This window comes from Zingiber officinale, chromosome 6A (assembly GCF_018446385.1).
Source record: "Zingiber officinale cultivar Zhangliang chromosome 6A, Zo_v1.1, whole genome shotgun sequence".
NCBI classification, from domain to species: Eukaryota; Viridiplantae; Streptophyta; class Magnoliopsida; order Zingiberales; family Zingiberaceae; genus Zingiber; species Zingiber officinale.
The window spans coordinates 131,521,419-131,591,588 of NC_055997.1; the positions used below are offsets into that span (position 1 = coordinate 131,521,419).

The following is a 70,170-nucleotide window of genomic DNA, read 5'->3' on the forward strand; positions in this document are numbered from 1 at the left end:
TCTGCTGGATCAATCCACGGATCAATCCAAACCTACTGGATCAATCCAGATCTTGGTTTTTGCCCAAAACCAAGTCCGAAGCCCCCTAAACCAACATCTAGTCAACCATGACTTGTTGGTACATAAGACCTAGCATCAGGTCACCCTTGACCAGCTAGGACTCTCTCACCAAGTGTCTGGTCAATCCCTTTGACCCACTTGGTCTTTTCTCTTCTTGCCAAGTATCCGGTCAGTCCCTCTGACCTACTTGGACTTTTCTTTCTCGTGCCAAGTATCCGGTCAATCCCTTTGACCTACTTGGACTCTCACCAGAAGTCTGGTCAACCTTGACCCATCTGGATTTCTCTTGCCTGGCTTCACTCACCAGGACTTTTCCAATTGTCTAGCTTCACTCACTAGGTCTTTCACCTGGCTTCACTCACCAGGATTTTCCTCTTGCCTAGCTTCACTCACTAGGACTTCCCAATTGCCTAACTTCACTCACTAGGTCTTTCACCTGGCTTCACTCACCAGGATTTTCCTCCTGCCTAGCTTCACTCACTAGGACTTCCCAGTCAAGTATCCGGTCATCCTTGACCTACTTGACTCTTCTTCAATCAACCTTGCATTGTCAAACATCATGTGGTATTGTAAGTGATAGTGTTGGCATTGTCAAACATCGAAACCCAAACCAAGACTCAAGCTTGGTCAACCAGGTCAACCTTGACCTGAGGGATGTTGCACCAACACTTAGGAGCACAGAAAAACGAGCAAAAGACGCAGTTAGTGAGAAGGACGACATAGGAGAGAGATGACGGGCGCAGTGCGTCCGAGAAACGAAACACTACGAAAGAGTATGCTGGCAGACAGAATGAAGTGCATGGTGTTTTCGAGGGACAAGAAATCAGAGCGGAAGGTTGCTCGAGAAGACTGAAAAATGAGTTCGGGTGAGCCCTATTCCGGATGGCCAAAATTACCTAAGCGAATTGAGTCGGAGCGGAAGACCTGAATAGAAAGTTAATATGAAGTTGACTCTGATTCGAGCGCCCGAAGCTATTCTGGGAGTCCGAATCAATTTGGTCTCGCTAGGAGCCCCTTGTTAGTGTTGCAAGGTTGCAAATATAGTCCCACATTGAAATCACATGGAAAATATCATGGGTTTATAAAAAAAGATATATCCATTGACATGAGGCATTTTGGGGAGAGCCCAAGAGCAAAGTCATGAGAGTCTAAGCCCAAAGTGGGCAATATCATACCATTATAGAGATATCTAAATTCTTTTAGGTCGCTCTTCACCGGATTAACCGCCGTAAGAAGCACAAGTCAAAGTCATGATCTAAGATCGAGCCGTGTGGGTAAAACCTTAAACGGAGTAGGGGAGTCCTTAAGCAGGTCAGTGACCTGATGCTTGATTGATATCTAAATTTTTTTTGATCCTTCACCCCTGTTCAAAGGTTGTCTGGACTTGGAGTTGCCTGGAACAGATAAAATATTATCTTTTGCTCGTTGTGTAGCCATTTGCGAGGAGATAAGATTTACCATGCTGGGGCGCTCGAACCGTGTCACGTCAGCAAATGGTTATTTTCGACCAGTGAGCTATAATTAGAGTTATGGTCTTCTCCTTTCATAACAACACACCTTGTACTTTGAATTCTATTCACTTCTTCACTTCCCAACTACATTTTCGTGTACGAGGTTTCTTGCTATTCTAGGAGTCTGAATCAATTTGGTCTAGCTAGGAGCCCCTTGTTAGTATTGCAAGGTTGTAAATATAATCCCACATTGAAAACACATGGAAAATATCATGGGTTTATAAAAAAAGATATATCCATTGACATGAGGCCTTTTAGGGAGAGCCCAAGAGCAAAGTCATGAGAGTCTAGGTCCAAAGTGGACAATATCATACCATTATAGAGATATCTAAATTCTTTTAGGTCGCTCTTCACCGGATTAACCGCCGTAAGAAGCACAAGTCAAAGTCATGATCTAAGATCGAGCCGTGTGGGTAAAACCTTAAACGGAGTAGGGAAGTCCTTAAGCAGGTCAGTGACCTGATGCTTGATTGATATCTAAATTCTTTTTGATCCTTCACCCCTGTTCAAAGGTTGTCTGGACTTGGAGTTGCCTGGAACAGATAAAATATTATCTTTTGCCCGTTGTGTAGCCATTTGCAAGGAGATAAGATTTACCATGCTGGGGCGCTCGAACCGTGTCACGTCAGCAAATGGTTATTTTCGACCAGTGAGCTATAATTAGAGTTATGGTCTTCTCCTTTCATAACAACACACCTTGTACTTTGAATTCTATTCACTTCTTCACTTCCCAGCTACATTTTCGTGTACGAGGTTTCTTTGCCTCGGGCGTTTTGTTCGAGAAGGAGAGTTTGATAGTGATTTATCTTCCTTAGAGTAGCAATCCTTTGATTAGGGGTGAGCATTCGGTCAAAATCGAACCGACCGAACCGAATAAACCGAAAACCGAATTTCTTTTCAACCAACCGAATCGACCGAATTTCCCTATGAAACCGAACCGACCGAACCGATAAAATATCGGTTAATTCGATTTTCGACCGAATAGACTGAATTAACCGAATTTTAAAACTCTATTCTGTTTTACTTTTAAAAATAAAGATTTTATTTAATTAATTATATTTTAAAATAAAATTTAATTAAAATAATATTCTTATTCGGTTTATTTGGTTTATTCGGTTTAACCGAATTACAAAATTCAAAATCGAAACCGAACCGAATTAATCTAAAACCGAACCAAATTTCTAAATTCGGTTGGTTCGGTTCGGTTAATTCGGTTTTTCCGAATTTTTGCTCACCCCTACCTTTGATTGCCAATCAAGTAAAATTATTATCTCGTACTCTTTTTAATTATGCTATATTTTTAGTGTGTAATTATTTTAAAGCTCAATCGAGTTGAGAAAGGTATTTGTCGTTTATTTGTGCAAGACAATTCACTCCCCTCTTGCCGATCGCAAGGGTCCAACATTCTATTCTCCGCGATCAGTGGAGAAATTTTTTGGCTGATTTAGATGATAACTTGGATTAAATGACGCTGATGCTACTAGAGCATGAAGAAATGAAAGTTCAAGCAGCTCAAAATTCTTCCGACAGAACTCATAAAAGGTATTTAAATTGAGATTGTGAAATCAGACATGATCATTTCTCAAACGATTACTTCTCTGTTCAGCCGGTATATCTTGATGAAGTATTTCAACGACGATTTCAGATGCAAAGAGAGTTATTTCTTAGCATAGTCAATGCCTTGCGATATCATTCAAAATATTTTAAATGGAGGGTTGATGCAGCATGAACACATAGTTTATCACCCATTCAAAAATGAACAGCTGTTATCCGTCAATTGACATATGGATCCCCTGTCGACATTTGTGATGAATACCTACATATGGGTGAAACTATTGCTCTAGATTGCTTGGTCAATTTCTGTCAGTGTGTGATTGAAGTATTTGTGCCACAATACTTAAGAAGGTCTAATGTTTTTGACATCCAACATTTGCTTGAAATGCATGAATAGATATTCAACTTCTATAATATGTTGGGTAGCCTTGATTGTATGCATTGGGAATGAAGAAATTATCCCGTTGCTTGGAAAGATCAATTTACTTGATACGATCATAAGGTCCAAACAATTGTGCTTGAAGCGGTTGCATCTAGGGGTGAGCATTCAATTAATTTGGTCAATAAATTAACCAAATTAATTGAAATTTAATTTAATGTTGGCTGATTGAATCGAATCAAAGTTTTACTAAAACTGAATAAACTGAATCAGTTATTTTGATTAACATCGAATTAACTGAATTTGTTTTAAAAAATAATAAAAAGAATTTATATAAAATGAATATCAAATTAACCGAATACTCACCCCTAGTTATATCTGCAGGCTTATGGATATGACATGCTTTTTTGGATTCGTGGGGTCACGTAATGATATCAATATGCTTAACGAATCATCTTTATTCAATGAAGTTCTATAAAAAAATGCGCTAGAGATTAATTTTACAATAAATGATATACAATATACACAAGGATGCTATTTAACTGATGAGATTTATCCAGAATGGGCTACTTTCATTAAGAGCTTTCTGTGCCCAAGATTCCAAGAGAAAAATATTCAAACAAAGACAAGAAGTTGCAAGAAAGGACGTCAAGCGAGCATTTGGAGTGCTCCAATCTCGTTGGGTAATGATCAGAGGTTCAGAATGATTTGGTATAAGAATAACTTGAAGAATATCATCTATATGTGTAGTATTTTGCATAACATGATTATTGAGGATGAGAGAGGGGGTGCAGTAAGCAATTGATTGAATGATGATGAAGATCCTCCAGTACAGATATTTCAGAGATCTACCCAAGAGTTTGAAAAATATTTTCGAAGAAACTGTGAACTATGTGATAATTAGTACATCATCAGCTTCGAGCCGACTTAGTTGAGCACATTTGGACATACTATGAGTGCGATCAGTAAAAGATTATTTTTTATAAATTATTTATAATAATTTATTATTTAATGTTGTATTTCTTATTTTAAAATTTATAAATTTTCAATATTAATTTTTAACGAATTAGGTGATAACAGTATCATATTAACAAATAATTAAATTTTTATTAAAAAAATATGTGAATTGTTTAGTGTGGGATCATTAAAAAAATTATAAATAGGTTTTTTATAGTCGAGAAAAGAGGGGTGTTTTTTTTTATTTTTGATAGGATAATGATGTGACATCTCGAAAAAAAAAAATATCCTAATATTATAATACTGAATCACCCAATCGAAGATTTCACCCTCCTCCCCCTTCAACTTTGATGACAGATTTATAGAATTCAATCAGAGTCGAATCTCGATAAAGTTTGAAAAATTATATTTTAATATGATGACTAATTTTTATTTTATAATTTACTTTCTCTCAATAATATAGAAAATCATGAGAAGAGGAGCCACCAGAATTCTTAACGGCCCAGCTAACTAAGTTGATAATCATACAATAGATGAATTCTTAATGGCCCAGCAAACTAAATTGATAATCATGTGATAGATTTATAAAATTGAATAAGAGTTAGAATGCTTGTAAAATCGTGAAAATATCTTTTAACATGGAGACCTCCTATTCCGTATTTGATCTACTCCTTTATAACAGAGTGGGACAATAGTGAATTTTACTTTTTTATCATAGAAATATCCTCCCACCGTATAAATTTCCTCCCACGACAAATTATTCAATGCCCAATTTACTTCCTTTTAACCATGTGATACAGCCGTACGAGGGCTATCAGTAGGACGATTTCACGAATTCTTAATGGCCCACTCCGTTCATATACTTCATGTCATTCTTGTTTTCTACGAAACGGATTTTGACTTTGCAGAATCCATTTTATTTTTAATTTCTTTTATTCACAATGAAAATTGATATTTTCAAAATTATAAAGATTATTTGTAGTTATTTTAAGATTTCTTCAATTTTTAACGCCATTTTAAATAATTAAAAAATTAATGGATTCAATTATGTCCACTTTTTCCATTTGCATTCCCGCAACGTTGACATTAGGGGTGGCAATTCGGTTCGGGTTCAGGTTGCAGGTTCGGATTGACAGGTTAACGGGTTGGCAAATGACAACCTGAACCCGACCTGATTATTAATTCGGGTCAAAATATTCAACCTAAACTTGATCTGTTTATTTACACTTGACTCGATCCCGACCCGTTTAACCCGTTTAATCCGTTTCACCCGTTTAACCCGTTTAACTCGTTCGACCCGTTTGACCCGTTTAACCTGTTTGACCCGAATATGACCTCAATTCATTAAATAAAATTTGTATATTTAATTAAAAATTAAAAATAACATTTATCTACATAAATTGAAAATTCATATCATAAATGATAAGTCATAGTAACATTGCAATCAATAGCATAACATATCTCTATGTTTAGAGTTTTTAACTTTTTAAAATTTATAATTTTAGTTTAAATTTATAATTATTTATAAACGGGTTCGTGGGTTGTAATTGGATCATTTCAGGTGGACCCAAACCTGACCTGTTTATTAATTGGGTCAAATGGATCGATCCGATTTCGACCCGAACCCGAAACTACCCAACCCTAACCTGATTTTTTCGTGTTCGGTTCGGGTCGTGTTTTCATGTCGGGTCAAAAATTACCATCCCTAGTTGACATGTAGGAATGGGTCCACAGACCGTTGCCAACCACTAATTGGTTTATGACACGTGGTTGTAATACCAGGATTGGAAAATTTTTTCATTTTACACCTAAAATTTACCTGGTTTTGGAAATGCTCTGTAGTTCAAAAGCATCTAAATTTTTAAGCTCTTGTCGTCTGTCGATTGCTTCTTTTTACTAAAGGTGGGCATGAGTGGGATGGGGCAATTTGAACACAAATTGATTAATTTTGTGAAATTGTAAAACAGTGGAAGGCAAAATATATTAATCAAATGTTTAATTAATCAAATACAGAATATATAGAAGTGATGGGATTGGGAAGCATGGCATGGAGTTCAAATATAGAATATATAGAAGTGATCGGGCATCTTTTGGAAGCATGCATGGCATGTTTGGGGGCAAGTTCAAGAAATGGAAGTGATGTTATGTGCTTGGAGCTACAAGAAGAGAGAAAAAGAAAAATGCATTTATAATTTCGATGAATAATGAATACTGTTCTATGAAACATGATCATTTTTTTCGAGTTTCTACTTTCAGTAACAAACTGTTTTAGCTCTTAGTCGACTACGCTATGTTTTTTTCTTCTATTATGATGTCATATTACCAGATATACTATTGCACTACTTGTACTAATCTTTATCTTCAACTGTTCTTCGAATGTAGCCATGATAATTAATTAATTAATTTAAGGATGCCAATTACATTGGACACTCCTACACAATTGCAAGTAGAAACATCAATACTCAGCATACGATACTGTAAATCGAGTATTTCAAATCAAGCAAAGATATTTAATGCGGAAAGTTCACAGTATCTTTATTTAAAATCACATCAGAGGGGTAACCATAACATGAAAAATTCTCTGCGGAGTTCTTCAGGCAATCTGAAGAAAAACAAAGAAAATAAAACAGCATAAGGAATCTTGTGGATTTTGAACACTCGAGTGAAACTTGAATTTTAAATTGAAACCAAAAACCATGTATCATACCCCTAAACGCTTCTTAGCCACAGCCAGTAGCTCTTTAGGATCTTGTACAGTTTCTGCGTACGCATCAATCTTGTACAATTCCTAAACAACATAATTCTTGTTAGAATTAACATAAGTAGGAAACTTGCATTGTTAGCTTATAAATATTAGATTTGAAAATAATTGTTGCATCTAAGTTGAGAAGACATATAATATAAAGGATCATATAGAAAGATCTTTTTTAGCTACTATACAATCATATATTTCACATATCATATAGAAGAAAGATGTGATTGAAGAGGATCCAATTCTCTAGGTGCATGGAACTACCTCAATCCACAATGCCAATTTAGGCCGGCCTTTAGTAATGTCATAATTCTTCAACTCAGTTAAGCCGTACTGGAATCTTTCAATGAAAGGAGCATAGGCAATATCAACCTAGAAAAAAAAACAAGTTTAGACACGCAAATACTGAAAAATTAAAAACACAAGTCATATGGCATTTTTCTCTAAATGCCTAAACATCGTATCTGAAATAGAATAGAAGTTATGAAACTAATGATTCATTGACCAAAAAACTTTATCAGAGATCAACTTTCAAAGTTGAAGCACCACTTCCAATATACAACTCCTAATGCACACTGAATAACTTCATTGGATAATGACATTTCAGAAAAAGAAAAGGATGGTGTTCATGTCTATTGATAAATGCTTAAAATTCTTGAAGATGTTTAATCCTTAAGTGGGAATCCAAACCAACACCGCACGTACAGATATGTAAAATAGTAGGAATAAATATTGATGAGACAAAACAATGTGAAGGGCAGGCCTATTTTGTTTGATTTATAGAAGTTGGCAGGAGAAGAGATAGTAATACTTTATTAATTGATTGTGAGCAAATCTGTTGTTTCAAACTTCAAGTTTGTCCTGATTCTGCCTTGGGCTAAATATTCGATAAAAAACCAACAACTGACATAGGACTTCTAGTTTGTCCTGATTTATTAAGGGTCTAAAGATTTGCATTGAGTTGTAAGACACAGATATATGAAGTTTTCATGACAATATAAAAGACAGATACATGAAGCATAAAATATCATAATTATGAAAGCATATTAGCAAAAGATCTGTACACAAGGAAATAACTTACCAACGTGAAAGGCAGGAGTAATATGTGATTGAGTTGACATTATATATTATTTATACAAACTGCATAGTTACTCACCAAACTAAATTGTCCAAGTAAAAATGGTCCATCATCAAACTTTGAAAGGGCATCTTCTAACTTGTCAAAGGCAGCAACTAATGAAAAAATGTGAAGTAGATTAGTGCCTAATAGATCAATTTCATGCGATAAAATAACAAAAATTAATTGATAAGAATTCTAATTCACCAACTGCTTCACCAATATCTCCCGGAGCAGGCAATGACTTGAACATGACCATGTTAAAAATATCACTGTATGAAAAGAGCTCCTCTGCAAACTGCCTCTTTGCGGGATCCTATAACTCCCAATATTATACACCAAAAAAACTAAACATTCACAAGCAGGAGAGCTTTGAGAAATCACTTACATTAGGCAGTAACTTAGGACCCTCAAAAGTTTCATCAATAAATTTAATCAGATCAAGACTCTCTCCTTTCACCTCGTTGTTATGCTCCAAAGCCGGCACCTATTGAGAATATATTGATATAATGACCAAGCTCGCATAACCAGCGCAAGCTATTGAACAAAAAAACAAACCGAGGGGAATCGAACCTTATTCCCAGGATAAACCTTCTCCTTGTACCAGTCTGGCCTATTTTGCAGATCGATTGGAACCAATATGATCTTTTCCTGCAAACCCTGCTCACGAAGCAAATCAACCGTCCAAAGCCGTAATCTTTCTAAACAATATTTAACATCTTAAACTTATTGCATCTGTTAAATTGATAAAGGAAAAAATACCTTAAAATTCCTAACTATCCAGGGGCGTTGCGCATATGGGCAGATGTATGAAATATACAACCTAAAAGCCGATCGCAAGGAAGCAAATAAAAAAACTGAAAACCGGATGTAATCCAAAACTAATGATTCGGAAAAGGGATTACCTGGTGGTGCCATCGAAGAGAGCTGGTGGTTCCGAAAACGAGTTGAGGGGCGGAGGAAGCACCTCCTTCACATATCTGCACAAGTGCAATTCCAGCATCAGCGAAACCTAGAGACGAGATCGAAAGAAAGGATTAAAAAGACTAAGAGAGAGGGATATCGACCCGAAAGACGCTGCCACTGCCGCCATCGCGAAGACCAACGACGAAGGTTCCAAACACTCGGTTCCGGAGGAGGCGAGTAAGAAATCGTGATTAAGGGATATAATGACAAGGTTTAAGGTAAGAAATAGTGATTAAGGGATATAAGGATAGATATAATGACAGGGTTTAAGGTAAGAAATCGTGATTAAGGGATCTAATCAAGGCGGTGATTGGTTCCAATTGTGAAAAAGGTGTCATTAAAATAAATTATTTTTTATTTTAAAAATGTCTCTATTTCAACGAATAGTTATTGTCAAAATTATATCTCGAGAGATTATAAGTCGCTTCAGAACCCGTTACGCTCAACCGTTACATATCCACCGCCGATTTGTCGAGACATATATCGTCAGCGTTCCCCCAAAAGGGCCAAAACCCCAAGGGCTCCGTCGAACCCGCTCGCAAAGCCATGGATTCGCCTCTACTGAAAGCGGCGGTAGAGAATCCTCCCGCTGGGGCGGCGGCTTTTGCCACCAAGCTTGCTCCTCCCGCAGCTGCCATCGCAGATCTCACCTCGACCCCACAGCAGTCCGATGGGAACGCCAAGGAGCTTGGAAAGCCTGGGCGGACGGAAGAGCGGAAGGTGGCTAAGCTTGTGGGCGTCAACTCAGGGATTTCGAGTAATTCCGAGGCCAGCGCTGTCACCGATCTTGAGAGAAAGCTCCGGCGAGCCGAGAGATTTGGGGTGCAGGTGGTGCTTTCCGAGAAGGAGAAGCGAAATTCTCGAGCTGAGAGGTGAAAATTTTGAACTTTGATCTAGTTCCTTGAATTCGAACTGTCTAAGTTGCTCCCTTTGTTACATATGCTAATAATGCATGTTTTCTATTTTGATTTTTCCTCATAATAAAAGAAGATATGTTTTGTAATTTTGCAACTTAAGCATGTTAAAAAAATGGAACCACGCTGAATTGGAGAAGACTCTAGATAATTTGGAATACCTTGGGTGGAGGTGAACGATAGTATTTTGGACAGATTAGAACCTTTGCGCAGTGGTAGATAGATATGATTGAATGTTTAGTTCTTTCTTTGAATAGTTCATTGAAACTAGGCTTTTGTTTCGGTATCTACTTGGTTTCATATTCAGTTTCTTTATGAACTTTATCTGCCACATGTAGTATTGTTTATTGTATTGTGATTTTGTAAATGGAAATATGGTCTGGTATATATGAATTGAATTTAATAACTCAGGTTTAGATTGTTATGTAATGTCTGTTGTACTACTTTAGGTTGATTTTGACTTTAGATCATGAAACTAATTAGGTTGGATCATGTCAGATTTATTTTACTGTAGTTATTTATAGAAAAAGAAAAGTGTAATCATGTGCATTTAACACTTGCATTATTGGCTAATGAAGATGGAGAGGTATAGGAAGATGAGTAAGATTAACAACAGACAAATGCTTGATTTCTCTTTATTTAGGTGATGGTATCATACAACATGAAACTTGACCGTAATAAAAAGATCTCAGTAATGAACCTCCATAAGTGCTTTCTTTTCCTGTTTTGGTTATCAAATGGTGGTAGTCCTTGTGCTTGATACTTTGTGTTGTTTTCTCAAAATTATCAGTTTCTTTCCCTTAAAGTCAGGAAGATTTTTTAGGACGAAATTTGTTCACCTTTTCCTGCTTGAATGAGCATAAACCCTTTCACTGTGGAACAAATAGGGTTCAAAATTGTTTTGATAAAAACAATAATAATAATAATGCCATACCTCATCTATGTATTTTATCAATGTCTTGGTTCTTCACTTTTCCTGCTTGAATGAGTATAAACGCTTTCACTGTGGAACAAATGGGGTTCAAATTGATAGAAAATAATAATGATAATAATGCCCATACCTAGTCTATATATTCTGTCAATGTCACGGTTATGACCCAGATCTCTTTTTGTTTTTCTCATTTTCATATCTTGTTTTGGCTTGATAATTGTTACTTTCTACTCTTAAATGCTAGTCAATTCTCAATTTTTTATGTTAGATGTGGTCTGAGCATCTATGATTTTAGTTAAATAGGTTATAGTTTATTTATTGCCCAGGTTATGTGTCTGCATTGTTTCACACGATATAAGGACTAGCCTATTCATAATGTGCTTTGCAAAGTTGTTTCATTGAGAATGCATATCCCTTTCATTACTTTATGATCCCCAAGCTGTTGCTTGAATATTATGTTCCTTTCTAGCAAGCAATTAGTTATGGTTTCTAACGTGCATACCCATTTTCGCATCTTAGTTATTTTTATTTTCCTAGTGGTAAGAAATGCATCCAATTCTTGCTGTTTCTTGTCCTCAGCTGAGGATGATAATTATGTAGTCATAAAGAGCATTTAACTGGTTTTTCCATATTTTGCTCTATATTTGATTGTTAGCATTTCTTAGGATCCTATAATTATCCAGTTAGCATTTAACTGGTTTATCCAATTCTTGCTGTTTCTTAGGATCACTATCCATTTTTCAGGCCTTAATAAGATTGAACTTCTTTAGCAGGTCATGAATATTTGCTTCCCCCAATTGTTTTGTTGTTCATTTGTCAATTAACTGAGGTTTGCTTTTTAAAGTGTGAGAAGTGTTTCTCACTTATATATTAATTTTGTTAAATCTTATTTACAGGTTTGGAATTGGTTCAAACATAACTGGAAGCAAGATCCCGGGACAAGCAGAAGAGGAGAAAAGAAAAGCCCGGGCAGAGAGGTGTTATTTTGCTCCATCATAAGATTACCTTTTCCCCTCAAATTGCAAATCCTTAAAAGTCTCTTTCTTTTCCATATCGTAGGTTCGGACTTAAGGTGGATAATCCAATTGATGAGGCAGCAAAGAAGAAGGCTCGATTGGAACGATTCGCACCGAACCCAAAGCTCAACACTTCAGAGGAGGAAAAAAAGAAGGCAAGAGCAATAAGGTGATTGGTTGTTTCATTGATCTTTGTCTCAGTTTGTCATATTTTGAACACATGGTTTGCTGTTTCTTTCCTTGATTTTACCAGACTGGACATCTTGGAAAATAAGTGCATCTTCATTGATGCTCAATTTTGAAACATATTTTTTCTTTAGAAAATACGAAAAATGCAAGTGTGAGTGTATATATGATCATTTATCCTACATCAGATATTATAATATCACATAGATCATGGATAAAATGCATTTAATATTATGTACAAATGATAACAGTACCCTTTTTTACTCCATATTCACGGGATTTGCACATGATTAATAACAATATAGTTTACTAACAATGGCACACTTAAGAGAATAACATTTGACTTTATATGGTTTTCTTTCTCATATATGTTGATTTGACAACAACACACTCTCAAGGAATTCAATTGGAATCCATCTCTGGACATGACTGTTAGGGAGGTTATATCTTTATACTGTTATATGATATATAAAGCACTAGAAAAAAGGAAGATCTCACCTGAGAACTCCTTGGCCATCTTCTACAATTTGTGGACAAACACTCCATCCTTTTTTCCATGTCTCCACCCACAATGGAATTTAGTTGTGCTTTTATGAAGCTTGGGACAAGTTATTTGTTGAAAATCGTTGACAGTGATTATAATCTACCCATCTTATTATAATCATTAAGTTAATTAAGAATCAGATTAAATGTGGCTTGTTTCTCAAATTTTGCCATTAATTATCTGATTATTTAATTTGTTTTTAGAAAACAGGCTATAATAAAAATCAATTTATTTAAATGCTCTCTAACAATCTATCCATTCACAATTAACTTGGAAGAACTTGCAAAACATTAAAAAAAAATGAGAAACAACATATTGGATATGATTTTTTCCCAAGATGTTTTATAGCCAAACCTAGACTGGCAAATTGTTTAGATTCGTAAAAACGTCAAGCAATGACACATTGAGGTTGGCAAGTCTAACCCACAAAATCTTTAGCGAGCAGGAGACGGGATCAACCTGTGTTGCTCCTGGTCTTGCTTGTTCATTTTCAAATAGGCTTGAATCAGCTTGGCCATCATCTATGACACCTTTAACTGAGCATACTTTCTCCATAATACAATCATCTGATTCTTTTATTCTGAGTATAACTTCCTTTACAGGTTCTCACAGGATTCATCTGAAGTGAGTGGCGAAGCCAACTGTGATCTGGTAACTATCACCTAGCTAGGAAACATTCAAGAAGAAAGGCAATTGCTTTCTCTCTAAATTCATAGTGCTTATTCTTTTTCTGAAGCCAGAAGGCGAAAACTGAGCAACCCACTTGATTGGGTTTTGCAGCAGATCATCAACGTCTCCATGATCAGGTACTTGGATAAACTATTCCTCTTACGATCGTTATCAGTAGCTAACAGATTCTTGTATCGTCTGTAGACATCTCGTTTAGCAGGTTTCCTCTGTTGAATTGTGACACCCAAGTTCAGCGTATGAAGTTTTAAAGTATCTCCATGTTCTAAAACATGATTTTGATGACACAGTTGCTGTGTACTTATGTTCCCTTTGGGAATGGGTTTGGATTTGGGGGTTAATGTTCTTCAGGAATCTTGATATCATAATTGTAGCATTTGTATTGCTAGTTACTTCTGATCAGCCTTGGAGAATACAAATTATCACTACTTTTTAGCCTATAATTGGAAGTAATTTACGACATTGTTGGATTTGTTAAGCTTGCGAGTTCGATTGTGCAGTGTGTCGGGTATATGAATTACAACACCTGTTGTCATTTCCTAAGCACCACTCGTGGACAGGCAAAAAAAAAAAAAAATTTCACTTAATTTATTTTTAAAATAGTGGTATAAAGAGATAATCCAGTGCACCAAATTTCTACCATTGCAAGTATCGAGAAAGAATCAGAATTTATGAAGAGATTAATTTTGAGACTAGAACTATCGCACTGCAATAAAAAGTGTTAACTAAAAAAATATAAATTTTCGGGCCACAAAATTGGATCTCACTTAAATCATCCATATAATGTTTTCACACGTGAAACTCTTTGCAATTACATTAAAAAAATTATGTCAGGTTTGTGTTACAGGGGTCTGTTTAACTTGTAACTGGTGCACGTGAACGGAGATGATGTCGAAGCTGGCTGCTTGACGAACCGAATGGCAGAGGTTAAGGTGGCAGGTGAGAATCCTGATGATGCTGCAGAAGAGAACAGTGGCCGTGCAATCTAGTGATCCATCTGCCATGTCCTCAAGCAAGATGAAAATGGAGAGGAGATCATGTAAGTCAAATACTGATTGCACAAAACCAATAGAACTTGTATGCAAGTAATTTGGTTTGTTACATGTCACAGTATATAATTATTGTAAACTACAATTCAGTATATGAAATCAAATTGCTTTGGGATAAACATGTTTCATTCAAAGCTATCCAGAATCTAAGAGAAAACCAGAATCAAAGAAATAGATTAAGTGCGTCATTTAAACAGTGGTTTAGTGAACGTTTTAGTTCAAGATAAGCATCATTAAGTGCAAGCTTCAAAATTTCATTCCGTGCCGGGCGGAATGGGCGAAACTTACCGTTCCGCCCGCGCACCGAAACCGGCACCAACCTAGGGAAGATTTCGTCGGCATCGTGCGTCGCTCGTCGTCGCGCGGCAGCATGGACAGCGTCGTCAGAATCTTCCCGTGCCTCCGGAAGTGTCGCGGGGCGCCAAAGAGGTCGGGGGCTACGGAGGCGCATAGTGTCACGGGACGCTTACGGCGCCGCCGGACGCCTCCGGTGCCGTTGGACGCCTCCGGCGCCGTCGGAGGCGTCCGCAGGGCGTCAGATGGGTCGCGGCGTCGCGGTTGAGTCGCAACGTCGTGGGTGAGTCGTGGCTTCGACGAAGCCACGGGTTACTGTGCAAAATTTAATTTTGCAACTTAAATAAATAAAACAATTCTCATTCCCATTTAATTATGATATGTTAAAGAGGCTTTCACAAATCCTAATTAAAATATCCTAATAAAATATTAAAAAATATATTTAAAATTTTTAAAAAATAATAAATTTCATTAAATAATATTCTAAAATTATTTTTACTATTTTAAAATTCTAAAAAAATCTTTAAAATTCTAAAATAAATTTTAAAATTTTATAAAAATTCTAATAAATCAAATTTTTATTCTTATATATATTTTAATTATTTTATATTTTTTACTGTTTTGATATTTAATTGATATTCTAATTTTTTTACTATTTTAAATATATATTATTTAAACTATTAATTAATTAAATAAACAAATAGTTAATTTATATGATTATTATATATAAAATAAAATTTTATATTAATTTATATAATTATGATTATTTAATCCGGACATTGGAGAATTATAAAGATTATCTAAGTAAAATATTACAAGAATCATTGCTTCCATTTAACGTATTAGATTATGATGTACCAATTTTAATTAGAATTATTTATGCATCAATTGTTTTTTTTAAAAAAATTATATTTAATTATTTTTTATAACAATATTAAGTTGTTTAATAATGAAGAACTTATATAAAATCAATATATAACTTATTTTTAAATTATACACAATAAATATATTTAACTAATAATTACTATATATATAAATAAAAAAATGTCGAAACTGTATCGGCACGACACGATACGATACCGAAATCGTATCGTTCCGGTCTGGGACCGAAACCTCGGCACGGGTCGAAATTTTAAACCTTGATTAAGTGGTTTAAGAAACACATTGCAAAATTTAGATTTTATTTTCCTTCTGCATTACTACATAGAAAAAGACAGAATCCGAGAAAGAAACAAGAGAGAACCTGATACATCTAAAGGCAAGTGCTCTGAACAGTAGTGTTCTAATGTTATTGGCAGTATCCTTATTCTGTTTGCAGTATCAAGATAGAGACAGCCACAACTCGAAGGGGGAAATTACCTCGATGTTGGAATTAAAAGCAGGAACTTGAGCAGCCCATGAATGAGAATTCCAAAGGGACGTATCTGTGTAAATTCTTTCCGGGGAAGGGTGGCTATTCTGTAGATAAAGAAGGATAGACAAAGTAGCCGCAATTAGTGATCAAATAATGCTTCTGTGGGAAACCAGACAGAATATCCGACAGATGAGCGAGGTTGATGTCAAGCAATGTTTAAACAAGAAACAAAATAGGCATGGAATCTTCTTTCTAAAGCTGATTGCGATAGTTCAAACTGTCCAAGCTCTACAAAGAGCCATAGTTTTGAGTCTACCACTTTAGGAAGAGGAAACGCTCTACTGATTATGAGAACTAATGACTCAAAAGCAAAGGAAATTGCAAGAGTAACAAATTACACTATTACCTTCTTAGTAGATGAAGCCTCAAATGAGGTATTGTCTGGTTTACTTACATCCCCTTTTTGAATATGAACATCAGGTTGAGAAATCCTCAAGTTCAAATCAATTTTATGGCCTGGAGGAATGACAAAACAATCGAAAGAACACATGAATTACAGCAAACAGATTATCTATGAGTGATAGGTAAGGAAAAACCTAAAAATGCAGATTATACCGTCAGCATCAGCCTTGACCAAAACATCTCCCTCGTAGATACTCAAATCAAAATTTGTCACAGCCTCCCTCCCATTACATTTTATAGCTGCCTTGTCGTAAGCCCTAGTGTTGAAGAACAACAAAAATAAAGAAAGCAATGTTGGCATATAAATGAGACCTTGAAGAGTTACAATTAAGATTTCAAGAGATTATAGCGAGGAGTGAGGAAATTCCATGCTCAGTTGAACCTTGCAGCTTCTATTTCGCTGTTGAATAGGCCAAGATATATGTACCTGCACATCCAACCATTGTTTTCGCATAGGTTAACTCTAGGTTTCACAATCTTCTTTATTTAGTTTGGTAGAATATGTATATTTATCATTAGAACTTTTTCTGGTTTGATCAAAAGAAAGAATTGATGCTACCTTATTTTTGTTAAGAAAAAGAACATGAAAAATAAAACATAAGAATAAATGGCTTTGGTTTTTACTTCTTTCCAAGCAACTGCCCGATACGAGCTTCCCAGCGACCACACTTGTGAAGAGTAACCCCTCTGTATTTGGAACTTCCCCTTGAAAAGCCATTGCTTTGTCTCCTTAGCGTGTGTATAAATTCTTCTTTTGTCAAATTTATCATCTAACATTGTAGAAGGAAGTTTCAATCTGACATATTCATCTACCATCTATCAGAATCATTAGACAGTGTATATGCCAGTATGAAAAATTACTTTTTTCATATCCTCCTCGTAGTCACTTAAAATGAAATTAATATCAGCATCAAGTCCCCTGAACTTAATTGCAGCTCGATCATATGCTCTATAAACAGAATCAAAGAGCATTTAGAGTTGCTGGTAAATGAACAAAAAAATGGAAGAAAAAAAATGCGATAGTTCAAATAATCATAGAAGATCATTCCAACCTTGCAGCAGAATGAGCAGTATCAAAACCACCTATTGGAATTCCACCCAATAAGAATATATATATCTATTAGATAATCTCATAGCACAAGTGCTAAAATTCATGAGAATAATATAGCTAAGGAAGTTCTTACCCAAATAAACCTGCTTTCCGCAATCCCTGTTGTTTACGAAATTTTAGTTAATTGATAGCAAGCCTGCACAAATATTTTTAGAGAGGAAGAAAAAACAAAATGCCTACCAGATGTGGGATTCCCATCTTCCTGTTCTCCGGTAAAAAGTGACTCCTCTGTATTGAGAGCTCCTGGATCGAGGCCCCCTTCTACTTTTCTTCATTTGTTGTTGCTGAAGCTGTGGCTGTAGCTGCTGCCACTGCTTTGGATGCAAAACTTTTGCCTCTGAGGAATCATTAGTCTGATAAAGGCTAAGATCCATCAACTGTGATCTAGATGAAGACGGCAAGGAAGATGAAACAGCTATTGGATTTGAACCGTCAGGAACCGCCGCCTCTAGAGGAAAGAGCTGTTTAGTTACTAGCCGGGACTCGTGTGAAAAATATTCTCTCTCCTCGTCGATCTTCACATCATTCTCACCTTCTCCTGCTTTGAAGGCGGCGGCAGCAACCAACCGGGTGGAGCACGATCCCTCGTCAACCGGTGCACCATTGGAGGCATCAGTGTTAAGGATGGACGACTCAGAGGTTTCCGAGGTAACCATGTGTACTCCGCCGCCGCAATCAACAGCAACCACCGACTCCTCCGAAAACACCACGTTGAGATCCAACATTTCTTTCTTCACCCACAGATACAGATTTTTTTTAAGAAAAAAATCAACCTTCGTTAATCTAAATCAACCCAACGATGGCAGGCAACTCGTCCTCGGCTCGGAATCTACTTCTTAATTATTTTCGGAAGAAGAGCCAGAGCAAGTAGAGGTAGAAGCAGGATAAGGCGGAATCGTTCTTACGGAACATCTGGACTTCAATCGTCAATGATTCGATCTGAACAATGGATCCCGAAGCTCGATATCTCCTCTCTAAAACGAAATCGATGGAAATGGAAGTAAATCATTAAAAAAAAAGTCAGCGGGGATAGCTCGAAATATCCAAAGAGATCGAAAGAATACAAACTCACGCCCAATGGAGCAACGATGTATCGACAAGGAAGAAGAAGCGTGCGCCGGCGAGAGATGGCCGGCGACTGACGGCGGTTGCGGCGGAGAGGAGTGAGTTCAAGGAGACGCCAATGATAACCGATATATAGAGAAGGCGGTGGGACCCTAATAATAAAACGGCGTGCGGAGCCGTGACCAGAAGAAACCGGTATCCCGACTTCGCTTTTCTCCAATCGCTACGAGACCCAATATCGGTGGCATCCAAAATGCAACCGTCCGATTAGATCGAACGTACAGTATCATTCCACATGGCTCCAGATTATTAAATTAGTCGTCGCCTCGTAGCTACGAAAGGACAGGACCAAGACACGTTTCAAATAGTTGACACCCGAATCGATACACTTATATAAATACCTGTCTTTTGGTTGGCGCTGTTCAGGGAGGACAGAGGTGGTCTGACGAGATGCTTTCGGGTGGGCCAAGATGGGTGCGGCAAGTTATGGGGAATTAGCGAAAAGCGATAAGATTAAGGTAACGTTTGATGTTTGGTTCGTCAATATTTGGAAGAGTCTGAGAAAGGGCACTTCAAATGCAATTCATTGTGTTTGAGGGGTGATACTGACATTTCATAGTATTAATAAATAATAATAATAATATTATTATTATTATTATTATTTTAGAATAAGTATAGTAAATATAATAGAACCCACTTGGTACCCACTTGCTCAAGTCTCCACGTAGGTGGGTCCCGCTCAAGATTGAACGACGTTTCCGCTTACGGTAACCTTTGCGGCTTTGCCGAACCTTAAAAAAATTAACGAAAGGAAAGCAAAATTATATATTAAATCTTATTGCCTTCCTATTTATGGTAGCGCGGGGTCGGTGGGTCGGTGGGTCGGTGGGCCACTTGGGGCCCGACCAACCAGGAGACGTCACGTGGAATGGATGTAGCAAACAATCCATTATTATATCTGTAACAATAATAATGATATAGCGAATTTTAGAAAAAGGTGCCTATTATATAGGATTTACAAAAGACGCCTTCGTAATCAATTATTACCAAAAGTGCCTTATTTCATTCTCCTCGCATTTTAAAAACATAATATAGTTTAAATATCCAATCTTTTTAGGACCACATGGCAAATGGATTCTTTGACCTATTGCACTTTAAACTTTTCAAAGTTGAATATTGAGTGAATGTGCCATTTTTTAAAGTGTAAGTTGATTAGAATTTTACCTTTGAAAATTATCCCAAAGTTACATTTTTCAAATTACAAGTTGCATAAAGAGCTTGCAATCTAAAAGTATACATTTGCAATTTTTTTTTAACCCTAAATATGAAAATTATAAAAAAAATGATTTTAATAATAATAATAATAATAATCCAATCACATCTTTTGCTTTTCATGGACCTATTCAGTCACCCAATAACAATTCAACACGTAATGCCATAAAAAAATAAAATCTTCTCAATCAATAAGACTAAAAAAAATGCATCTATATTGAGAGAGAATTGATGAAAAGGTAGACCATCATCATCTATTAAATATAAATTGATATAAATTGAGCACGTTCTTAGTCTTTCTTGTAAAAGACTGTTATATAAAGATAAAATATCTTCTATAATTTATCTATCTATATTTTACTATAAAATTAATAATTTTAAACTACTTAAGATAAATAATATTATCTTTTGCTCCAACAAATTAAGCATGACAATTGATAAGAGAAATCTAAATCAATAAATATTTTTTAATACTAATTTTTATTTCATATATGAATATGGACACTCATATAATAAAAGGTAATGCCCTCATCTCATTCATCTTTCCATGTCTATCCCATAATATTTAGAAGAGAGATAAATCAAGATAATCGAAGAAATTTTATTCTCCAAAGATTGAACCTCTATTTTTATATGATAATCTATCATCCGAATACCAATATTCACGATGACAAAAAATTGATGTGACATTAAAATATACTATTTCAAGTTCATTATAAATTGGCCGCTTAGATGGCCTTTGTTGGCTCCTAAGGTCAAGGAATCACAAGGCGATGGTGCTGCCCAATGATCCACCAATGTTATCAATATCGTATAAAGAGTTTCCTTTTCGATGGAACTAAGGTGAGATTCCTTTTATCCCTTTATGCTTGACAATTGAGATCCACTAATCTTGAGTAAACATTTGCAAGTGCATTGTACTTGTTCACGAGAATTTTGTTCATTCACAATCCTAAATAAAGGCATATGCTAAAAGTAATGATAATGCCTATAGGCCAATTAAAAAAGTTTGCATATAAAAAGAGAAAAAAAAAGAATATATATATATGAGATTTTATTATTTTATATATACCGTATTACTCTATTATTTTATTACAATGCACACATAAATATATTACTCTTTTATTTGGGCTAATTGTTTTGGGCTATTGCGATAACAAAAGGTTATTGGGCTTTCAAAAAGCCATATTACTTATTTGTTTAAACATTGCGTGGCTGTAGATTTCCCATCCGATCACGACCATAATGACCATAAGATTACAATCTGACGGTTGAAATAGAAAACCTAAGCGGGTGGCCAGTCCCCTCCGTCTATAAAGGCGACGAGACGGCGACACCCGCAGACCCTCTCATTTCCTTTGCTCGGCGCTCGCGTGTTGCGGCCAGTGTCTCTTCATCTCGAGTTCTTCATTTGGTGAGATATCGCTCTTATGTACACCATTGCTTCGTCTGTTACTACTATTTTTAGCTCGTTATCATGCGTTTAAGAAGATAGGAATTGTTGCATCACGTTTGGGATATCGTGTAATGATCTAGTTATGTTGTTTCTGCTTTTTGGATTATAAGTTTTAGATATTGGATTATTTACCGGTTACTTTGATAACGCTGTTGTAGAATCGTTTAGCATCCGTGTTACAGAATCTTTATTCTGCTAGATCAACCAACTACTACTTATGATTGGTATAGTTCGGAGGATGTTGTCTCGTTATTATTGTCAAAGATGATGTCTTTGCTCATGGAATTTTATAAATCGACGAAAGTTATTGTTTTTTTTTTTTGTTTTAAACCACATGCATGATTTTTTAACTCATCCTTTACCAGTGTCACAGTTCTCGATGTGCATATCTTGTTTTTTTTTTTGTAAAGATGGAATTTTGTTGAAGTCTGTAGTTCAGATTTGTTCACTATGGAGATCTAGTTGGTTGTTGAACAAGAGAATATTTTTTATAGAGTTATTGTGTTAATTTAATGTATCTTAGTCTTGCCTCCCTTTCAGCTTCAAGGTTTTCAGTTTAGTGTTTCTTTGTGGCTTTGTCCTGGAGGCATATATTAATGTAGGGGATTTCCATGTTTTGAGTTCGTTTCTTCTTAGCTCAGGATATCATCCCCCCTTACATGCTGTGTTTTTAAAACTAGACTGGACATTGAACAGGTGAAACTGTTGGTTTATTGGTTTTCTGGTCAAACTGGAAGATTTAAAAATAATAATATAGATATTCTAATCCTTTTTTTTATAAGTATAAACATTTGGTATTACTTTAATAAACATATTAAAATAGTTTTAAATTGATTGATAAAATTATTGACTCAAGAAAATGACACCAACATATGGCTTATACTTCACTCTTAATATGTATTTGTATTTTTTTCGGTATATATCATCATTAATTAAAGTTTTTAACACATATAACATTAATATAATATATGATTAACTAATATATTAATATGATATATCATAAATCATTATTTTAACAGTTAAATAGTTAGATCAGTCAATTGTTTTTATAAAAAAGTTTGAAATTAGAAAAGAAATTGTAACTGCAGCTGGGGTTTTAACTACCGTCACCTATTAATAAGAAATCACATACAACTGAGATAAGAATTCTGTTTGTCCTAATCATTTCTTGGTTTCAGTTTTATACTGGTTGAGTTTGTTTTTACTAGTTTGCTTAACACCCAATTCTTCAGTCAAACTGGTCTAAATTGTTCACTGGCATCCTGTATAATCAGTTAAACCAGCTGGCTCGGATGGGTTTTAAAGAACTGCTATTATGTTTACAGCAGCATACCAAACTTTGTAACATTAAAATTGTATCGAAACATCACTAGACTATACAATTTTTCAAATATTGATGTACAATTATTAGATGTGGTTTTATTGAATGGACCAGGAAAAATGTGTTTTTCTCTTTAGGTCATTTTTACAGTGTGATCTCTTCTAACTTTGCCTCTTCATTCGGCTGTGAGGTATCCACAATTAGTGTCTCTCTGGCTTTATTCTGGAGGCATATATTGACTGTATAGGGGATTTTCATGTTTTGAGTTCATTTCTTATTGTCTCAGGATATCATTTCCTCTTACATGGTTCCAGGAATATGTCCAATATTGGAGCACAACCATGATGTGCTATTCTTTTGGACCATGTTAGTGTTGGAGATTGTATATCTTGTTATAAATTGAACTTTGTAGCTATTTACTCAATTTTCAAAAAAAAAATGTATAGTCATTAATTCCGTGATTCCAACTTGTGGCACACCAGAAACATGTCTTTTTTATAGTTCATTTGCTAGGTTGATTTCTGTTAGCTTTGCCTCTGCTGTTAGCTGCCAGGTTCTAAATTTAGTGTTTCTCTAGCTTTGTCCTGGTGGCATATATTGAGGATAATAGGGGGTTTTCTCTTTTTGAGTTCATTTCTGGTTTGCTGAGGAGATCATTCCCCCTTACATGTTTACAAGAGTATTTCAAATTTGGAACAGAACAATATGTTAAATGTTCTAGAGTGATATTATGATTTATGATGACCAAAAATACTTGTAATAAATGCTACATCTTTGGTTTTTATATACTTTTTGTTAACTTCTTATGATATTTCCTCTTAGAAATTATGGGCAAGGAAAAGGTTCACATAAGCATTGTGGTCATTGGCCATGTCGACTCTGGCAAATCCACCACAACTGGCCATCTTATTTACAAGCTTGGGGGTATTGACAAGCGTGTGATTGAAAGGTTTGAGAAAGAAGCAGCTGAGATGAATAAAAGGTCTTTCAAATATGCTTGGGTTCTCGACAAGCTTAAGGCTGAGCGGGAGCGTGGCATCACCATTGATATTGCTCTTTGGAAATTTGAGACCACAAAGTACTACTGCACTGTTATTGATGCACCTGGACACCGTGACTTCATTAAGAACATGATCACTGGAACCTCTCAGGCTGACTGTGCTGTTCTCATTATTGATTCTACCACTGGTGGTTTTGAGGCAGGTATTTCAAAGGATGGACAGACACGAGAACATGCCCTTCTTGCTTTCACTCTGGGTGTGAAACAGATGATTTGCTGCTGCAACAAGGTGATTTACAAATTCAAAACTTTCAGTAAATTAATCTTTTAGACATGATTACAACCATGTAATTCTGTTTTATCCTTCGATGATATATAGTTATAGTTCAATCTCATTGCATGTTAGCCATTAGCTGGATGCTTTCGTCTAATTTTTTTGATTTTTTTTCTTGGTTTTAGATGGATGCTACTACCCCAAAATACTCAAAGGCACGATATGATGAAATCGTCAAGGAGGTCTCCTCTTACCTCAAGAAAGTTGGTTACAACCCTGACAAGATTCCTTTTGTTCCCATTTCTGGTTTTGAAGGTGATAACATGATTGAGAGGTCTACCAACCTGGACTGGTACAAGGGTCCGACCCTTCTTGAGGCCCTTGACTTGGTTAATGAGCCAAAGAGACCCACCGACAAGCCCCTTCGCTTGCCTCTCCAGGATGTCTACAAGATTGGAGGTATTGGAACTGTCCCTGTTGGGCGAGTTGAGACTGGTGTGCTTAAACCTGGTATGGTTGTCACTTTTGGCCCTACTGGTCTGACCACTGAAGTCAAGTCAGTGGAGATGCACCACGAGGCGTTGCAAGAGGCTCTTCCTGGTGACAATGTTGGGTTCAATGTTAAGAATGTTGCAGTCAAGGATCTCAAGCGTGGCTTTGTTGCTTCCAACTCCAAGGATGACCCTGCAAAGGAGGCAGCTAATTTTACATCTCAGGTTATCATCATGAACCACCCTGGCCAGATTGGCAACGGATATGCCCCAGTGCTCGACTGCCACACCTCCCACATTGCCGTCAAGTTTGCTGAAATTCTTACCAAGTTCCTTAAGAACGGTGATGCTGGATTCGTTAAGATGATTCCCACCAAACAAATGGTGGTGGAGACCTTCTCTGAGTACCCACCACTTGGACGTTTCGCCGTGAGGGACATGAGACAAACCGTTGCTGTTGGTGTCATCAAGAGCGTCGAGAAGAAGGATCCAACTGGGGCCAAGGTTACTAAGGCTGCTGCCAAGAAGAAATGAGCCGCTCCATTGTACCAGTTATGTTCGTAGGTTTCTATATTTATGTTATTCCGATTCTGCATGGCATTTTGATGTTTTTGACTCCGTTTATATTTTTGCTACAATATCTGGAACAACATTGCAACTTATTTATTTCGAGAACATCTATGGGTTTTATATTTTTGCATTAATATGAGTTGGTTATATTTATTGAACCCTATTCGGTTGACTAAACTGAAAGACGAGTCTAATTTCAAGTATGTTATATATGAATTGGTTCGGTTTTGACGGCCAGTATTGTTTGCGGGCCGCTAGGCCCGTTACTGGCCTAATTAGCCATACTAATATCAACAAGACATGAGATTTGACTTTGCCCTTCCTAATAGTCATCCCATCTCTTCAAATAGTATAACAAATTTTGGATATAAAAAAGAAAAATAAATAAATGATGGTGTGACAAATAAATAATTAATTAATATTAAAATAAATGTGAGTATGGGTTAATGAATATTAACATTTAAACCATGCTTGTCTTTCTTTTATTTATTAAAAAGTTAAAATTTTATATATATTAATAATTTTAAAAATAAGATTATTATTAAAAATATTAACAATAATTTAAATATTTAAAATTATTCCTAAGATTGGATAAGGCATTTCGATTTTGAATTCTATGTTTGTAGAGATTTGGATTCGATTTTAATATGGGATGTTGTGCTAACTAGGTGTGATTGTTCTTGACATTAGCTTCATATTAGATCCGGCCACGGATCTCCGGCAGTTCTAATAGTTCTCCTAAATTTTTTTTTCTCCTATGGTCAATCTATTTAGTTTTTATTAACTCGAGTCAATTTAGGAAATAATTTGGAGTTATTATGGTTTTGTTAAGGTAATTTACTGTGTGAAATTAAGTTAAGTGGGTTTTAAATTTTATGATTCATTATGTTTCGAACAAATTAAGTGCATTGATTAGCGGCAGCGTCGTCTGGTATAAAATCTCTCAGTTGCCCTTATGATTTTTTAATTTCGTAATGTTCATCTCTGCGAGTAAAAGTTTAACTAAATCAAACAATACGATCCAACTAATTGAATTTTAAAATTTAATTCAATTTATTTAAAATTTTATTTTTTAAAAAATTAATTAATTTAGTTAATTTGATTTGGATTCAATTTTAAAATTCTTTATTCGATTAAATCAAATAGACTTAATTGAATTTTTAGACGGAACTGATTTAGATCCGTTTTAATTAAATACTTATCTTTTTTTTATCTCAAATCCTAATTAAATTTTGCGATTGATTCTGTTATTTTATACATGAGGCCAAAGAAGAAATCTCAGATGCATAAGGAGAAGAAAAAGAAAACGTAAAGCGGGCAATTAAATTTGGAAAAATGATATGCTCATATAAAATGATGGGGCCCATAAAAAGTAAAATGGTGGAACATGATTTTATGTGTCTATCCTTGAATTTTTCCTTGAATTTTTTTTCTTGAACATATCATTGCTCTTAAATTTGGCATGGATAAAATGAGGGGAAAAAATGGTATGTGACATTTTCAAAATGTTTTTGGGTAATTGCAAACGATAGATGTGGGCAATTCCCGATTGAAATATGATACATATTTTAATATTTTATGTTATTTTAAAGTATATATTATTTCCTATAAGACACAATAAAATCATAAAGTCAACTCAAACTATATAACATTTTGAATTACCATAACTCAATAAAATAAATAAATAAATTTAAATATAGCCTCTGTCACTGTCTATTTTTACCAAATGGGTCATAAAAATAATATTTTTTTAAAAAAGAAATATAATAAATTATATAGGAATGAGCAAAGACTTTAGATTTTTACTAATAGTAGTTGATACTATGAATCTATTTTTTCAATAGAAGAAAATATAAGACTAATGGAAATAGATTGGGCAATTAAAATTGTGTGCCCATTAGGCAAATACTATACTTTTAAAAACTATAAGACTAATGAATTCTGATTAGATTTTTTTTGCAATTTATAGTTTTAAAAACTCTTCTCAAACAATTGCTTAGTAATTTATAACTTTGCTCAAACATTCCCATGCATTAACTTTCTGCTATAAAACCTTTATATAAAAACAAGATGCTACCTTGAGCCTCATTAACAAAATATAATCAAGTTCATATTATATATTTAATTCTTATAATGAATGAAGATAATACTAGATGAAATAGCGCCTTCTTCTAAAATTAGCATCTAATGTTTACTCCTTTTATATTTAGGTCCATTGAAGAACACTATCTAGAACACTATCTATCGACTTGGTCTCAAGACCTCCAAATGCCTGGGCAAACTTGCCCGCCACTATCGTAAGTGCCGGTGGTAGTTTTGGCAGTGGAAGATCTCAATACCATTTGGGGTAAGTTGGAGTTTATCTAGATCTTCGCTTCATCAATAAACCAAAATTATTTGTGTTCATATTCGAACCACCTCAAAAGTTGGATATGGATAGAAACTTAATTGACCTTAAGACCAAAGAAAAATTAAAACAAGTGCTTTTATCACATCAGACTTTTACCCTCAGACAGGCTAAATTATTACTTTGTTAGAGACGAATAGACATGGCATAAAAATATTCATTAATGCCAATATTGTTATGGTCAAACATTCCTCGATCATTTACGGGTTCTCTTCGAACTTTATAGGATTCTCTTCAGTCATATGGTGAACTAGTTCCTTACATAATTCTAAATATATAACACGTCTGTGATGATGCCACATCAAAATCCAGATCTTATAACTGTCCAAGACTGGAAACTTTTCTCGCTCAAGTTTCCAAAATAGTTTATCAAGCCGTCCAACGTGTTCATCGACTCTGTAAACGTAGTTATACTCTATCTCCTGACTTTCCTCCCTGAGCTGGTTCTGTCGCACTTCACGACGAGTCAATGTGGTAATTGTCTGTGTCATTTGAAAAATTGAAATTAAATAAATCAGTACAAAACTAGCTTAATTCAATTTATACATGCATAGAACCAACAAAATAAATCAAGAAAAACAAAACATCTTGATTTTCAGGAGTCACAGTTGATTGATCTATTGAACCGGTCAATCAGGAATCCAGATTCTAAGTATGGTCCATTGCCCTCGTTAGAACTAATCTAATTGGATAAAGATTTTTTATACCTATATTTTGTTATCATTTAATCTAAGTTCATTTCAGTTAATTTCAGACTTAAAAGATGAAATTAACATCCAATTTGATTAAACTAGTACCTATTAGATTTAGTTTGACACATTAGAACAAATTTAATTCATTAGAACAAATTTAACCTAATAGAATAAATATGATCATTTGATAATATTTGATCCAAGGTTAATTAAATCAACTCAAATTAATTCTGATTTGAGTCAAACTGATCCATTAAATCAAGTAATAATTTGAACTTAACTTAGACCTAATGGTCTAATCCTAATGGTCTAATTAGACCATCTCATTCAAAGGAATCCATTTGGCTTAAACTAAACTCGTCATTACGTGAAGCCCACTGCTCACGTTTTTTTTTTAAAATTTATTTTGAATTCTTTTATCTACAAAACTTATCGTGCAGATGAAGGAAAAAAACGAAACAGTACTGTACTTCGTGTTTCTTTTTCCCGACGCTCTTTCCGCCGCACGTCACCCACGCTACAAGCCACTACCTCCACACAACCACGACAGACACGGTCACTGGCCATTAAGGCTAATCTCCGGCCTACTCGAGCGGTCGCTAGTCCTTTCCGGCGCTGGACACCGGTTGACCTCTGCCCGATGATGTCGTCGATCGCTGTTCTACGCGTCCCAGCTACTAGCGCATCACCGGCCAAACGGGAAGCCTTCTCCGGCTCCGGAATGTAGTTGCCAGCATCTCCCCATGGCCCGAGCCCAGCTCCGGTGGAAATTGCGACACTATCGCGATTTTCCAACCTGATGCAGTGCGCTGCCGAGTAATGGTGCTAATGCGACCTTGTCGCCGGTCTCCCTATGACCCTACTGTCGGCATCCTACTGTCGTGATACAGTCGCCGGTGCTCGTCTGCTACTATATATTAGTCGTGCAAATTAACGGCGACGAGAAATCACAACTAGGCACAATGCTAATGCTCTAATACCAAAAAGGAATCATAATTGAAATTTATAGTACAAAACAATTAATCATACCTCTTTGCGGTAAAATTTGAAGGAGGAGAAAAACCGTTGGATGAAAGAATTCGTCTCTTACCATCTACGAGAAGGTTACAGTGACGAACGCTTCTCGACGATTTGACAAACTAAATTTCATTGCCTAATGGATCTTCTTCTTCTCCCTTTTCTAACTATTCTATACCTCTCCAATGAAAGACTTGGACACATTATATAATGAAAATATCAAGAGATATATCAATAAATTGTCCCATAGAAATATAGACAATATGGACATCATGAATAATCCATATTCCCATTACGAACGCCTATTATCTTCGTATTCTGTTCATTATTGAGTATACCTTGATTTGAACTTTTCTATATACTTTAAAGTGAATGCCTGAGATCGTGTTTTATGAAAACTGATAGAAACAATAGATGACTTCAATCTTTTACACATTTTGGAACCTCAGTGCTGCGAAAGAGTGAATTCTGATTAGAATTTTTTGCAAAAAATCTTTTACACATTTTGGAACCTCAAACATTCGCATTAGTTTTCTGCTGTAAAACCTTTCTACGAAAACAGGATACTACCTTGAACCTCATTAATAAAATATAATCAAATTCAAAGATGAACATGTTTTTTGTCATTCTATTTGTATTGGTACAGTTCAGGAGGGTATTATATATTTAGTTCTTATCATGAGCGTAGATGATATATACCAGATGAAATAACATTGCATATCTTCAAAAATTAACCGGTCATGATGACTGGTCATGGTCGGTCCCAAGCCCGGATAAAGGAGGAGGGTTGCGTTAGGTTGCCAGCCAACGTCAAACTATGGCAAATATTTCATGAATGAATCCATTAAACTATTGTGCTAATGCTGGGTTGTTCCCCGGAAGGAACGCGTTGCAGGGTCCGACTGTAACGTTTCGGCAAGGACCGCTACATCTCCAGAACTCGGATGTAGTGATAAATATGCAAGAGTTCGCGTTACAGGGTCCGACTGTAACGTCTCAGTAAGGACCGCTACATCTCCATGAGAACTTGGGTGTAGAGTTAAATAGACAAGAGTTCTCACACCATACGTTAGATAAGAACAAATATGATAGGAAAACTAATAATCTAAGATTTGAAACTTGGAACATAGGAACTCTCACTGGTAAATCAATGGAGGTAGTAGATATGATGATTAGGAGAAAAATTAATATTTTGTGTGTACAAGAGACAAAATGGACAGGTGAGAAGGCAAATATGATAGAGAACACGGGTTTTAAGTTATGTACACTGGAAAGAGTAAAACAAGAAATAGAGTGGGTATTATTGTAGATAGTTTGTTAAAGGATGAAGTTGTAGGAGTAGTTAGAAAAGGGGATAAAATTATAGCCCTTAAGATAATAGTGGCGAAAGAAACTATGAACATAATTAGCGTATATGCACCACAAGTAGGATTAGATGAAGCTACCAAATCAAGGTTTTGAGAGGACTTAGATGAAATATTACAAAATATTTCACCAAATGAAAGGATTTTAATAGGAGGTGATCTAAATGGGCATGTCAGAGTGAAAAGTGAGGAATATGAGAGAGTACATGGGAGTTATGGGTTTGGAACGAGGAATGAGGAAGGAAAAATTATATTAGATTTTGCGATAGCATATGACCTTATATTAGCTAATACGTTTTCTAAGAAAAGAGAAGAACACTTAGTCACATTCAAAAGTGGGAATAATAAATCGCAAATTGACATGACTTTCTTATGGTTAGGAAGAAAGATAGAAAGATTTGTAAAGATTGCAAAGTCATCCCTGGAGAAAGCTTAACTACCCAACATAGGGTAGTAGTGTTGAATATACGTCTTAAACATAGTATCAATAGAAAGAAAATATATACAATTCCTAGAATTAAGTGGTGGAAGTTAAAGGATGGGAAACAACATATATTTAAGGAGAAGGTAGAAGTACAAACATTAGGTGAAATATACGATGACTCTAATACAACATGAGATAATATGGTATCAAAGTTGAAAATAGTAGCTAAGAGTGTCCTCGGTGAGTCAAAGGGGCATGCACCGCTAAGTAAAGAATCTTGGTGGTGGAATGAGAAAGTACAAGAGAAAGTGAAGGAAAAACGAATAGCTTATAAGGAATTATATATTTGTAAGAATGAGGAAAACTTAAAAAAATATACAATAGCCAAGAAAGAAGTTAAGAAAGTGGTGAGTGAAGCAAAAAATGAAACTTTTGAGCGGTTATATCAAAAATTGGATACAAAAGAAGAAGAGACATTTATAGAATAACTAAGTGAGAAAGAAAAAACAAGAGATCTTAGCCAAATAAAATGTATTAAAGATGAATGTAATAGGGTATTAGTGATGGAGAAATAAAAAAAAGCGGTGAGAGGTATTTTCATCAACTTTTTAATGAAGGTTTAGGAGACCAACTTAACTTGGGTAATTTAATTAGGTCAAATGAGCATCGAAATTTTAATTTTTATCATAAAATTCAAACTTCAGAAGTAAAATAAACTTTAAATGAGATGCACAATGGAAAAGCCGTTGGACCAGATGATATTCCAATAGAGGTATGGAAGTGCTTAGGGAAACAAGGTATTGAATGACTTACAAAATTATTTAACATGATATTGAAAACAAAAAAAAATGCCTGATCAATGGAGGATAAGTACTCTAGTTCCCTTATATAAGAATAAGGGAGACGTACAAAATTGTGCAAACTATAGGGGTATTAAACTAATGAGTTATACTGTGAAACTTTGGGAAAAAGTAATAGAAAAAAGATTAAGGAAGGAGACAACAGTGACAGAAAATCAATTTGGGTTCATGCCTGGAAGGTCGACAATAGAAGCTATACATCTTCTTAGACAATTAATTGAAAAATATCGGGAGCAAAAACAAGATCTACACATGGTATTCATTGACTTAGAAAAAGCGTATGATAGAGTCACAAGAGAAATTATATGGCGAATTTTAGAAAAGAGAGGTGTTAGAACCCTATCTTTTAACACTAATTATGGACGAACTCACTACGCACATTCAAGACACAATACCGTGGTGCATGTTGTTTGCAGATGATATTATTTTGGTAGATGAGACACGTGAAGGAGTAAATGCTAAGTTAGAATCTTGGAGGGAAACACGAGAAGGGAAAGGTTTTAAGGTTAATAGATTAAAGACAAAATATATGGAATTTAAGTTTAGCAATATTAGAAGTAATGAAACAATTGTTAAGATAGGAGAGGACGAGTTGCCTGGAACCGAGCGATTTAAATTTTAGGATCATTTTTACAAAATGATGGAGGGATTGAGAGAGATGTCTTACATAGAATACAAGTAGGATGGGTGAAATGGAGGGGAGCGTCGAGTGTTTTATGTGACCGTAAAGTACCTCTTAAACTTAAAGGTAAGTTCTATAAAACCGCAGTTAGACCTGCTATGTTATATGGAGCTAGCACACGAGCAGAAGATGAGAGTTGCAGAGATGAGGATGTTAAGGTGGATGTGTGGGCATACAAAGATGGACAAAATAAGAAATGAGAGCATTAGAGAGAAAGTCGGAGTTGCATCTATTGAGGAAAAACTCCGAGAGACACGTTTAAGATGGTACATACATGTACTTAGACGACCAATAAATGCTCCAGTTAGGCGATGTGAAACTATGATAAACATGCATATCAAACGAGGAAGAGGAAGACCAAAAAAGACTTGATTAGCAACAATAAAACAAGATAAAATTTATTTAAATATAGATGATGATATAATAGGAGATAGAGCTCAATGGCGTAAAAGGATTCATACAGCCGACCTCACCTAATGGGAAAAGACTTAGTTGTTGTTGTTGTATCTTCAAAAATTAACATCCAATGTTTACACCTTCTATATTTAGGTCCATTGAAGAATATTATTGACTGGGCCTCAAGACCTCCAAATGCTTCGGCAAATAAGCCTGCTGCTATCGTAAGCGCAGGTGGTAGTTTCAGCGGCGAAATATCTCAATACCATTTGAGGCAAGTTTGAGTTTTATCTAGATCTCCACTTTATCACCAAATCAGAACTATTTGTGCGTGTATTTGAACTACCTCAAAAGTTGGATATGGATGGAAACTTAATCGACCTTAAAACCCAAGAAAGTTGAAGCAAATTCTTTTATCATTTCAGACTTTCAACCTTAGATATCAGGATAAATGATTATTATGTTAGAGACAAATAGACATGGAGTAAGAATATTCATTAATGTCAGATGTTGTTATGATCATTGTTGGCTCATTATAAGATGACAACATGACCGGCTCAAAGCATAGGCTAACCAGGCTTATGCTTAGGGCCCTTTTTATATTAAGGTCCATCAAATTATGATATATATATATATATATATATATATATTTAAAATTATGGTTAAAATAAATTTTAGATCAGATTTATTTTCATTGATATTTTTTATTTTTTATTAGTCAAATTATATTTGATTAATAATTTTAATTTTTAGATTCGGATCAAATTAAAGTTAAATTTGATCATTTATAATTTGTATTTATCAAAATTAAATTTGATTGATAGTTCTAATGTTTTTTTATTAATAAAGTTATATTTAGTTGGTAATTTTTTTTAATTTTTTTCTTAAAATTTGATCTCTAATTTTTTTTAAAAAAATTTATTGATAAAATTTAATTTATTGACAAAATTAAATCGGGTTAATAATTAAAAAATATTTATTAGTTATACTTACCAATAATTTATTTTTCATAAAAATACTTTTTAAAGTCCATTTATATTGCAGTATTTTTGACTTAAATAAAATTGATTTATAATTTTTTAAAGTTAAATTGATAAAAAGTTTTTTTGGTGCACGAATCTCCCACCTATTTGGGATCTTGGAGAAAGGTTTATTGTATATAGTGAATATATCTACTACTCAAACCTATTATTCCTAGATCACACAACAACTATTTTACTATTGACTTCTCTTCATCAAATTAAAATTAATTGATATTTTTTTAAATAATTATTAAAATATATATTAATAATATTACAATAATTTATTACTCGTTGCTAATTACTTTTAACAATTTATTGGTGAAATTTAACTTTATTTATTTAATAAAAATATTTATTAGATAAATACATTACATTTTAAGAAATTATGTTTGAAAATTTAACATATAAGATTTTTTTGTTAGTTTAAATTTTATTAATAAAGAAATGAACTTTGACTTGATTTAAAGAGTTATTGCTATCTCACTTGGTGTTGTTTTTAATTGTGAAAATAATTTTTTGCAATGTATAAAACTGTTATTTTAATTTATACTAATAAAATTAAATGCTTTAATATTATTTTATTTGAAAATTTATTTTTTCAAAAAAATAATATTTATTTTAAAAAATATTATGGTCATATTTTTTTTTCAACTACCTTGATGATAAAATTTATCTTAGACTCATTTTTTATAATTTGGTAAGAGAAATTCAAATTTTGAGTGATTATTTTATAGCGAAAATTTTATGTTTTTTTTTCTTTTTCAATTAACTTCTTTCTCCCGCGAATGCGCGCTAGGCTGGCCCGTTACGAGCATGCTAGGACTAGTAAATTTTCAAGGATACATTAAATTTTGACTTAACCTTTTTAATTTTGGAAATTTGACACAAATTAAAATTTCTCAAGAAAACTACATTTGAAATTTAATAATTTTAGTATTACATTTATTAAAATCCAGCCCTGAGTTAGTATGATATTTAGGGTGGGAGCGATTTAAGACTTTAAATGAAAAAAAATTAAAATTTTCATACTGCCCAGGTCATCCAATGCCACCTAAGCGGTTGTAAGATAATTCGAGTCTTAATTCAATTCCAATAAAATTATTTAATTAATTAAATATTTTATTTATTTTTATTTTAAAAATCTATAATAAAATTTTATTTAGTTATGTTATTATTTTTTTAATGATCTAATTATTTCTCATTTAAATAAATAATCAAAGTTATTTTTTAAAATCTTAATTAAATTATCCTATTAAAATATATAAAAATTAATTTAAAATTTTAAAAAATAATTCGTATGATAAATATAATTTAGGAAATTTGGAGTCTCCAATTATGGTATGAAATTTAAATTCTGTTGTGGATTGCTTGTATAAAATCGCAGCTGGCCGGCCCTTTCGATTTCGCGATTCAACTCAAACCCTCAAGATTCTTCCCTTACGATGGAGAACGCCGGCGTCAAGAGAAGATACAGGGAGACGGAGACGAAGATGGAGAAGGAAAAGAAGAAGGAGGCGAAGCTGATTACCTGGAAGTTAGGCGGTAAAGTCGTAGGCACCTCTCCTCTGTTTTCTTCCGGCCATTTAATGGTCGTGCCGGGCGTCGCCGCCCCTTCCTCCTCCGGTTCTGGCGCTCGTTCTATTTCGAGTTCCGGCATGGGGCCGCTGGCGTCGGAGCGGTGCGACGGGTTGAGGGAGAAGCTGGCGCAGATGGGCGTGCGCCACCCTGTTTCAGTGATCAAGAAGACGATCACGACCAGCGACGTCAACCTCGGGCAGCATCGCCTGCAGCTTCCCAACAGACTCCTGGACAGGAGGCTGCTGTGGGCCGTGATGAGCGAGGCGGAGGAGGCGCGGACGAGGGAGGATGCGGGGCTGGAGGTGAGGGTCCTGGACCGGCTAGGGCGGGAGTACGAGCTGAGGCTGCGGCTGGTGCGCTCCCTGGATTCGTACCGCCTGATGGGGTGCGACTACACGAGGCTGTTGGAGACCAACGCGCTCAGGAAGGGGAAACTGCTGGAGCTCTTGGCCTTCCGCCTCGACGACCACCTTGGGCTAGCGGTGGTGAATCACGAAGAGAATCAGGAGGAGATGGAGGAGGCCGCCGGTGGCGGCGGTGAGCAGCAGTCGGCGGTGATGGGGTGGCGCCAGGGGAACGAGATTGTGGAGGCGGCGCTGACGCTGATCAGCATGAGAAGGCCACTTCCTTGTCCTTGATGTCTTGGCGAGCCGATGCAACAGTCAACAATCTAACGGAATTAATTCAGATTCAAATTCATTTATTAATGAGTTTAGATAAAGTAGATTGATAGAGAGATTTGGGAAGAGGATGCTCCATCTCTAATGGATGTAAACAAATTGCTAAGGTGTTAAATTGTTATCAATTGTGTTTTTGTTTGTTTGTTTGTGTTTGTGCCAATTTAGGTCCCAGCTTTGGGGGCTAATTGTTCATGTAAAAAAGGAAAATTAAACTTTTTTTCTTTTATCTGAGATTAGCTATGTACCGTTACAAGGATGATGACATCATTTTATTAATCTTTCGAATTGCAAGATAATTCAAATAATAAATTTTCAAATCAATAATATTAATGGTACGGCTGGTGAGAGGGACTTGATTAAGGCAAAGTGACACTAGATTAGGAAATTATAATTGTTTATTTACTAATTGTTCATTTATATGCAATCTCATAATACATTGGATAGCCTACTTTAATAAGTGTTATTTTAATGTACCGATTAATTAGACTAGAGTTATATTTTAATTTTTTAAAAAAATGTAAATACATTTTAAATTTTCACACTACAAGGCAACATTACATGTCACCAAGGAAACTCCAAAACTTTGAAAACTTCATAGATTTAGTAACATGCCTTCCTTCATCGCTCTCTATTTTATGAATTTTTTTAAAAAAATAGATAAATAATATAATTTGGATAAATAAAATAAACTCGCAAGGCAACGGTGTAGCGTCAAAAACATTTTCTTAATTGTCCAAGTATCTAAAGATGAAGTTCCAAATTTTTTTTAATGCACGATTAATTAAAAAAGTTGAATTGATGAACCGCCTCAGATTATAGCTAACTTTTTTTAAAAAAATCTGACCAATAAACGCAAACCACTATTTCAAGATTTAATAATAATGGAAATGCCCATCGATCATTCTATGTTTTTATCTATAAATATTTAACATTGAGCAAAAAATTTTACTCTTTACAAAATGTTTAATCTCAGCAAATAAACAATAAAAAATGGAGATGATCTTATATAATGTTTCTCACACTTTTCATTTTCTTTGACTTAATTTGAAGATTCGTCTCCATTCCTAAAGAAGATTATGCTGTCTTTGATCTTATCAAACTCACAAATCAAATGGGAAAAAACAAATATTTAAAAGATTATAGTCAGGGACAAATTGTTCCATAACCTCAATTCTAACAATCACAACCCTGCGAGAGAGATAAAAGGAGAACAAAACATCAAAATTAATTAATTTAAAACTCTCTTTTCGTTTTTGTTTTTGCAAAATACAAACTCGATCTTTAGGAAGTTAGGTTTTAAACTGAGATCTTACCTCCTGGCTGAAGCACCTCATGGCAGGGGGATGCAGCAAGAATCGCCAATGTATTAGGCTGTGTCATGGCCGATCAGATCAGGTGTCTCGGCTTCAACAGTCGATAAGGCCATTCGCACCTTCCCTGCCCACGAATTCAAACGACTGTGCAATGATTTGATCTGCGGAATCCCTAGGACTCTAGGTTGCACCCATGAAATGTAAACTGTTCCATCGACTTGATCTACTATGCCTTCAATGAGATGAACCTGAGGGAACAAAAAAGAAACACTCCTCTTGAGTTGTGGATGCTAGAAATGTAACTGGTACGCCAGCAAAACTGGGAAATGAATGCCAAAATAATAGATATTTGCCTTTTGATGCTAATAACTGCATACATATTCAGGAGAGAATATCACAATGCCAAAATAATAGATCGCCGTCCAGAAAAAAAAAATACATAAAATAATTAATGATTGGTAACGTGTAGTGCTGAATGAATTACTTATATGTGAGACAATAAATACATGATATTGGACGAGGTGAAAAAGGGTCCAAATTTAGGACTTAGTTATATGGACCCTACTTCTAATCATCACAGATCCAAAAGTCAAATCTTATAACCTTTTTCAGACGTGTTTAAAGCTCACCCAAGCTTCAATTTTATTAGAATATTCTAGTAATTTTTATGGTATGGCCTTGAAGATATGAAAACAAAGAAGTTGTCCAATCAGTGCAATAATTATTGATCAAAATTAAGGATTGATATAAATGAAAACAATCAAACTATAGTTATAAATGAAAAATAATGAAAACTAAGAATTAATTTAAATAATAAATATATGATCATCAAATCCAGAAAAAAATATTACAAAATTTCCTGGTAAGAATTTATGTTAGTCCAACCGAGTATCTGACATAGTTGTGAATCTAAGGGTTTGTATAATTGCAATGGATTCCTTTCTGTGAAAGTGAAAGCCGGAAGGGTCTCTCCCCTCTCTATGTTTTCCCCAAATAAACAGGTTTTTAATACTTGGTCTCCCCTTCCCCTCTCCCTCTTCTCTGCAATTACTCTTCTTCCAAGTAAACACTAACCTAAGCTGGTTATCTCTAAAAAACATGTGAACAATAATAGGATGTTGAGTGTAAGTGGAAGTGAAGGGATCCTTTCTAAAAAATCCACAACATCAACTTATGATAAACTAAAGAGAAACCGAGACAGAGATGACAGTTACTTTCAAGCAGAAACACAATATAACCATAAAAATGAAGGATAAATAGACATGTAATCAGTCACCAAAAAATTTGCAACTAACACGCAAAACAGCAATCTGCAAGGAAAAAAATAACAGAAGCAAAAAAAAAGAGTTCGAAAAAGTCTTTCCAACTAACAAGCTACCAATTCAGGCAACATACGAATGAACTTAAATCAAGGGCAAAAAATGTTATGCTTACGGAAAGGGCTTTCATGAGGAGATACTCCACATCTTCAATGGAAAGTTTAGTTTTCTCAGCGATGATACTTAAAGGAATAGTCCGTTCCTCAGATGGACGACTGCGAAAAAAAAATTATCTTGAATGATGTATGATACAACTAGAATATAGAAAGAAGAGCACAAGATGCACATATCCGGAAGAAGTTGATCTCTCCCTACAAATGATCTTACCTAAATATAATTTCCATCAAACACAGAATGTTGATTTTTTCAAGTAGCTTCCTCTCGTTCTCTACCAATGCAGGTTGAGCACTCAATGCAGTGTTATGGATCTGACATAGTTCTTGATATCTAATCAGATTTCCTGAGTTAAAAGCTTGAAGAATATGATAGAGCCACTCCACTTTTGTCCCAATGAGGCTATTGATCTGTAGGCAAATCAGGAGCTCAAAGACATGAGTAGACATGGCAAGTTACAATGAAAAAAAAATTATATTGACTATATACATATGCAGAATCTGGGAAAAGATCTATGCACAAGGATATCAGGATAAAGATATACCGAGTGAACTAATGGAACATATGAATGCATTTAAATTCATAACATATAATAAACAAAGAAAACTTTGTAGTTATCATTCAAAATTATAAGTTGAAATTTTCATTTTTAGGAAATGAAAGAGTATACTTCTTCCACCTAATATTGCCAAGCACATTCATAGAAATAGGTAGGTAGAACTCTGACTTACAATAGGATGAGCAAGCAATTCACCAAAGTTGTATATGTTATCCCCCAGCAAAGCTGAAAGAGAAAGATCAGACGCCAAGTCCTGAAAATAAGTACAAAGTCAGTTTTAGCAAATGGATCAAAGGCATTAATATTTAAACTATTGTTGTTAATATGTGCAAAGGTACAGTTTGGAGATTCTCGTAAGTCAAAGAACTAAGAAAAATGATGAAAGGATTAGCCTGCAAATTAATTCTTGCAATAAATTGATTGAAAAGTAGCTTTCAAGGCAATAGATCGATGATATACTGGCTACAAATAAACAGTTTGCATACAGGTCATATCATGCTACTACAAGACCAAAACTTATCAGGAAAAATATATCTTACTCTTAAAATGTGTTGTACTGAACCAGCAGGTCTCAATGTATGAACATGCTTAAAAACATTTTATTTTATACAGTACTGTAAGACTTTCTACACTCTACTTGAAAAATTTAAGACTCATTAACTGATGAAACTATGAAATCTATGATTTTTCTTTTCTTTGCTATTTCTATCCTTCTGACAACTGAAAGTTGAACAACAATCTTCTCCAAATTGTCAATGTAGTTTTTCTGCCCTCCATAAGGAAAGTAATGTAGATAATACTCATTCAAGAATATATACAAATTTGTATTTCCCTGTCGAGAAAACACCAGCAATTTCTAATATTCAGAAAAAAATTATGATAAGAATATGGGAAGGTCTACCATTTGTTTACAAGAATCTATGACACAATAGTTATCCATCTCTATGATGTCAAAATTCAAGGATGACATCCTCATATGTAATCTTATTTTTTCTTTTGTGGTTTGAAATCCTTAAATTTTCACACCCACTGAAATGAAATGCATCCTGTTTGGAGTGGAACATATTACATTCAAGGCCTACTTACCTATGAAAATCCAATTAATGATTTCTAGCATTTTTCCTCTTTTACTCCTAGATGAATAACCAAAACAAAATATGCTGATTGTATAGTATAAGATGCAACTGGTAAGCCCTAGAGATGTTTCTAGCATGCTGGCTAGCTATTATGCCTTCCCTTGTTTTTTAATTGATAATTTGATTAGTTTGATTACCTTTCGAGAGTTACACATACAGATATATCAGCTAGTTCAATTAATCAACAAAGTCACTTTCCAAAAAGACATATCATATTTACCAGCTTGAATGATGCTGAAAGAGACTCTACTGAAGTGTATGCTAAATAAAGAAGAGCGCTCTTGTAGAATTCTGCAAATTCTTTTCGCGATTTATGATACTGTGAAGATACCCAATAGTAGCTAGCATGAACAGAAGGATCAACATCAGTCATGCTGTCCAATGTGCTCTTTCCCTCATCTATGAGTTTTTTGCACTCCTTTTGATCCCCTTTTTCCAGATTTAATGCAGCAATTTGCATTTTAACATATAGGATTGGCTCCTCAATCCTCAACTCTCGAGTAGCATGCAATTTTTCAATTATTCCCTCAAGGTAGATAATTGCAGCATCCTTCTCTGAATATTGACGCGAAACCACCACAGCAAAATGAGCGAGCTTCAATAGATTGATTTTGGTCTCAAAGTCTGTAATGAAGTTATGATACAGCTGTATAAGAGCATCACCAGCCTACAGAGTGAAACAAAAAAAATGTTATTGTGACATTATAAGCAAAATTAGTAAAGAATAAAGGATAACTAATAGAATAACAGAAAACAGATAACACATTATCCAGTTAGGTTTGATGACAGGTAGCCATGCAAACAAAGGCAATCAAATCATCATGACAGCCAAAAAAGTAGTTTCTCATACCTAATGGATGTACATAAATATAGACTAAAAAACATTCATGGTATTGAACATAGTTTTTCTTTTTTTCTTTTTAAGTTTCAAGTCAATGGAGACAACCAGAGCTGAAACATACAAATTTTGAAAAGAAAAAAAAAAATCTAAAAAGTAAATCCATCTGAGAAATATCACTGCCAATTTGAATGCCAATTGAACCAAAATTCTTTTGTTGCTTCTAAATTAGACTATTTGAAGTACATATGATATTATTAACAGGATCAAGAAAGGGTGGTACAAATGGATTGGAGCTTCCAAAGTCTTGTATAATTGTCATGTTTCACTTAGGCTAAAAGGAAAAAATTATAGAACCTTGGTACGATCTACATACTTTATGGATTGGAGCACTGAAATGTTAGGAAGCAACACATTCAAAAAGTTGATGTACCAAAGATGAGAATGCTAAAGATGGATTTGTCACATTACTAGAAAGGATAAAAGAAAAATATTAATATCAAAGAGCAATTGAGTGTAGCTCAATAGCCAATAAAAGAAAGAGATGGAATGTACATGTTCAAACGCATATCAATAAATTCTGAGAGTCAAAATCTATTAGAAAGGAAGTCAATGTAACAAGAAATAAATAAAATTGATTTAAATATTACTGCTGTAAGAATTGTTATACTGTTTCTATTTAAATGTTTCAAAGCGCATATGATGACAACATAAAATATGGTAAGGAAGACACTTTAAACCAAGATAATTAAATTGCATGTAAGCTAGGATCAAAAACTGCTAGGGAAGGATGCCGACAAAGAATTATTGTACAATATTTAATGAATTGCAAAGTAAGTTGGATTGTTAAGATCAACACTTGAGATTTGATTGGCCATACTTTAAGAAAATTTAAAAAGATGATAAGTGCATTATCAATTGAGAACTGTAACATACACATTCCTCAGAAAAACAAATCCCTTCTTTGAAAAAACAATGAAATTCCAAATATCAAAATTGGAATGAATCCCTTTCTGCTAGCTTGTTATGACCCTTGAATATAGATCACATAATGGGACGATTTACCGATCGACGGAATCAATCTTTGTCTTCTTGTTTTACGACTTTGATGGCCTATGGTGGTAGGGATAATTTGAGGCTCGTTGGGATTAGAAAACCTCTCAATCTAGGGGGTTTGATGTCTTTTTGTAAACTCATTCGTAATCTTTAATACATTATTCCAGCCATTTAAATATAACTATTGGCGTTCCTTCCAGACAAATGAAGAAAACAAACACTAAATAAAAAAGGTTTTATTCTTACTAAAAATAAAAGATACTCGACTCAATCTTCTTGAAAATAAAAGATATCCGACTTAAATAAAAATCAATTATTATAGCTGAATCAATTCTCTTGATATGCACCCTTCTTTCTAAATTTGTCATGTGTGTATCTCTTGTATTTGATGGGCTCCAGATTCTCTTTTGTTGCATGAGCTTGCCCACGGTCCATAACATTGCTCTCTCAAAAAATGAGGTTGTCTGCAAACACGAATGATGGGTAACATTCCATGATAGCTACTGTGTCTTCCCATGAATCCGCATGGTTTGAGGAGTGGGGGTGCTTGTGATTCAACATGGCCTTGTTCATCAAAATTTTCTAATCCCTCAAACAAGAAAAGACGCTTGCAACGATGACTGGGAGTGTAAAGTTCATTGCAATTAAAACAAAGACCCACACATCGTTCTTTCATTTCCTACCAATTTAATTGTTTGATAAATGGTTGCTTCAATGACTGGATGGGAGAGCATCACGATGTGACGGTAGGTACAGATTGTTTAGAGTGGAGTTCATAAAGACAGGCAAAACTCATAGTCGATGTGAGATCTTTTGGGCGGTGAAGCTCGACTTCCATAGCGATGTAATCTTGGAGGCCACTAATGAATATTTGAACTTCTTGTTCTGATGTTATGGAACTCGCTGGTGTCGCCAATTGTTCAAACTCTCGCGGGTAGTTACCACATATCTTGATTGTTGAAGTTTGGCAGGCTCGTCCAATTTGTTGTTGCGAATAGGTGGCCCAAACCTCATATTACATGGATCTTTAAATTCCTCCCAATGAATATGAGGTCGATCACGTTCTAGTTTGATGAACCATAATTAGCCATCTCCCTCAAGATGGAATGAGGCTAGGCCAACCTTTTCTTCTTCTGGAGTGCGTTGATGATGAAAAAAAAATGATCACATCGATTGAGCCAACCCAAAAGATTAGACTGACCATCATAACACGAGAAATCCAATTTTGAATACCGTGATATAAATGAGGATCCCTCCTCATGGCCATGGTACCCTTTCGAGCAGTGCCCTTGTGGATCAGGACGGTTGCTACTCTCTTCACATGGATGACTGTTGTGCTAGTGTAGCTTAGAGAAACCTTTGGACAATTCCTCTAATTGAGCATGGATGAGTTGTTGTCGTTTTTCATTCGCAACTTTGTCCTCCTTGTAAATTTTGAGAAAAGCATCAAAGTGTTGTTGAAGTGCTTGTCAGTCACCCATTACAACAAGCTCTGATATCGATTTGTTATGACCCTGGGATATGGATCGCGTAATGGGATGGTTTACCTATTGATCGATGGAATCAATTTTTCTTCTTCTTGTTTTTACGACCTTGACGGCCTATGGTGATAGGGATAATTTGAGGCTCGTTGGGATTAGAGAACCTCTAGATCTAGGGGTTTGATTTCTTTTTGTAAACTCAGTCACAATCTTTATTGTCTTATTCAAGTCATTTAAATACAACTACTAACGTTCCTTCCCAACAAAGGAAGAAAACAAACACGGAATAAGAAAGGTTTTATTCTTACTAAAAATAAAAAAATACTCGACTTAAATAAAAATTAATTGCTATAGCTGAATCAATTCTCTTGATACGCACTCTTCTTTCTAAATCTGTCATGTGTGTATCTCTTGTATTTGATGGGCTCCAGATTCTTTTTTGTTGCATGGACTTGCCCACGGTCCATAACATAGCTACACCACTCAACTAGTTTGTTTAACACCTAAAACAGTTAAAAGGAGCCTCTTGGAATAATCAACCACAGCCAAGGCTTGTAAATTATCTCCTGGGCTCCTACTACAGATTTAAACATTCAATTAGACAATAGACATGTAATGGAAATACATATGTTTCTACTTAAATTTAGATTAGAAAAAAAGTGTGGGCCACTAGACAAATAAACAGAAGCTAACCATGCTCACAGAACAAGTTTTTGAAATGGAAATACTCCAATAATCAAATTCTTTAGGTTATCACATCCATCCCGGCACATGTTAACTGCAAATCACACTACACTCATCAAAATCAAAATCTCATACAATCAAGCTAGGCAATGACTATGCACAGTAGACTCCTAAAAGTCCTAATGAGTTTTTTAAATTTACAAAACAAATAAAAAGTCTATCAATTGCAATAACAAGATTTTACGACTGTATTTATTCTAGAACTATAATCAAATCTTCAACACAAAAAATTGATATTGGGTTATAAATCTTTACTGCAGAATCTCATGCAAATATACATCACCTTACATACAAAAATTGCTTTTAATTTGTTTAAGCCTCCTTCAAAATATTCCTTTTCTTAATTATAGGCATCAAATTGCCAATAACGTCATAGATCCAACTACACAAGCAGATGAATCACAGAAATAAAAATGGAGACTGGCAACTTACTCTACGGCGAAGACAATAGCCAACTAAATCCCACCAGGCGACTTAAACAACAAAAGTAGAAGCAAAGAAAAACCAAGGGTAAGAGAATACCTGAACTACCGCCAAGGCAACGAACTGCTCGAGCTTGGCGGTGAGTTGGTGCCACAGCTTACGCTGGTACAAATCTGCCAAGGCGCTGTACCAGTCGGCGAGCTCCGGCTGCGCGTTGCGCTGCGATTCGAGGTATTGAAGCGCCATCCTATCGAGCTCAGGACCAGATCAGTGGCAGCGCGATATCTTTCGAAACCCTAAACTCGGCCTCGTCTGTTCGGTTCTTTGCTTCCGTCCCCAGTATTCATTATTCTGTAGTGCGACCTGAGTTTTTCATTTGACTCCTAATATTTTGATAAATCATAGTTTATCCTGAACCTTCGCAGATTTATATAGGGATTATTATCTCAAAATAACAATAAAAAAAAGTTAAATAAAATTTGATTAACAACAATTTTGATTTTAAAATTTCTTCATAAAAATATAAAAACTAATCAGAATATTTTTTTAAAAAAATAGCATTTGAAAACATTTTTTATTTTATGACTAAAAAAAAATAGACCAAATTCGATCTGGGGACCGTGGTGAGTTACAAGTGCGATTACGGATCCGGGTCCGCGGGCTACAACTCAATTGCTCTTCCAGGACCCGTCGAGTAAGACGGATCCGATAAGACATAGCTTGGGCCATGTTAGACCTGGTCATAACAAATCGAGCAGGACCGAATCAACCGCCTCGAGATGCAACATAACATTTGAATGAGATTGATCCAAACGCAGTCACGTGACCAACGTGAGACCCGTTGCGTACTCGCGTCGGCGTCCCTTATCCTCACCGTCCGTGCGCGGTTCTTCCTTCTTCCGCCTTCTCTCCGATCGCTTCCTCCTCCGGCGATTCTCCTCCGATTTTGTTTGATTGATTCTTTTTTGGGGAAGATTGCGGAAATAGAGAGGCGATGATGGGACCGGAGATTGCCTCTGGCTTCGACTCGCCTCCGGAGAGAGAAGAGATGGAGAGCCTCGCCCTCTCCGACGCCTCCGCCAGCGCCTACCGCTCCGCCATGTCCTCCATCCCCGCCTCCATTTCTGCATCCTCCGATGGGGATCCACTCCTCGCTCCCCCTCCCACCCTCCACTTCCCCATCTCCTCCTCCGCCTCCGGCCACGGCGGGAATCCCGCCACTTCCACGGCTTCCTCTTTCCTAGATCCGCCCTCCTACGCGGACGTGGTCTTCAGTCCATTCGACTCGCATAACGGCCACGGCGGCTGCGGCAGTGGCGCTGATAATGGATCCTTACTCCGCAGCGATTCCTCCCCCAGATCCGCCCGTGCCGCTAAGTCAGACTACATTAAGATCTCCGTCTCCAACCCGCACAAAGAGCAGGAGACAGCGAACTCGCTCGTCCCCGGCGGTGGGACCTACTTCACCTACTTGATCACCACCCGAATGCGCGCCGGCTTTGCGGCGAATGGGGACGGAGAGTCGGAGCCTGTTGAGTTTGGCGTGCGGCGGCGGTTCCGAGACGTGGTCACGCTCTCTGATAGGCTCGCGGAGGCTTACCGGGGGTTTTTTATTCCTCCACGTCCGGATAAGAGCGTGGTTGAGAGCCAGGTGTTGCAGAAGAACGAGTTCGTGGAGCAGCGTCGGTCGGCTCTTGAGAAGTATTTGTGGCGATTAGCGGAGCATCCGGTGATCGGGAAGAGCGATGAGTTTAGGGTGTTCCTTCAGGCGAAGGGAAAGCTTCCATTGCCGACGACCACTGATGTTGCTTCAAGGATGCTGGATGGGGCGGTGAGGCTTCCAAAGCAGCTATTTGGGGAGGGAGCAGCTGCACAAGTTGTGCCGCAGGAGGTAGTGCAGCCGGCAAAGGGAGGCAGAGACTTGCTGAGGATATTTAAGGAATTGAAGCAGGCAGTGACTAATGAATGGGGAGGAGTGAAACCATTGTTGGTGGAGGAGGACAAGGAATTTTTGGAGAAAAAGGAGAAGATGCAGGATCTTGAGCAGCAACTCAGCAGTGCGTCACAGCAGGTGAGTAAAGAATTCTGTCAAAAAAAATTCTTTTTTTGCATTAGTTACCTGTTGATTCTTATAGCGGTCAAGTATCCAAAAGGTGATTTTTTATATTGAGATTGGAGATGAAATCTTTTAGACTAGATTATTTGATCGGTTCACTGAAGTCTTAAGGATAGAATGTGAATCTTATTAATTAAAATCCTACTTTTTATATCTTTTGGATATGGAAAAGCAAAAGACCACATTGTCCTCTATCATCTAGAGATTCTAGTGCCCTGGTAGAGAACGTTGTATGCTTATATTGAATAATTTCTGAATGAAACTACAAATTTGATTGAGTTCAAGTACATATTGCCAAATCTAGAACCAAGAAAAATTTTGTAAGCAGTGAAGCATGCTAGCACCTTAGCAAATGTTTGACGAGCATGTCTGGATTGGCAAAGTGATACCACTCTTTCTCTTAAAGACGTTGGGAATTCATCTCAGATAAATAATAAAATTTTCTTATACAAATTGCATTATAGGACTGAGCTATTCCTTGTTATTTACTTGTGTAAATTTTTGCACAAAAATCTTTTTTAACTGGAGATCTTTAACACATTAACATGTTTTGTGTAAATATTGTTACATAGTTGTTGCTTTCATGTAATTTCTATTTATGTCCTGGAATGCATAAGATGGGAAGATAGACATGCTGTGATTAATTATAGAGCTTAGGAAGAGCAACTATATGCTGGCATATACTTATCCTAACTATTGTGATTGGATCCGTGCTCCTGCAAGAAAAATTGAGAAGGTAGGAATTTCTCCTTCTGTGAGAATGAACACACGGTTTCTTTTAAGGTGCATCAGGGTAATGGCTGCAAGGTGACATGGATCTGTGAGTTCGTTTTTTAAAAGTAGTTATTGCAAGAACACGATATGTGTTTGGAATGTGAGGTTTACATGTGCTTTCTTCTAAAACAGTAGCAATGATTTTATAATTTGTCCACTTTATATTTTCAATATGACAATGAATTGTGGTCTAACAAAGGTTACAGACTTGCATTTTTTTTATTGTTCTACTGTTGATTTGCAATTTACCAAAACAGTTTAGGGTCTTTCATCATAATGTTGATTTCCTCACCATGAGTTGACTTTTTATTAGAATTTCAATTGTTTCATCTCTGGATTTTTCTCTTCTGGCATTCTAATACATGACTAATTGCACTTTTTTTTCTTTGGCAGGCTGAAGTTCTGGTTAATGCACAACAAAGTATTGGTGAAACAATGGGAGAAATAGGTTTGGCATTCATCAAACTTACAAAGTTTGAGACCGAGGAAGCAGTATACAGCTCTCAGAGAATACGAGCTGCTGATACCAAAAACGTTGCAACTGCTGCTGTAAAAGCCAGCAGATTATATCGTGAACTAAATGCTCAAACTGTCAAACATCTGGTACTCATTAAATATTAACCAGTTGATGTGAATCCTTACATATTAAAGTAGAATGAATCCTCTGTGTTCTTTTGATGTTTTGAATACTTATTTGGTAATATCCAATGACAGGATACACTTCATGAACATCTAGGATTAATGCTTGCTGTTAACAGTGCCTTCTCAGAGAGAACCAGTGCTCTGTTGACTGTGCAGACCTTAATGTCAGATTTGGCAACACTAAATACAAGGGTCGATAAACTTGAAGCTGCATCCTCTAAGATTTTTGGTGGCGACAGATCAAGATTACATAAGATAGAGGAGCTAAGAGAAACAATTAGAGTTACTGAGGATGCTAAAGGTTGTGCAATAAGAGAATACGAGAGGATAAAGGTATTGCCGAATTTCTAATAATGCTTAATATGAATAAATTGCAATGTGTAAATGTTATCATATGTTGGAAAAATTACCACCGTTAATCATTTCACAAGTTTGACTTTACTCGTCCTTACAACTGAATATCATATTTGCTTTTATCGCCTGTGCCTATTATAATATTTTATTTACTAACATTCCATTAGAATTCCATTGCCATCAGAAAGACAAATAGATAATTATGAACTTAAGGAAACATTGAGCTCATATGACCATTACATCCTCTCCTTTTTAATTACATTTTCTTTATTCTAGTAGTTAGTTTTTAAAGTTGCTCTTCATAATTTAATTATTTTTATGCATATTCTACCATCAATTAACATAATATAATTGATTGGCATCAATTAACATAAAATCTATATGACTGATAAGTTACTATTAATGTAAAAAAAATGCTTATTGTAAGGTTGTCCTCCACAATGGAATATTATCAATTTTCTCTTCCATGAAGAATCACAAAATATGTGTTTATGTAGTATTTGAGCAGTAATTTTGATTGGTGTTTTTGGGTTTTAGGACGAATCTAGGCACTTTGGAAGGGTGTTTTCCTCATATTTGCTTCACATTAGTGAGCCTCACCTATTAAGAAGCAACAAGAACCATATGTCTTGTTGTTCAAGCTTTACCCTGACTTTTTCAGGTCTTATAACTAGCTTTCAGTAGCTTTTGCTGCCCAACTTAGTCAGCACAGGTTTTACAAGCTTAAACCACAAGGCAGTTTCATCCTCTTTCTTAGATAGTTACCTTTCTACAGACTGTATACTCAGAATTCTTAAAGACAAACTAGGAAATTATAAGTATACAAACTAATTTGGACAATAGCTAATTACAAGCTTACATAAGAAAATTAAAATAGTAAGGACATTACACGAGCATACTTACATGAAATTGAAATCACACTTGTGCTAAAGCACACTTGCACATGCTAGCACACTCTTACAACACACACTAGCACACTTGCTCATTCTCTCTTGCTTTGTCTGCTCTAGGTGAGATGTCGGGATAGTCTTTAATAGGGCATGTTGGCTATGAGGATTGCTTAGAACAGAAGGAAATAGGACAATGAGCTGTCTTCGTAATGGAGAAGAAAGAATGGGACAAAGAGTGGTGGGAAGGATCTGTTTCGTGAGTGGGGAATAAAGAAGGGAGGCACAATGGAGGATGAGTTGTAGCAGGTAGTGGAGAATCCACCGAGTAAAAGTTTCTGTAGGTAGAGAAATAAAATTAGCCGATGCCATGACTTACGAATTGACACGAGCTGACGTCATGGCTTATGTCTATTGCTATGGCTCTATCATGTTGTCAAGATAATGTTCACCCATTAAGTCTAAAGACGGGGCTCTGGGACGGGTAGCTTGAGTTGGGGTGTTGGCTCTGTTTAGAGCATGCTTGTAGCATATTGCAAATCTTGTTGAGCTGGCCAGTTTCTTTGTTGCCCACCTTTCAACTTTCTTCTGATAATGTTGATAGTGGGTCATATGTTGGGTAGAAATATTAAACGGAATAAATCTGGTGCTCAATGTCTCTTAGCCAGTATGTTTCTCTGACTAATATGTAATTGTCTGGGTTTTCGTGTTGATCCCATAACCAATTGTTTCTTTAGATCAAAGCACGTAAATACTTAAGTTGATCTGCTGGTGGTGCTGCCCACTCCAGATTAGGATCGGAGGGATATTCTTCAATTTCTAATTGAAGATCATTTATCTCATGGATGTCTATTTTGATTAAGTGTCTAGCTTGGCCTATCTTTAGATTTATCCACTCTGGTGAGGAGCTTGTAATTCAAACTTCCTGGTATTGTTGTTGTCAAGTAGATAGTTTTGTATATCCTCAAAATTTTCTCTTGAGGAGAAATGGAATTCATCCTCGTATTTTGTGAATTGTTGAAGTTCTTGATTACCAAACCTCATGGTCTTCATGGATAGACAGAGAAAGTTATGAACTTTTGGAAGTTCCAATTATTAAGATTACCATAATCAATGCTTTATCCAATTATTCTCGACAATAATATAAAAACTAGGAGGCAAGAAGTACTCTTGTTATGTAGTTTTTTCTGGAACACAAACAGGAGTCTATTATGACTGGGAAGAAGTCCAAATAGCTATCCAAGGATGTGAAAAACCATCCTATAAAGGTTTTTACTCCCTAGATGAAGAATTTACTTCTGCTAGGGAATGCATAGGCACTAACTTCTTCATAAGCACTTTATTAAAGGGAGGTGGAAAAGTTTAGTCAAACAAAACATATGCTCAAGCAACTACCACTGAGCCTGAAGAAACAAGCACACAACCTTCAGGCTTTATTCATAGGCCCAATTACTCAACTTTGGCCCAGCTTAAAGCAAAAGCTGCTAAAACTTTAGAACAACGAGCTTCAGAATTAATGCTTTCAGATTTCCAGACTACTATCCTAGAAGACATATCCACATAGGTTCGAAGAAGTATGGTTGAAAGATCAACTTTCCAAACGTTCCTTGACTTATGTGAAATACTTGAGACATTTCATACAAACACATATGTAGACTCAGACAAATATGATTGCCAATGCCAACTACTTTACTCCTTTAGAAAAACCAATATTGACTTTGAAAAATGTCCCAAGAAATTTCAGAGGAAGGCTTATTACTCCATTTATTTAAATGGATTATGGACTTCTACACAAACTTTGGGTAAACGATATGGTTTCCGTTAAAGATTTCTCAAAGAAATTGGGCAGCATTATAGCTCACACCCTTGATAAAGAAGAAACATTTGGTATCTGCACATTTGAAACTCCCCGCCAAAGTGGATAAATTTTAAGATAGAACCAGTCAGACATTCAATCAAGATAGATATCCATGAGATAAATGGTTTTCAATTATAAATTGAAGAATATCCCTCTAATCCTGATCTGGAGTGGGCAGCACTTCCAGCACCAGCACATCAACTTAAGCATTGGTGTGTTTGATCCAAGGAAATAATTGGTCATGGGATTAGCATGAAGATTGAGACAATTACATGCTAATTGGAGAAACATACACTGAAAAGATCTACTGGCTAAGAGACATGGGCACCAGATTTATTCCATTTATTTTTTCTACCAAACATACAACCCTCTACCAACATTATTAGAAGAAAGCTGAAAGGTGGGCAACAAAGAAACTGGCCAACTCAGCTAGATCAACAATATCCTACAAGAGTGCTCTAAATAGAGCTAACACCCCAACTCAAGAGTGCCACAGCCCCGTCTTTAGATGGAATGGGTGAACATAATCTTGACAACATAATAGAGCCATAGCAATAGACGTAAGCCATGACGTCAGCTTGCATCAATTCGTAAGTCATAGCGTCAGCTAACATTATTTCTCTATCTACAGAAACTTTTACTCAGTGGATTCTCCACTACCCTACAACTCATCTTGCACTACTTGCTGCCTCCCTTCTTTATTCCCCACTTACGAAAACAACTCCTTCCCACCACTCTCTGTCCTCTTCTTTCTTCTCCATTACAAAGACAGCTCATTGCCCTCTTTCCTTCTCTTCTAAGCAATCCTCATAGCCAACACGCCCTATTAAAGACCATCCTAGCATCTCAGCGAGCATACGAAGCAAGAGAGAATGAGTAAGTGTGCTAGTGTGTGCAAGTGTGCTTTAGCACAAATGTGTTTTCAGTTTCATGTAAGTATGCTCGTATAATGTCCTAACTATTTTAATTTTTCTTATGTAAGCTTGTAATTAGCTGCTGGCCAAATTAGTTTGTATGCTTGTAATTTCCTAGTTTGTATGTTTTCTCGTAAAATGTCTATGACAACTTAATAAAATTTTCTAGGCTTTTTTCGCCTCCTTTGTCTTAAAAAAATCTTAGATCTTATCTGAGTATACAGTTTGTAGAAAGGTAACTATCTAAGAAAGATGATGGAACTATTTTGTGGTTTAAGCTTGTAAAATTTGTGCCAATTAAGTTGGGCAATAAGAGCTTTTGAAAGCTTGTTATAAGACCTGAAAAAGTCGAGGTAAAGCTTGAACAAGACATTATGGTTCTTGTTGTTTTTTAATAGGTGAGGTTCACTGATGAGAAGCAAATATGAGGAAAACATCCTTCCAAAGTGCTTAGATTCGCCCTAAAATTCAAAAACACCAATCACAATTATTGTTCACATCAATCACCGTTTACAGTTAAAAACACTGAAAAACAAAATATTAACTCCAAACCCAATTTCTACTTCAAAATTCAAAAACAACTTCTAACACACACACACAACAACAAAATCTTATCCCACTAGGTGGGGCCGGCTATTTGGATCTATTTACGCCATTGGGCTTTATCTTCTACTATATCATTATCTATACTTAAATAAATTTTATTTTATTTTATTGTTTTAACCAAGTCTTTTTTTGTCTTCCTCTTTCACGTATGATGTGTGCATTTGTCATAGTTTTGCATCGCCTAATTGAACATTTATTGATCGTCTAAGTACCATCTTACACACACCAAAAAAAAAATACAAGAAACCAATGTCACTGTGATGCACTCAATACAAATATCTATTCTATTTGTTTACATTTATCCAGGAAAACAATCGGAATGAGCTCAATAGGCTAGACCAAGAAAGGAAGGATGATTTTCTCAGCATGCTGAAAGGGTTTGTAATTAACCAGGTATTTCTCAGGTTCTTACAATGTAAGAATCAAAATATATAGGTGGAAATTTTGTTCAGCATGTTCTAGTTACTGCTTTGACAATGCTAGTTGGATTCTCCTCTTATTATCCAATACGTACAATTCCTGCAAAACTGAGTGTGTTGCAGTTTTTTCTCCCTTAAATGTATTGCTTTCACCTGGGTGAACATGGATTCTAGGATAAAGTTTATAAAAGAATTTTCTTCTTTTTTGTGAACATGTTGTATTATGCTAAAAAACGCTTCTTTGTTTACTGTATGTCATTAATTTTGTTTTTATCTTTGTTGACAAAGAAATTATGCCATATAATTCTATTTTCTTCCGTATCTGTCACTGTGATAAACTACTAGCTGAAAACTTAGAGGTGCAGTTTCATCTATCTATCTATCTATCTATCTATCTATCTATATATATAAAAGAAAACTAGTATCAGTTCATCTAGTTGCAGATCAAGTCAATAGTTATTATCAGCACTCATCTCACTTGAACTTAGAATTCAAAAATCCACTCATCCTTGATATTCTTTAATGTTGCTTCTTGATCGTACTATGAGGCTACATTACTTGGACTCGGCCATAGTATTCAACACAAGTGTAGATCCAAGTGTCTAAAACAGTGGTTTCTACAATTTTTTATGTGGTCATTACTAATAGACAGTAATATCAGTTGCACACATTTGTTTCAATGTCTAAATGCCAATATTCAACGCTGATGTAGAAACGGCAAAGGCTATGAAGCACTAGGTTTTGTAGCATAGATATTCCTTTTTAGTTGCGATTTCAAAACTGGCTTGGATTGACTGATTACTGATTAAACCAGGAATCTAGAAAAATTTGGTCCACTTGAAATGATAAATCATTCTGGTTGAACTGGATGTCCTCAGGTTCAGCTGGAAAAACTGCAATCAGGAACACTGACCAGTCAACCTCCCGGATAGGGTCTGCATTTGAAAACACTGCTTATTAGGAGAGAATTTCACATCTCCGCTTTTCATTTTTAGTATTCACAATCTAGCTTATTGCATATATTTTTTTTTCCTAAAACTGGAATTCTGATTTAGAATCTCTATGGATCCGTGTTAAATTATGAAAAACAGCATCTTTGTCGATTTGTGTCAGGTAATTGATTCTTCCATCCACATTCTTGCACATCTTGAACAGGTCGCGTATTCTGAAAAGTTGGCTAATGTCTGGGCTACCGTAGCCGAAGATACGAGTAACTATGTGAGAGGCAACAGCTAGATTGTGCGTCATCATTATCATCAACATCAAGTCGTGTCTATATCAAGCTATTTATAATCAGCCACATGAATCGTGTGAGTGGAAACTAAAATTTTCTCCTTTGCAGCTTCTTCTCAATCACAGGAATGTACACGAACCACCTTGCAGTTGAAAGGGTAACAAGAAAAAGAAAAGGGTTGTGTTTGCTACAGAAAAAAGTAGTTCATGGTGGTGCTTGTTTCTGAAATCTGTCTGGGCTCAGCATTTTTAGTTTGCTGTTGTGTATATTTATTAGGTTAATTTTCCGATTTTTTTTTTCAAAATGCAGCTTAATATTTTAATATTGTCAAAATCCCTCATAAGGTTTTTATTTTATTGTTAAAGTCCTCTAATAATCGCAGATAATGAGTGTTTTAATAGTAACATAGAAATTTTAAGGGTTATTTTGATATTAGTAAAACTTTATTGAGTATTTTTTTTAAAAACTATTAAATGCTTGGAGTATTTTAAACATTATTCTATTAAATTATTTATCCATGAATGTTTTTACCATCTTATTTTTTTTATATTCCTTAAACAAGGTCAATATTTGGGATGTCGAATTATTTATTGAATGAATTTTATTTGACTATTGAGGTGCATTAGTAGATAATTCGATAAAATCTTGAGCCAGTCGCACGCTTAACTATTTATCCAACTTTATTTATAATTCAACAACTTTAAAAGAAATTTGAATGTTATCTAAATAAAATTCTTAAGTTTTCTTACAAGTTTATCCTTTAGCTTCCTTAAACTCGAATTTTTAAAATGTTCATAGATACAAATGCTCCAAACATTTGTTTCCCATCGTTGAAAAAACATTTGTTCAAGTAAAAAAAAAATGGGGGAAAAAAAGTTATTAATATACTAATTAGGTTTAAAATTTCCTTCCATCCATTTGACAAGATGAAGGACAAATAACAATACGATCCAACGATTTAGAACTGCACGAGACCCTTCAAAAGGGAGCTAAACTTTGATAAGATAATTTATTAAAATATATTGATCCTGTCCGAACCAGGGGTCAACGAACGCTGGGACGTGGCGCTCCCTACTAGATCCTCAGATGCTCCGGCGAACCTGCAACAAAACCGAGCCGGGAGGGGTGTCCCGGCGACGGCCCTCCGACGCTCAAGTCAGGCGAGGAAATAGCAAAGAAGTGGCTTCAAAGATCCAGACGCGCGTACCTCCGGTGAAGAAATGGAGGCCTTATATAGAACTATCGAAAGAGCCCAGGCACGTCAATCGAAGCAGTCATCTGCTTTAGACCATACCCAAGTATGGGCCTGTCAGAAGAGCATACATGAGGCCATACTGCTACTGTATCCACCTCTCCCTGATGTGACGGCGAGATCTTCCATCGTGCAATCTTGTGTACGGCCTAATCATCAGACATGCCTTCTCTGACATCCCATATCCCGAGACAAGCGCATAGGCCGCTCGGCCACCTCTGTACCCTCGCCCTTATCTTGGCCGAACGGACCACCCGCTCGGCCCTTCGATCCCAGCCGATCGGTCTCCCGCTCGGCCCTTCGATCCTCCTGCCTTGGCGTCAGAAACCCAAGCCCATGGATGGGTTATTTCTAGCTCCGCTCGGACCATTACCCGCTTGACCAGCCTTCCATCCGTCCTTAGGCTGGGGCCCTTCAGAGGGTGGGCCCCCCATTCTTACCGCCGGATCACTTGCCTTCCCTTCAAGTCTAGTCGAAGGAGGCAGTGAGTCCGACTGACTGGACTATGTGTCCGAGCGGGCGGTCGTCGCCTTTCAGTCGCTTATAATATTCCTGGGGCCGTTCGGCCCTTCTGCCAAGTTCAGCCGCTCGGCTCTTAGTTATGGTTGTCTTGTCGCTCAACGTGGATGTTTGCTTGTCCAAATCTTCTCGAAAATCACGCAAATCCTCTTCATTAAGGCGAAGCGTGCGCGGTATGGGCGCATTAATTGCGCTTGGTGACAGAGCGTCACGTGTCGACCATTGTGTGGCGGCGGCGTCACTTACGATGGGACGCCCCCGTTTAAAATGGACGGCCCGATGGCGTCCTTGTCTGTCGTGACCTAGATCGGACGGTGGAGACCGACTGATCCCGGCTGTATAAAGCCTCAGTTCTCCTCCTTTGCCGCACGCTCGCTCGTGCTTTCTCCTTCTGCCTCCTCTGGCGCTGCAGCCTCCGGCGATCCAGTTCCACCTTCCGGCTGCTACCTTCTCCCCGGTGATCTCTTCCGTCCGTTTCCTTCTCAGTGAGTCCTCTCCCTTCGTTTACAAGGTCTTCCCAACTTGTTTTGCCTCTTTTGCTCCCATTCCTTCGAATCCTCGCTATCTTTTTGCTTCTTCGAGATGGCAAGCTCCTCCGAACCCGGTGTTGGTGTTCATGGCCCTTGGTATCTGACCATGGAGAGTCGGTTTGATGAGGAGGGTGCTCGGCGCCTTGCTCGGACGTATGGGATTCCCGATAACTATGAAATAGTTGTAGCCGACCCGACTGACCGGCCCCATGACCCCCCGATCGGCACCATTTGTTTTTTTCTAGACCAATTCCAGGGCGGCCTTAGATTTCCTACCCATCCCTTTATTTTAGAGGTTTGTAACTATTTTCGCATCCCGCTAGGCCAACTTGTGCCGAACTCCTTTAGGTTGCTGAGCGGGGTGGTTGTCCTCTTTAAGTTGCACAGTATCCCACTTGACCCCAAAATATTCCACTTCTTCTTCTATCCCAAACAATCCGAGCCGGGCACTTTCATTTTCCAAAGTAGAATAGGCTTTAAATTTTTTGATAATATGTCGACCTCCAACAAACACTGGAAAGAGTTTTTCTTCTACATCCGACTTCCCGAGCGGCCAGCCTTCCGAACCAAATGGCAGACCGCTGTGCCGACTCAGCCGGAGCTCGGCAAGTTCAGAAGCAACCCAGCCTATGATCTTCATGCGGCGAACTGGTTATCCGGTCAGCGATACAAGATCGACCAGTTGCTTCTCAAGGGGGTGTTGTATATTTTCGGATTGTCTCCCGTTCGGGCAAATCTCCCCTTCCGCATGAGTAAGGATTCTTTACTCTTAGTCTTTTTTGTCTAATTGATTTTAATTTCTTCCCTTACAGCTGAAGTCATGTGGTGTTCCAAGGCCACCGATCATCTGAAGTTGAAGTCCGTGGAAATCGAAGCGGCGACTAAAAGAGAACTCGCAGAGCGGGGTCTTATCCCCAGCCGCCCGGCAGCTACAGGAGAGGGGGGGACGTAGTCTGCCCCTGAAACAGAAGTCACCTCAGCCGCTTCAACGGAGGTTGAGGCGGATCCTGTTTCCTCTGCTCCAGCAGAGCTGGGAGTCCCCCAGGTCGGGGATCCCCCACTGGAAGTTCGGCGGAAACGTCGAAGAGACCCCAGCCTTCCGACTCAAGGCGAACCACAAGCGCCGATCGGGGTAGATTCGCCGGACCGCACACCGACGCAGATCGGGACCCCCGTGGCTTCGCCTACCGCACAGCCCTCTGGCTCTCCTCCCCAAACTCGTCGCCGCTTACGTCGGTTGGGCGAAACTTCCACCATGGGAGAGTCCTCGCATCAGGCGGTCGCGACTGAAGAAGCACCGTCCTGCCATCCGACCATCAAGACTACCCTCCGATTCCCATCGGAGGAATATTTACTGTCTGCTGATCGGCCATCAAGCCCCGTCCATGAAATAACCCTGACGGGCCCGCTCGCCAAGCTCTTCGAGGACGCCCAGATTCAAGTGGCCCTCATGACGCCTAAGCAGCTCGGCGATAACAATATGCAGCAGGCGACTCAGGTAAATTCATTTCTCTTCTTGTGCCATGTTTCCGTCGGGTCGCTGATCTTATTATTTCCCTTACAGCGTTGGGCTGAGCAAATCGCCACTAGCCATCGGCTAGCCGAGCTAGAGGATCTCCTGGAGAAACTCCAAGTGTCAGGGGGTCCATCGGCCGAGCGGGAGAAACAAACCCTCGAGGCCGAACAGAAGAAGTCCGCCGACTTGGCGACAAAGGTGGCTCGACTTGAAGGCCTGGTCAAGGCACGCGATGCAGACGTGAAGCGCGCCAGCAGCCGGAAGAAGCGGGCGATTGCTGATCTGGACAAAATGAAAGTTGAAGTCCGAGCCCTAGATCAGCAATCTAAGAATCTGGAAGCCCAACTAGCTGCCGAACGGGAAGGGCGCTCGGCTGAACGCACCAAAGCGGAGGTGGACCTGAAAGTTCTTCAAGATTCGCTGATTGCCTCCCGAGCGGCGCTCAGACAATATAAGGAGGGAGAGTCGAGTCGCCTAACAGCAGCTCGCCAAGAATACCTCCGCTCGGAGCGGTTTGGCGCAAAATTCGGTGGCAACGTCTCCTCAACTTTCCTCGAGGCGGTCAAGGTCACCATGGCATACTTGAAGAAGGGTGGCCACCTTCCCGAGGAAATGCACATTCCAGCCTCCGACCTGGCGGCCATGATTGATGATATCCCGGACGCCTTCTTTAATTTTGAAGACCCAGAGTGAGGCGAGTTGTTTCAAGTGCTTTCTGTATTTCATCCGCTCAGCGGATGCAAAAATTTTTGTACGTGCCGTTCGGCCTCCTTATGTTCCTTTGCTTGCATTTTTTGTTTGCCCTTCATTGTCTCGTTTTAGTGTGTTGCTGCTTATTCGTAGAATCAGTTGGACTCCCCTAGCTTCCTACTAAACGGCCGATCGGGTTAACCAATTGACTTGTTTCCTCAGAATCGTTTAGCGCTTGTCTATACTAATTGCCTTCAGTGAATGCGAAGTGTTGGCAAACCGACGGCCGATCGTCCTTAATCAGTCTAGTACTTGCGAACGATCATGATCGGCGCGGCTCTCGATCTTTAACGACAGTGCTCGTCGGCGCGATTATTTATAGTCGATCGGCGCGGCTCTCGATCTTTAACGACGGTGCTCGTCGGCGCGATTATTTATAGCCGATCGGCGCGGCTCTCGATCTTTAACGACGGTGCTCGTCGGCGCGGCTCTCGATCTTTAACGACGGTGCTCGTCGGCGCGATTATTTATAGCCGATCGGCGCGGCTCTCGATCTTTAACGACGGTGCTCGTCGGCGCGATTATTTATAGCCGATCGGCGCGGCTCTCGATCTTTAACGACGGTGCTCGTCGGCGCGATTATTTATAGCCGATCGGCGCGGCTCTCGATCTTTAACGACGATGCTCGTCGACGCGGATGTTTATAGCTGGTCGGCGCGGCTCTCGATCTTTAACGACGGTGCTCGTCGATCTTCCGCTCGGGGATTTATAGACGCTGGCTCGTCTCTCGATTTTTAACGTCGGTGCTCGACGGCGCGGTTATTTATAGCCGGTCGGCGCGGCTCTCGATCTTTAACGACGGTGCTCGTCGGTCTTCCGCTCGGGGATTTATAGACGCCGGCTCGTCTCTCGATTTTTAACGTCGGTGCTCGACGGCGCGGTTATTTATAGCCGGTCGGCGCGGCTCTCGATCTTTAACGACGGTGCTCGTCGGCGTGATTGTTTATAGCCGATCGGCGCGGCTCTCGATCTTTAACGACGGTGCTCGTCGACGCGGATGTTTATAGCCGGTCGGCGCGGCTCTCGATGTTTAACGACGGTGCTCGTCGATCTTCCGCTCGGGGATTTATAGACGCCGACTCGTCTCTCGATTTTTAACGTCGGTGCTCGACGGCGCGGTTATTTATAGCCGGTCGGCGCGGCTCTCGATCTTTAACGACGGTGCTCGTCGGCGCGATTATTTATAGCCGATCGGCGCGGCTCTCGATCTTTAACGACGGTGCTCGTCGATCTTCCGCTCGGGGATTTATAGACGCCGGCTCGTCTCTCGATTTTTAACGTCGGTGCTCGACGGCGCGGTTATTTATAGCCGGTCGGCGCGGCTCTACGGTTTAACGTCTGGGCTAGACGGTCTTTAAGGCTAACTCCTTACCAGGTCGAGCGACCTTGGCCTTCCTTTCAGCAGAAAATACTCAATGTGCTTCCATCTTCCTACTTCTTCGGGCCGAACGGCTCAGGGTCTGCTTCGTCGGGCATTTTGGCTCGGATAATTTACCTCCGACCGGACGGTACGGGGCCTTCGTTCATCGAGCGCTTGGCTCGACCCATTTACCACCGGCCGAGCGGCGCGGGGCCTTCGTTCATCGAGCGCTTGGCTCGACCCATTTACCACCGGCCGAGCGGCGCGGGGCCTTCGTTCATCGATGACGATGCCTTATATTTGTTCTTTTGCTTTTTCATTTCTGCATTTCAAGTATTCAATCGAAAAAAAATACACAGGATGATTTACAGTGGTACACCTTTCATCCCGCCCGGTAAGGCTGGAGGTGGTTTGCGCTCCACGGCCTATCTAGCTGCCGACCGTCCTCGTCCTCCAAATAATACGCGCCCGAGCGGAGCTTTTCGATGATTTTGAAGGGACCTGCCCACGGAGCCTCAAGCTTGCCGACGTCGCCGACCGATTTGACTTTCTTCCAGACAAGGTCGCCGACCTGGAATGATCGGGGAATGACGCGCCGGTTGTAGTTTTGCTTCATCCGTTGACAGTATGCCATCAGCCGAACGGATGCCTTGGCACGCTCTTCGTCAACCAAATCCAGCTCCATATTCCTCCGCTCGGCGTTGCCTTCATCATAACACTGGACCCGGACGGACTCGACGCCGACTTTAACCGGAATGACCGCTTCACCGCCGTATACCAGATGAAAAGGTGTAACGCCCGTTCCTTCCTTAGGAGTTGTTCGGATGGCCCATAAAACGCCCGGCACTTCATCCTGCCAGCTTCCTCCCACGTGGTCGAGCCGAGCGTGCAGAATACGGAGAATTTCCCGGTTGGCTACTTCGGCTTGACCGTTGCTTTGGGGGTAAGCCACGGACGTGAAGCGTTGCTCGATGCCGTAGCTTTTGCACCAATCTTCCAGCACTTTCCCTGTGAATTGCCGCCCGTTATCGGAAATCAATCGGCGAGGTATACCGAACCTACATATGATGTGTTGCCAGATGAATTTCTTGACCATCTGCTCGGTGATCCTGGCTAGTGGCTCGGCCTCCACCCACTTGGAGAAATAATCGACTGCCACAAGCAAAAATTTCCTCTGCCCGGTCGCCATCGGAAATGGACCCACGATATCCATTCCCCATTGATCGAACGGACATGAGACGGTTGATGCCTTCATCTCCTCTGCCGGTCAGTGGGAGAAGTTGTGATACTTCTGGCACGCAAGGCATGTAGATACTGTCCGAGCGGCATCTATTTGTAAGGTCGACCAAAAGTATCCAGCTAGCAAAATCTTCTTGGCTAGTGATCGTCCGCCCGGATGTCCTCCGCACGATCCTTGATGTACCTCCTGGAGGATGTAAGCCGAATCTTCCGAGCTCACACACTTCAACAACGGGCGAGAGAAAGCCTTCTTGTAGAGCTGATCGCCGATAAGTGTGAACCGACCGGCCCTCCTCCTGAGCAGCTGGGCTTCACCCCGATCGGCCGGTGTGGCCCCCGAGCGGAGGAACTCTATGATGGGCGTCCTCCAGTCGCTTGGAAATGTGAGGCCTTCCATCCGGTCGACGTGCGCCACCAGCAGTACTTTTTCAATTGGTTGTTGAATGGCGACCGGCGTTATAGAACTTGCTAGTTTGGCCAACTCATCGGCTGCCTGGTTCTCCGTTCGGGGAATCTTTTGAATAAGGACCTCTCGGAAAGTGGCTTTGAGTCTTTCAAAGGCTTCAGCGTAGAGCTTAAGCCGAACGCTGTTGATTTCAAAGGTACCAGAAAGTTGCTGAGCGGCCAACTGGGAATCCGAATAGAGTGTCACCCGACCGGCTCCCACATGCCGTGCTGCCTGCAATCCGACTATGAGAGCCTCATACTCTGCTTCATTGTTGGTGGCTTTGTAATCCAGTCGGACGGATATGTGCATCTTTTCTTCTTGAGGTGAGAGCAGCAATATTCCAATCCCACTTCCGAGCCGAGTGGAAAACACATATATTCTCCACATAGCCTCTGCACTTCGGTCACAAAATCAGCCAAGGATTGCGCTTTGATCGCCGAGCGGGGTTGATATTGGATGTCAAATTCACTTAGTTCTGTCGTCCACTTGATGAGCCGTCCGGACGCTTCTGGATTCAACAGCACTCTTCCTAATGGGCTGTTCGTCCGAACGATGATGGTGTGAGCCAAGAAATATGGTCGAAGGCGCCGAGCGGCTAGAACCAAAGCAAAGGCCAACTTCTCGAGCCCGGTGTAACGAGATTCAGCATCTTTTAAAATGTAGCTTAGAAAATACACCGGCTGCTCTTCGCCGCTCGCCCTCACAAGTGCCGAGCCTACAGCATGCTCAGTTGACGACAGATACATATAAAGTGACTCACCCCCGATCGGCTTGGCGAATATAGGCAGAGAATTTAGATATGTTTTCAATTCTTCAAATGCTCGGTCACATTCTTCATCCCACTGGAACTTAGTAGCCTTGCGCAGGATCTTGAAGAATGGTAAGCTCCGGTCGGCGGTTTTGGAGATGAATCTGGACAAAGCAGTTATCCGACCGGTCAACCGTTGCACTTCCCTTGTATTCCTTGGAGGCGGCATGTCTTGCAGAGCTTTCACCTTGCTGGGATTGGCTTCAATTCCCCGCTCGGTCACTATATATCCCAAGAAACGCCTCCCTTTTGCTCCGAACAAGCACTTCTGGGGATTTAACTTGACTCCATATTTGCGTAGCGTTCAGAAGGTTTCTTCCATGTCCTTGTAGAGATCGGCCGCTCGGACGGATTTGATAAGAATGTCGTCCACATAGACTTCCAGATTACGCCTGATCTGCTCCTTGAACACCTTGTTCATCAAGCGTTGATAGGTGGCCCCGACATTATTCAATCCGAACGACATCACATTATAGCAATATGTGACGTCGGCCGTTACGAAGCTTACTTTTTCTTGATCTTCCCGGGCGAGCGGCACTTGATGATATCCTTGATAGGCGTCAAGCATGCAAATTAAGTCGCAGCCGGCCGTAGAGTCCACCAGCTGATCTATCCGGGGCAGAGGATAGAAGTCCTTGGGGCATGCTTTGTTTAAGTCCCGAAAGTCGATGCAGACCCTCCACTTGCCGCCCGGCTTGGAGACTAATACTACGTTAGCCAGCCAGCTCGGGAACTGCACTTCTCGTATGTGGCCGGCCTCCAGAAGTTTCTCTACCTCCGCCCGGATGATGGCATTCTGCTCAGCACTGAAATCCCTTTTTCTCTGCTTTATCGGCCGAGCGTTCGGTCGGACATGCAACTCATGCTGTGCTATGCTCGGCGAAATTCCAGGCAATTCATGTGTCGACCAGACGAATACATCATGATTTCGTCGGAGGCATTGGATCAGCTCCTCCTTCTGCTTCTCCTCCAGATCAGAGGCAACAAAAGTCGTGGCCTCCGATCTGGTCGGATGAATCTGCACCTCCTCTTTTTCCTCATAAATTAAGGCGGGTGGCTTTTCAGTGATAGTATTTACCTCGATTCGAGGCGCCTTCCGAGCGGAGTTGGATTCTGCTCGGACCATCTCTATGTAACACCGCCGAGCTGCTAACTGATCTCCCCGTACCTCTCCCACCTTGTCTTCGACGGGGAACTTCATCTTCTGGTGGAAGGTTGAGACGACTGCTCGGAATTCTCCGAGCGCCGGTCGGCCCAAAATGACATTATAGGACGAGGGAGAATCAACCACCACAAAATTTATTGTCCTGGTCCTTCTGAGCGGCTCCTCTCCCAGCGAGGTAGCCAGCCGGATCTGTCCGACCGGCTGAACTTCGTTACCCGTAAACCCGTAGAGCGGGGTTGTCATGGGAAACAGCTCGGCTCGATCAATTTGCAGCTGGTCAAACGCCTTCTTGAATATGATATTGACCGAACTCCCTGTGTCAACAAATATGCGGTGAATAGTGTAATTTGCTATTACCGCTTTAATAAGCAGGGCGTCGTCGTGGGGCACTTCGACTCCTTCTAAGTCCCCGGGTCTGAAAGTGATTTCCGGCCCACTTGCCCGCTCTTGGCTGCAACCGACTGCGTGGATCTGGAGCTGCTGGACGCCTGCCTTTCTGGCTCGGTTGGAATCTCCTCCGGTCGGCCCACCAGCAATAACGTTGATCTCGCCTCTGGCAATATTGCTCCTATTCTCCTCTTCCCGAGCGGACGGTCGTGACCGTTCTCTGGACGCCTGGCGATTATCCTGTCTCGGAGATCGGTGCCGCTCGGGTGTCTATTGATGTCGCCTCTCGGGGCGGGTCCGGTCAGCTTCATGAGTCCTTTGTCTCCTGTCAGTGGGAGGTGACCGTCGTTCGGCCCTTCTAGGAACGGGATTGGCCACGAAGGGAAGACTTCGACAATCCTTCGTGTTGTGCGTATCCGTCTGGTGGAAGGAGCAGAACATAGGGGTCCACCTCTTCTTTGGCTTGGGCCGAGCGGTAGTCACTTCTTGTACGTGCGACCTGGCGTGGGGAGATCGTATTGCTTCGGCTCTCGGTCCTCTAGGTGGCTGCTGAGCGGCGTGCTGTTTCCGCTCGGCATGAATAGGTGCCCGCTCGGTAGGAGTTTCCTTTTTCCGGGCGGCTTGTGCTTCTTCCACGTTTATGTATTCATTGGCCCGATGTAGCATATGATCATAATCTCGGGGCGGCTTTCGGATGAGCGACCGGAAGAAGTCCCCATCCACAAGGCCTTGCGTGAAGGCATTCATCATCGTCTCCGATGTGGCCGTTGGGATATCCATCGCCACTTGGTTGAATCGCTGGATGTAGGCTCAAAGTGATTCTCTCGACTCTTGCTTGATGGCAAACAAGCTGACACTTGTCTTCTAATAGCGCCGACTGCTAGCGAAGTGGTGGAGGAAGGCCGTTCGGAAGTCCTTGAAGCTAGTGATGGATCCGTCCGGCAGCCTCCGAAACCACCGTTGAGCCGATCCCGAGAGAGTTGTAAGGAAGACGCGGCACTTTACTCCATCTGTATACTGATGGAGTGTAGCTGTGTTATCAAACTTACCCAGATGATCATCCGGGTCCATTGTTCCATTGTACTCTCCGATCGTCGGAGGCACGTAGTGCTTGGGTAAAGGGTCTCGTAAAATAGCCTCCGAGAATTGGCGATTGATCCGCTCGGGAGATGAATCTGCTCGGGGAGCTTTCCCCTTTCTGGCGTCTCGCCTGGGCATTTCGTTGGAAGAAGATCCTCTATCTTTCCGAGCTGGTACGGTTTCAGGGGTGCGGAATAAGGCCCGATGGAACGCCACGGTGGTTTGAGGTGCTTCCGCTCGGCCACCCGACGCAGATGTTGCTTGTTGCTCCTGCCGCTCGGCTGCCTCTTTCTGTTTCTGCTCCACAAGTTTGGCGGCCCTCATCTCGACCAGAGCGTCCAACTCTTCTTGTGAGAGTGTCACATTGTGTATCCTTCCAGCCTCGTCCATTGTCTCTGTTCGGATGCAGGTGCGTTCCCACAGACGGCGCCAAATTGATCCTGTCCGAACCAGGGGTCAACGAACGCTGGGGACGTGGCGCTCCCTACTAGATCCTCAGATGCTCCGGCGAACCTGCAACAAAACCGAGCCGGGAGGGGTGTCCCGGCGACGACCCTCCGACGCTCAAGTCAGGCGAGGAAATAGCAAAGAAGTGGCTTCAAAGATCCAGACGCGCGTACCTCCGGTGAAGAAATGGAGGCCTTATATAGAACTATCGAAAGAGCCCAGGCACGTCAATCGAAGCAGTCATCTGCTTTAGACCATACCCAAGTATGGGCCTGTCAGAAGAGCATACATGAGGCCATACTGCTACTGTATCCACCTCTCCCTGATGTGACGGCGAGATCTTCCATCGTGCAATCTTGTGTACGGCCTAATCATCAGACATGCCTTCTCTGACATCCCATATCCCGAGACAAGCGCATAGGCCGCTCGGCCACCTCTGTACCCTCGCCCTTATCTTGGCCGAACGGACCACCCGCTCGGCCCTTCGATCCCAGCCGATCGGTCTCCCGCTCGGCCCTTCGATCCTCCTGCCTTGGCGTCGGAAACCCAAGTCCATGGATGGGTTATTTCTAGCTCCGCTCGGACCATTACCCGCTTGACCAGCCTTCCATCCGTCCTTAGGCTGGGGCCCTTCAGAGGATGAGCCCTCCATTCTTACCGCCGGATCATATATATATATATATATATATATATATATATATATATATATATATATATATATATATATATATATATATATATATATATATATCCGCTATCAAATACGTCTATATTCTGAATCTAATGCTCTACTGTTTCCTCCCGTCCAAATAAACACATCATGACAAAGCAAGATTCGTTCAAAACACTGATTGTTCTTAATCCACCACTTCTACTTGGTTTGATACCGAACGAGAATGAAATTAAAAGTTCTACAGACATAACTTAATAGTAGTGAACGGCCCTTGGGGTTTTCTTTCCCACTTCATTTGTTGTGACTGGTTTATTCACCAGGCGCGCTGACTCCCTGCTTGAGTCTTTCCCTTTTGATCTTCTTTTTTGACACTGGCTTCTTCTTCTTCGGCGGAAGAGTATTTTGTGCATAAGTATAAAGTGCAAAATTGCCAACAAGGAACAACAGCACGAGGCCCCCTATCACAAGCAAGACCACCAATCCAGGGTTTAATCCATTGGATGCCTTCTCTGTGATTATATTTCCCTGTTGTTAAAATGAAATATAGTTCAAATGGGGGTGACTAACCAAGTATTAAACTTCAATGGATGAAAGAGATTGAAGTATTTCAAGCAAGCATTTAAAAAAAAAAACAGAGAAAAATGAGATGGACATGAAGCAACAAACAAACAAATAAATCAAAAACAGCTATCATTGATGATCATGATCTTGAAGAAGAATCGAGAACTAACTTTCACGAGATTAGAGAATAGTGTAATCAAAAGGTTTGTTAATAAGTCCAATTCTTTATCGTATGCCAGTGAGGAGAGGGTATTATTATAGCGCCATATAACAAAGAACTTACACAAGATCATGGGAGGTTGCAAGTCATGGGATAACACTTGCAAAGGAATAATCAGAGAGCAGTGTCGGAAGTCCACATTAAGGAACAAGTCCCCCTAAAGTTTTACAAATCTCACATGATGACCCCATAAATTGCAACTCATCAGCACTTAGCATCTTTGCCCTGCTCCCATTAGGATTGCTAAATGCCACTTAAACCAATAAGTATAATTCCAAGCAGCTTATTATGTGGATGTACGAATATATATATCTTATGTAACTACATCTTAACTCATAACTACATCTTATGAAATAACTTCTTAACTCATAACTACATCTTATGAAATAACTGTGTGAGTGATTGAATACAAAGCGCATGATATATATATATAGATGCCACGGACCTTGAAATATTTTTTTTTTGTAATTAATACTATAACCCAACCCTTGAACCTTAGAGGCAAAACCCTAAATGGTATACCTACAAGCTAAAAAAAATAAACAAAAAAAAACCTTAAATGCATAATTGCGCAGCGTTCGTTTGTAGTATATATATGTTGTGTGTGCGCGCGCGCGCCCACACACACTTAAAGTCGAGATTTAAAAAAAAAACAAAAAGGAAAATACTATGGGTACATGGCATAACTATAAACTACAAGGGTTTGCATATAGTTTACTCTAATTGCAAGTCATGATGTTTAAACGGTGACAGTAATTAGCTATAATAACTTTGTGAAAAAGTTACAAAACATAAACATAATTTTTTAAAAAATGTGGATTGTCAAATGCACAAAAATTTTATACATTAACAATAGATTAAACATTATGGTCATGCAGCAATACTACTTATTCCAGGAGTTATGTAGTTATACTTCACAATTTCAGAGTTAGAAGATTAACATTCTCTCCAAAATGTTAGATATTGTGAAAAGTTTGAAAGTAGAAGATGTTCTAAGGTAAAAATGTGTCACTTTTCTTTTCCTCCTTTTTACCATGCTTTCATATAATTTTTTTTTCCAAATATGTTTTTACCATATTCCCTCCTTTTGATAGATTATAATCATGGAAATCAGATACACTAGCCGATACAAACCCTAACCCAATTAGGTAATTTGGATTGAGACTCTGATCATTTGAAACATATTTCAATGTGATATTATATTTCTTGCTATATGTATGTAAATTAACTGCCCCTTTTACAAATACACACACAAAAAAATGATTAAATATTTAACTAGCATATAAAAATATAAACTAAAAATTTTGTTGGTGAAATTCATTATTGAATGTGTATCTATATATATCATTTGCAATTAAGTTTACGAAACTAGCAAATATTTTATTAAAATAGTGAACACACTACTAAAACGCATATGAGCAAATTATTTTCCCAAAAATTGATATGCATTTGTCGGTAATTATTTATGCCAAGACTTAAACAAATTAAGAATAATCTATTGACACACTCTTGACTCTAAATGGGCTTCCTTAAATCTTTAAAGTTAATTGAACTCGATCCCACCTCAAACTCAAATACGGTGTGGACAAATAAACTCGAACACTGTTCATCTTAGTTAGTTAATAGCAATGTCGAGTAAAAGGATACAAGTCTAAGATAGCTTACATAAGGATAAATACAATGAGACCCAACACTGGGGAAAAACAAGCGTCTTACTTTTTTTCTAGCTACAAAGAAAACACAAAATCAACAGGAACTGAATTTTCAATGGCTCATTTCTAGTTGGCCATCAGCAATTCAATATTCTCGATAGTTACTTCTCTAATTCGAAATAGGTTAATCAATCTACCTACGATAACCTTTATGTTAATTGCGAACGGTTTCAGTGCATATGGAAATGAACAAGCGAGCAGTGAAGGATCCGACAGATATAAAAACAACAGCATAAAAAAATTTCGCTGCATGCAACCCAAGAAACCAGATCTATAGAGGCCACTCAATATCAAATTAAGA

General features: G+C 38.3%; 7 protein-coding genes across 14 annotated transcripts in view; 3 read left to right on the forward strand and 4 right to left on the reverse strand.

The window, feature by feature from the left end:
- Window positions 1-6,948: 6,948 nt before the first annotated feature.
- On the reverse strand, window positions 6,949-9,532 carry LOC121998134 (protein IN2-1 homolog B-like). Its single transcript, XM_042552894.1, has 10 exons — window positions 9,398-9,532; window positions 9,236-9,310; window positions 9,093-9,153; window positions 8,904-8,990; window positions 8,719-8,817; window positions 8,538-8,646; window positions 8,370-8,446; window positions 7,478-7,585; window positions 7,169-7,249; window positions 6,949-7,063 (listed from the first exon to the last, which is right to left on the reverse strand). The coding sequence occupies exons 1-10, from the start codon at window positions 9,421-9,423 to the stop codon at window positions 7,055-7,057; spliced, it is 732 nt and encodes a 243-aa protein (XP_042408828.1). The 5' UTR covers window positions 9,424-9,532; the 3' UTR covers window positions 6,949-7,054.
- Window positions 9,533-9,789: 257 nt separating this feature from the next.
- On the forward strand, window positions 9,790-14,014 carry LOC121998135 (protein MODIFIER OF SNC1 11-like). Of its 2 annotated transcripts, none has more exons than XM_042552896.1 (6): window positions 9,790-10,168; window positions 12,038-12,118; window positions 12,201-12,326; window positions 13,490-13,538; window positions 13,624-13,693; window positions 13,761-14,014. In XM_042552896.1, exons 1-5 carry the CDS (start codon window positions 9,843-9,845, stop codon window positions 13,639-13,641), a joined length of 600 nt encoding a protein of 199 aa, XP_042408830.1. In that variant the 5' UTR covers window positions 9,790-9,842; the 3' UTR covers window positions 13,642-13,693; window positions 13,761-14,014. The 2 variants fall into 2 exon arrangements, with proteins under 2 accessions (XP_042408830.1, XP_042408829.1); XM_042552895.1 differs by having other exon boundaries at window positions 13,628-13,693.
- A 279-nt stretch (window positions 14,015-14,293) lies between these two features.
- Window positions 14,294-19,046, reverse strand: LOC121998136 (APETALA2-like protein 1). Of its 4 annotated transcripts, XM_042552899.1 has the most exons (12): window positions 18,917-19,046; window positions 18,377-18,818; window positions 18,025-18,292; window positions 17,918-17,943; window positions 17,786-17,816; window positions 17,595-17,682; window positions 17,358-17,503; window positions 17,116-17,160; window positions 16,887-16,990; window positions 16,678-16,787; window positions 16,277-16,375; window positions 14,294-14,581 (listed from the first exon to the last, which is right to left on the reverse strand). In XM_042552899.1, exons 2-12 carry the CDS (start codon window positions 18,567-18,569, stop codon window positions 14,405-14,407), a joined length of 1,287 nt encoding a protein of 428 aa, XP_042408833.1. In that variant the 5' UTR covers window positions 18,570-18,818; window positions 18,917-19,046; the 3' UTR covers window positions 14,294-14,404. The 4 variants fall into 4 exon arrangements, with proteins under 4 accessions (XP_042408833.1, XP_042408831.1, XP_042408832.1 ...); XM_042552897.1 differs by having other exon boundaries at window positions 18,025-18,818; XM_042552898.1 differs by having other exon boundaries at window positions 18,025-18,818; window positions 18,913-19,012.
- A 2,403-nt stretch (window positions 19,047-21,449) lies between these two features.
- On the forward strand, window positions 21,450-25,427 carry LOC121998137 (elongation factor 1-alpha-like). Its single transcript, XM_042552901.1, has 3 exons — window positions 21,450-21,595; window positions 23,781-24,247; window positions 24,418-25,427. The coding sequence occupies exons 2-3, from the start codon at window positions 23,786-23,788 to the stop codon at window positions 25,255-25,257; spliced, it is 1,302 nt and encodes a 433-aa protein (XP_042408835.1). The 5' UTR covers window positions 21,450-21,595; window positions 23,781-23,785; the 3' UTR covers window positions 25,258-25,427.
- A 12,100-nt stretch (window positions 25,428-37,527) lies between these two features.
- Window positions 37,528-45,792, reverse strand: LOC121998139 (26S proteasome non-ATPase regulatory subunit 13 homolog B-like). 2 transcript variants are annotated; one of them, XR_006116440.1, is made up of 7 exons: window positions 45,498-45,792; window positions 41,077-41,523; window positions 39,893-39,973; window positions 39,375-39,571; window positions 39,163-39,262; window positions 37,729-37,976; window positions 37,528-37,603 (listed from the first exon to the last, which is right to left on the reverse strand). XR_006116440.1 is itself a non-coding variant. In XM_042552905.1 (6 exons), exons 1-6 carry the CDS (start codon window positions 45,642-45,644, stop codon window positions 37,782-37,784), a joined length of 1,167 nt encoding a protein of 388 aa, XP_042408839.1. In that variant the 5' UTR covers window positions 45,645-45,792; the 3' UTR covers window positions 37,528-37,781. The 2 variants fall into 2 exon arrangements, 1 of the variants encoding a protein (XP_042408839.1); XM_042552905.1 differs by having other exon boundaries at window positions 37,528-37,976.
- Window positions 45,793-46,017: 225 nt separating this feature from the next.
- On the forward strand, window positions 46,018-55,556 carry LOC121998138 (sorting nexin 2A-like). 3 transcript variants are annotated; one of them, XM_042552904.1, is made up of 6 exons: window positions 46,018-47,469; window positions 48,682-48,891; window positions 49,003-49,263; window positions 53,856-53,942; window positions 55,124-55,234; window positions 55,311-55,556. In XM_042552904.1, the coding sequence occupies exons 1-5, from the start codon at window positions 46,393-46,395 to the stop codon at window positions 55,202-55,204; spliced, it is 1,716 nt and encodes a 571-aa protein (XP_042408838.1). In that variant the 5' UTR covers window positions 46,018-46,392; the 3' UTR covers window positions 55,205-55,234; window positions 55,311-55,556. The 3 variants fall into 3 exon arrangements, with proteins under 3 accessions (XP_042408838.1, XP_042408837.1, XP_042408836.1); XM_042552903.1 differs by having other exon boundaries at window positions 55,124-55,207; XM_042552902.1 differs by having other exon boundaries at window positions 55,124-55,556.
- Window positions 55,557-67,524: 11,968 nt separating this feature from the next.
- Window positions 67,525-70,170, reverse strand: part of LOC121998143 (DNA-binding protein S1FA-like) — a 3,012-nt gene continuing 366 nt past the window's right edge. Inside the window, exon 3 of the mRNA XM_042552907.1 lies at window positions 67,525-67,901. Within this exon, the coding sequence (XP_042408841.1) occupies window positions 67,686-67,901 (216 nt within the window). The 3' untranslated portion in view covers window positions 67,525-67,685. The remainder of the gene's footprint in view (window positions 67,902-70,170) is intronic.

Coding starts and splice junctions, on each gene's coding strand:
- LOC121998134 (XM_042552894.1), bottom strand. CDS start 9,423: ATGGCGGCAGTGGCAGCGTCTTTCGG. Junction 8,647..8,718: donor GTCCTAAGTTACTGCCTAAT/GTAAGTGATTTC, acceptor TGGGAGTTATAG/GATCCCGCAAAGAGGCAGTT. Junction 8,447..8,537: donor AGATATTGGTGAAGCAGTTG/GTGAATTAGAAT, acceptor TTTTTTCATTAG/TTGCTGCCTTTGACAAGTTA.
- LOC121998135 (XM_042552895.1), top strand. CDS start 9,843: ATGGATTCGCCTCTACTGAAAGCGGCGGTAGAGAATCCTCCCGCTGGG. Junction 10,169..12,037: donor CGAAATTCTCGAGCTGAGAG/GTGAAAATTTTG, acceptor TCTTATTTACAG/GTTTGGAATTGGTTCAAACA. Junction 12,119..12,200: donor AGAAAAGCCCGGGCAGAGAG/GTGTTATTTTGC, acceptor TCCATATCGTAG/GTTCGGACTTAAGGTGGATA.
- LOC121998136 (XM_042552897.1), bottom strand. CDS start 18,569: ATGTTGGATCTCAACGTGGTGTTTTCGGAGGAGTCGGTGGTTGCTGTT. Junction 17,944..18,024: donor AGATGGGAATCCCACATCTG/GTAGGCATTTTG, acceptor CGTAAACAACAG/GGATTGCGGAAAGCAGGTTT. Junction 17,161..17,357: donor GGGCAGTTGCTTGGAAAGAA/GTAAAAACCAAA, acceptor TTGGATGTGCAG/GTACATATATCTTGGCCTAT.
- LOC121998137 (XM_042552901.1), top strand. CDS start 23,786: ATGGGCAAGGAAAAGGTTCACATAAGCATTGTGGTCATTGGCCATGTC. Junction 24,248..24,417: donor TGATTTGCTGCTGCAACAAG/GTGATTTACAAA, acceptor TCTTGGTTTTAG/ATGGATGCTACTACCCCAAA.
- LOC121998139 (XM_042552905.1), bottom strand. CDS start 45,644: ATGGCGCTTCAATACCTCGAATCGCAGCGCAACGCGCAGCCGGAGCTC. Junction 39,572..39,892: donor AATTGCTTGCTCATCCTATT/GTAAGTCAGAGT, acceptor ATTTGCCTACAG/ATCAATAGCCTCATTGGGAC. Junction 39,263..39,374: donor TTGATGGAAATTATATTTAG/GTAAGATCATTT, acceptor TTTTTTTCGCAG/TCGTCCATCTGAGGAACGGA.
- LOC121998138 (XM_042552902.1), top strand. CDS start 46,393: ATGATGGGACCGGAGATTGCCTCTGGCTTCGACTCGCCTCCGGAGAGA. Junction 48,892..49,002: donor CTCAAACTGTCAAACATCTG/GTACTCATTAAA, acceptor ATCCAATGACAG/GATACACTTCATGAACATCT. Junction 53,943..55,123: donor AAGGGTTTGTAATTAACCAG/GTATTTCTCAGG, acceptor CATCTTGAACAG/GTCGCGTATTCTGAAAAGTT.